This window comes from Tasmannia lanceolata, unplaced genomic scaffold (genome assembly GCF_043159265.1).
Source record: "Tasmannia lanceolata isolate RefF3 unplaced genomic scaffold, GAP_Taslan_0.1 ptg000018l, whole genome shotgun sequence".
In the NCBI taxonomy this organism is placed as follows: Eukaryota; Viridiplantae; Streptophyta; class Magnoliopsida; order Canellales; family Winteraceae; genus Tasmannia; species Tasmannia lanceolata.
The window spans coordinates 70889260-70961348 of record NW_027518695.1 but is presented as its reverse complement, the minus strand read 5'-3'; the positions used below and the strand labels follow the sequence as shown (position 1 = coordinate 70961348).

General features: G+C 40.2%; 2 protein-coding genes and 1 long non-coding RNA gene across 5 annotated transcripts; 1 reads left to right on the top strand and 2 right to left on the bottom strand.

Moving 5' to 3' along the window:
- Positions 1 to 32263: 32263 nt before the first annotated feature.
- On the top strand, positions 32264 to 51480 carry LOC143850974 (Erythronate-4-phosphate dehydrogenase family protein). Of its 3 annotated transcripts, none has more exons than XM_077360282.1 (3): positions 32264 to 32335; positions 32908 to 33723; positions 50947 to 51480. In XM_077360282.1, the coding sequence occupies exons 2-3, from the start codon at positions 33022 to 33024 to the stop codon at positions 51172 to 51174; spliced, it is 930 nt and encodes a 309-aa protein (XP_077216397.1). In that variant the 5' UTR covers positions 32264 to 32335; positions 32908 to 33021; the 3' UTR covers positions 51175 to 51480. The 3 variants fall into 3 exon arrangements, with proteins under 3 accessions (XP_077216397.1, XP_077216396.1, XP_077216398.1); XM_077360281.1 differs by lacking the exon at positions 32264 to 32335 and adding an exon at positions 32380 to 32578; XM_077360283.1 differs by lacking the exon at positions 32264 to 32335 and adding an exon at positions 32599 to 32657.
- On the bottom strand, positions 38367 to 39412 carry LOC143850976 (uncharacterized). Its single transcript, XR_013236147.1, has 3 exons — positions 39002 to 39412; positions 38824 to 38889; positions 38367 to 38698 (listed from the first exon to the last, which is right to left on the bottom strand). It is a non-coding gene; the product is annotated as an uncharacterized LOC143850976 (long non-coding RNA).
- A 2470-nt stretch (positions 51481 to 53950) lies between the features above and the next one.
- Positions 53951 to 70700, bottom strand: LOC143850975 (uncharacterized). The gene is made up of 6 exons (XM_077360285.1): positions 70275 to 70700; positions 69822 to 69905; positions 69093 to 69269; positions 56121 to 56219; positions 55743 to 55988; positions 53951 to 54715 (listed from the first exon to the last, which is right to left on the bottom strand). The coding sequence occupies exons 2-6, from the start codon at positions 69885 to 69887 to the stop codon at positions 54446 to 54448; spliced, it is 858 nt and encodes a 285-aa protein (XP_077216400.1). The 5' UTR covers positions 69888 to 69905; positions 70275 to 70700; the 3' UTR covers positions 53951 to 54445.
- Positions 70701 to 72089: the final 1389 nt, after the last annotated feature.

Below are 72089 nucleotides of genomic sequence, written 5' to 3'. Positions count from 1 at the left end.
AGTGGGTCATCTACATATTTGATCCGGGCGGACTACCACGACGACGGGGTTAGTAGGGAACTCGAGGACGAGTTCTTTTCAAGAAGTTGAGAATGATGAGGATCGGAGACCCTACTTTAGACGGGGTCACACGTGTGGGGCCTAATAAATGGCATAATTGCCCTTAATTTTTGCCCTTAGTTTTATTTTCATTTTATGTTATTTTATTTTATTTTATTTAGGACTTTTAGTTGCCCATATATATGGGGCTTGATGTATTTGAGAGTTAGCTTTTGGAAATAATATTGATTACAATTCTCCCTCCTATTTCTCTTTGCCCCTTTCTCGTCTTCTTCCCCTTCCCCCTCTTTCTCTTTCTTCCCCTCCTCTTCTTCTCTTGTTTTTTTGGTGGGTAAGCCGGGCTTTGGCGGGGCCCCTACCGGTTTACTACATAAAAAGAAAGATGTTACATTTATGGACACAAGACACCATCCCTAACTTTAAACGCATGAGCGGGGGAGATCCAAAACACGGGATAGACATCCACGAAACGTAAGAGGTCGAACTGTTCAATACTTTTGAGTTACATTATTGGCTAGCTTGATGGGAGTATGGTGGGATCTTTGGGAGTGTCTTAGGCAGTTTTTCTTGGGAACCTTCTGCCACGGTTCACCTTTGGAGTCGTTGTGGTTCGTCAATAATTCGTCTATTTGAGGCTTCTCTACCCTTAGAACCCCCCCTTAAGACTTGCTTGTGAGGGGTGACTCCGCTTCTTCTATCCTTTCCTCGGCCTTTACTGTAATTATATGTGCGATACATTTGATTCCTCCAATTAGGGGCCATCTTCTTCACTGCCCTTTTGCTCAACTGGGATCAAATTGAATAAGTGATGCTCATCCACCCATGATACTTTCTTCTTTCGAGCTTCTTGCATGTTCTCTTTCTCTCGCCCTGACCAATATTACCGGGGTCGCCATCCCACCCCCTGACCCTCGATTTGGGGTTGCACGATCCCAAACGTGGTTCGTTTGCGACTCGGATCGCAAAAAATGGCGACCTGGAGCTTCAGGCGATTACATGAGAAATATGATAAAACATCATCCTCGTATGCTTCAATGCCGGCATCTAGAGCAGGAGACACTCCTCCAAGTTTAGGTAGGGCATCAATTCGTCGTCCTGGACTACAACAAACTCGCATATCCAGCTTTGCAAGAGAACTCTTCGGTCGGCTAGGGAAAGAGTGCTACGCAATAGTTTATTAGTTTCATCATTTATCATGTCTTTATTTCAGAATTGGGCAGTTATTATTTGTTTGCTTTCATTTAAGATTGAGACTGCAATATATGCTGATACTTAATTTAGTGATATTTGGAGCTCTTCAAATTTTATATATTTTAGGTTGGATTGGAACTTGAATTTTCATTTTGAATAAATATGAATGGCATAGATGAGGTTTTTGATTTGTTTATTAAATGTAAGTAGTATGTACTATGGAATGATAGTCTTGTAAAAAAATGTGAAACTATATATATATATATATCTAATACTATATAGCAGAAGAGAAAAGGGAGAATTATTGTCCATTTAACACGTTGATGTGGATGATTTTTACCTTTTTGCCCTCCTCACATATCTGTACATACTATCTATGTGAGGGTAAAATCGTAATCTATATACGAAAAGTACCAACACAGGGTACCTGTCTATGACAATTACGGAAAAAAACTGCCAAGGAGAGGTAAAGACATATGACAATGACGAAAGAACTACTTTATATTACTCATGCAGGACACTTGCAAAATATTGACGGATTCCGGGCACCTGAAGAGGAACAACAATTATGGAAACCTCTATCGATTGGAGGGCTAGGATCAACCTATGGAAATGATTTTATGGGCACAACCGATTGATGTTGTGTTCCATCACATGGACGGTTTGGATCAACCTATAAAGCCCCCCTCCTTTATGCTTTTTTAATAAAAAATCTATAGGGTGATCTTAACCATCCGATTTAAGAGGAACAACATATTATGGAAACCTCTATAGATTGGAGGGCGAGGATCAGCCTATGGAAATGATTTTTGGGGCACAACCTATTTATGTTGTGTTCCATCTCATGGACGGTTTGGATCAACCTATGATGTGGTCTGTACATGGACGGTTTAGTTCAACCTATGATTGTCCATTTAACACGTAAATGTGGATGATTTTGACGTTTTTGCCCCTCCCCACATATCTGTACATGCTATCCATGTGAGGGTAAAATCGTAATCTACATCCGCAAAGTACTGATACAGGGTACCTGTCTATGACAATTACGGAAAAAAAACTACCAAGAAGAGGTAAAGACATATGACAATGACGAAAGAACTACTTTATATTACTCATGCAGGACACTTGCAAAATATTGACGGATTTCAGGCACCTGAAGAGCAACAACAATTATGCAAACCTCTATCGATTGGAGGGCTAGGATCAGCCTATATCGATTGGAGGGCTAGGATCAACCTATGGAAATGATTTTACGGGCACAACCGATTGATGTTGTGTTCCATCACATGGACGGTTTGGATCAACCTATAAAGCCACATAATTTCAATCTTCCCCCCTTCTTTATGCTTTTTTAATAAAAAATCTATAGGGTGATCTTAACCATCCGATTTAAGAGGAACAACATATTATGGAAACCTCTATAGATTGAAGGGCTAGGATCAGCATATGGAAATGATTTTTGGGGCACAACCTATTTATGTTGTGTTCCATCACATGGACGGTTTGGATCAACCTATGATGTGGTACGTATAGTTCTTTGTCGGCCCGTGCATCAAAACGGGGTTTTTTACTAGTATATATATATATATATATATATATATATATATATATATATATATACATTGTTTTGAAAATCTTATGATTTACGATTCGATTTTACGATTCAAATCAAAGCTTATGCATAACGATTTGAATCCCATGATTGAATCTTAATTTGTATGAATCTTACGATTCGATTGTAAATCGTACGATTCATGCAGGTTATCCAAATTAAGTTTTGTATAAAAGAAAATAGTTCTTTCTTTCAAAAGACCTCATTTCCTTTCTACATTACAAGAAGCCTTCGAAATCCCTCTCATTAGAAGGAAGAAGACAGAGTAGGAGTAGTAGTTCGAACAAATAAAACCAGTCAAGCAGAGTGCATGTGCTTCAGGGCATTACTTACATTGAGATGGGAGACGACTATAATGTAGGGGTGCAACTCAGGTCGGGTGGGTCGGGTTTTCATTTTTTAGCGTAGGATAGTGAGTAATTTTTAAAGATTGTAGGAAAAGAAAACAAATCTTCATGCCAAAAATTTCTAATTTATGTCATTAAGTGTATAACTTTAAGAAGGATACTGTATTTTCACAAAACAGACATGACCACCTCAATGAAAACAATTGTAAAATAATTTTCTATGTTATTCAAGAGATATTTAAGAAAGTCACAGTGCACCCATATGAGTCGGGTCGGGTTTTAGGTTTTTTTTTATTCAAACCCGGCCCTACCCAAGATTGAGTCGGGTTTCCAATTTAAAACCCAACCCTACCCAAGACCTGTGATTTCTAAACCCGACCCATTTTATTTTCAGGTTGGGTCGATGCGGGTCGGGTAAAACCCGACCCAAGTTGCAGCCCTACTATACTGAGGACAACACCAACGACTCCAATCTTTTATGATTGATGTTTGTCATGTGATGTTTGGGACTTTGAGAATTGATACGATCTTGTGTTTTTTATTTTTAAGATTATTATCCAATATGCATGTGTTTGAATGAGAAATAGATGATTAGTATGTGTCAAGTTTATAAGCAAACAATTCATATTACGATATTGAATGGCTAATCATGGTAGTTTCTATTTGAATTCAAGAATTTGGATGGAAAATGAATAATTGCCTATTTTTTATTTTTTATTGTTTTTATAATTTTTTGTTATATATATTCTGAATGAATATTACGATTTACGGTACGATTTACAATCTGATACGGTTCGACCCCTATTACGATTTACGATTTGATTCCGATTTTCAAAACATTATATATATATATATCTGTGTGTGTGTGTGGGGTTTGCTAGCGTCCATTGCAGAAGGCATTTCACAGATGGTTTGTTGCATCTCAGAGCAGCCACTGAGTGAATGAAGACAAAATCTGCTGAAAAGTGATCCTTTGTGGCTGCTGTCAGATGCAACAGACCATCCGTGAAATGTCTTCTGCGATGGACGCTAGCAAATCCCTATATATACAGAGAGAGAGAGAGAGAGAGAGAGAGAGAGAGAGAGAGAGAGAGAGAGACCCAAATTAGGGCTACAGACCGACCCACAACCCCAAATAGCGAACCAACTTAGCCTACCCTCATCGTACTGCGTACCGGGCTACCATCGTACCCCGTACTGCGTACTAGAACGAACCGTGTTCCAGTTAACATTGGCCCTGAATTATCTTCAGCGGATGATTTTGAAGGATTGATAGTAATATCCCTTTATTATTGCGATGATTTCCTTCATCATCTTTGTTTTAACTAGTTCCTCTGTTTCTATTGAAGCATCTTCACTGTCTAAGGAGTAAGGAGTATTCCATCTCCGATGAGTGATTTTCTTCTCCCCATGATTCTGCTTCTTGTGTAGAACAGGGTTCAATATCAAAGTTAGTTTCACTTGCCGAGTTGCTATACCTCTCAGCCATGGCCTCCTCAGCTTGTTCTAAGGCTCCAAACTTGTTGAAGAATGAGACTTCTGTACAGGGAGTTACTTGTACATGGAGTTGCTGAGGTGTTGACCTGCTTTGTTTCTAGAATGCTAATTAGCTTACTCTGTGTGATTTATGTTAGGTCTTGTTGGGTATTTGCTGGTTTCTCAACTTGTCTCCACACTCCTTTGTTATTTTCTCACTCTTGTTTGCCTTGTTTTTCTGGGGGTGTAGTATTGAATTTGTAGGATGCGGTGGAGTGGCTAAAATCACTACAAATATTACAACACACTGGCTTCCAATCATATTCTACTGGTTGAATTTGAATCCCGTCTGGAGTTTCTATTTGGATAGTATTTGGGAGCTATTTCCCTCCGCTTATCTCTATGCATACTCTGGCAAAGCTTAGCCTGGAGGAATCTGCTGTAGGAGAGTCCATATACAAAGGCCTTCCCATGATATACTTGAGAGTTTGCTAAGGCCTTGTTGAGTCCAGAAGTTGAGGTGGAGGACGGGGAATCTTACCCAAACAGGGATGGTTGAAAGCTTGAATCGTTTGAGAGGCATATGGAGCAACCATCTTTGAAGCCCGAAGGGTCCGTGTACAATCATCTGGATTCGTGAATTTGAAAAGGAAGAAACCGTTTGCAAGAGCAAAAGGTTGAATTTCTCCCAACAGTTTCCATTTGCGTATAAGATGATCTTTCAGCTCCACGAGATACGGCCTCCTGCCAATGAAGTAACCTACTAAGCAGTTGCTCCATTTCTGCTCTTCTTCTTGGAATTCCTCTGCTTTGAATGTTACTTTCCCTTGGTCTTCCTTGGTGGAACTCGGTTTGGTGAATTCTGGTTTTGCTTGGATTGGGTTTCCAATGTTTTTTTGAGAAAAGCTGGTTCCACTATCTTGGGCCTCCTTCCTGAGAATGTTTTTCTCGCTTCTGATTCTCTTCCTGGTGAAACGAGGTTGGCAAAGCCGGTGACTCCTTTTTTGTTGGCCTTTTTTTCTCTTATAGGAGCGGTTCTCGGTATCCTTTTTCAGTGAGCCCCTTTCCAGCTAATTTATCCTCTCTGGACCTACTTACCTTCTGACAGTTCTAATCCCGCCTTGCCCTCTCTGTTTCGGCTGCGAGCCTAAACGACCAGAGATCAGAGGTTTTACCCGATTGGTGAAAGTCCTCTTTGTTCTCCCAGAAGGTCTGATGGCCTTTCATCAATGCAGCCTATGCTTTTTTTAATCCACCAACTTTCCTTTTCAAGGAAACTTCTTGGGTCTTCCTTTTTGTCTGAATTAGAAATCTCCATCAACCTCCATCCGAGTTGAGTGAACTCGAAATTGATTACTGTTTCAATTTTGTGGTTTAACAATTGCCCAATCGAAATTGCCCTTTTCTCCAGAAATATTTCTAATCCGGCTGCTTAAGACTTAAGAGGGAAGACGAAGAAATCTAGAACTCAAGAACACAACAAGAGAAAAATAACCAAAATCGGAGCAATGCTCAACCTAATTGATATTCCATCAATTACATAAGTTTATCAAACTCCAAAATCCACCTAGCATGACATGGCTGCCATGTTGCTACCACATCAATTTCCCCATCTGGTTTATATTCGGGTGGAGTTCTTATGTTTTGTTTTTTCTCCCGGAATTATACTTGTCCTTTGAGGGTTATTTCTCAGTCACTGTTTGCGTCATGGAATCTTCCCTGTTACGAGCAGCTATTAAGGCATTCGGAGGTCTGTGGTTTTTGCCTTGATCAGTTGGCATGGGAGTGCTCACAGAAGCAGAAGAAAATTTAAGAGCTATTTGGGCCATTTACCTCAGATTTCTCCCAGTGGGTTTTTTATGGAGCTTGGCCAAAGGGTGTCTATCATCTTGATGAAGCTTGGAAGCTTTTTGCCATGGAAGGAAGAAAATTGCACGTAAAATTAAACAAGGGCTGATATACCACTCCTATTATTAAGCCCTTCCTTTCTTTCCCTTTCTTCCCTTTCTCTTCTCAGTCCCGCGTCACAGGCGTGTTAATATATTTAGGTTTCCATGTCTCACATTCTTTTCAGTCTTCAACTACTTAAGGTTGTGATAGTTGTAACATAATAACAGTACCTTAGATGTGTTTTGGTTCTGATTTGTTGTTTACTCCATGAACTTCTGTGCTTCACAACTACTTTTGATGCCCGTGTATACACTTAATTTTCCTCATAACATCCATATTGAATTTCTTCTTGTTTTTCACTATATTCTGAATTTCTATCATCTAATACTTTTTATATGTTAATTGTTGATGCATATTGCTTCATGTTCTGCATGTATCCTGACTTATTTCTATACTCCATGATATAGGATTTTCATTTCCGTTGTGACAAGGCCTGCTGGCTCTAGATGGGGCGATAAATCCATAGAATTTATCTTACCTTGGGATGTCAAAACCTTAAAGTTGGAAAATTTATAATTGTATTAAGCAGCAACTATAAACAAGTTTTGTCAAGTGATTACCTTCTGTTTCACGCATTTTTGGACTATTTAGATGGATTTCTCAGAGATATTCGTTTTTATTTTTCTGGACCACTTTGCCTTTATTCTCATTGATAGCTTGCAGTAGCATCAGATATAATGCATTGTGGTAGTATTGAGATTTTTCTGCACATTAAATTCGCATGTACATAAATATGAATGACAATTTCCCATAAAAAAAAAGAAGAAAAGAAAAGAATGACTATAACTGTAGCTAAGTTTAACAAAACTGTAAATATCAGGGCGCTGAAATATCTGGAATCACTGTGATCCACTTCTAATAAGAACATTTGTATCCTTGCATCGCAAACATGTTACCTAGTGTATAAACGTTGATATGATGTTTTTTTTTTCTGATGGTGATGGTATTCTATCTTTCTGTTTTGGTGGACTTCTGGTCCCATTTTTTTTTTCTTTTGTGCCTTATTCAGGACAGTTTACTATCATTCAAAAAGAAAAGGATGTAAACAATGTGAAATCTTGGTTAATGCATGCTATTATCAGTAGTTAATAGTTAATATTTTTGGGGGGAGCAAACTAAGTGCAAGACGCATGGCAGATATTTTACAATTGGCCGTGTTAGAAATGGGGATAAGGTTAGAGAGGAAGAAGAAGAAGAATAGAGAGGATGGAGAGTCTCTACTGAGGGAGCTCCTCATGTAATATGATGTATATATAGGCCCAAGTTAGGGCTACATGGTACAAATACTACAATACCCTCCGACATACATATAATGACTAAGATACCCTTCAATACTCCCTCTCAAGCTGGAGTGTATATACTATGGAACTCATGCTTGTTACAAATAAAACTACAATAAACAACTAAAAGATCCATACAACAAAAAAGACAATAAACTCATACACACAGCCAGCTTGGTACAATACTCCCCCTCAAGCTGGTGTGGTAAATACATAATGAAAAAAAAAAACGTAACAAACATGGCAGCGGCCACAAGAGTACATCAGCAAGATCAACGACCATCAGAAAAGAATAGCTCCCCCTGAATCAGCACTACGACGAGAGCGATCACAACGGGGTCTCCCACTGAAGCAAAGCAACGACAAACAAATCCGAATACCAACGAGCAATGGATAACAGCGAGATCAACGATTGAATAACAATGCAACTTTGGAGAAATAGCAACGAACCACGAATAAAAGATGCACACCAAAGGTGCACATGTCGAACAATGGCGAAGCACGAGTAGAGATAACGTGAATAACACATTGCCAGTAGAAGGAGTCCAATCATCAGAAAGGTGAGAGGAACCAACAGCCAACCAACAAAAGGGCGATAGAAAATCAGCACACTACAACAATCAACCAACAACGGCCACACAACACGTCGCTTGGAGAAACAACCAACCAATGACTACTCGACAACACACCGCGTGGAGAAACAACAAGGCCGAAAGCAACGCTAATGACCGGGCATATAGCCACTACCACCAAAAAGGCTGAATGCAACGTAACGACCAGGCATATAGCCACCAACAACAACAAGGCCGAAAGCAGCGTTAACTATCGGGCATATACCCACCACCAACAACAAGGCCGATTGCAACGCAAACGACCAGGCATATAGCCACCACCACCAACAAGGCCGAAAGCAACGCTAACGACCGGGCATATAGCCACTGACAACAACAAGGTCGAATGCAACACAAACGATTGTGCATATGGCCACCAACAACAACAAGGCCGAAAGCAACGTTAACGATCGGGCACCAACAACAAAGTGTATTGTAACACAAACCACTACCACCACAACAATGGTGTAAAACTACGCCAAGGCAACTACACACGTGTAGAAGTAGCGACGAATGGAACTCGCATAGTGAGTCCACCAACAACACCAAGCGGAAGGAATCAACCAACAAGACGAAGAAGCAAGCAACCAATCGACCAAACCATTGGGGTGAGATAAAAAGCTAGCCCACCACAACAACCAACCACAACATGCTTCTCCTGCGCGAGCAACTAACAACCAACCAACCAACCAACAATCAACCACAACAACGAGGATCACAACCACGATCAGCCTAACCAACAAACCAACCATAATCACAACCAACCCGACCAATGATGATCACAAACCAACATCCAACCAAGAAACAAAGCAACCAATAGGGTGCACAAACCACCAACCAAGCATGAACAAGCCACCAATAAAAAACCAACAAATCACCAACCAACCCACACATCAGTACGCGAAGATGCTACCAACTAACCAACAAATCACCAATAAAGAAGGTGAACAATATAAAAGGAATCACACCAAGAAACACCAAGCGTGGGCGGAACCAACGAAGAACACGAAGAAGAAATCAACCAACCAATATACTACCAACAAAGAAGTCGAAACCAGATCATGTGGAAATGACAACAAGACAACCACATGACAACAACACAGCAACAGGACAACACTAAGACAACACTCCATCCTTGGAACTACATGACAACACTCCCCCTTAAGTTAAGACCGAAGGCCTTCAACTTGCAACGAAAAGAAGAACTTAAGGCACATCCTCCCTCTTAGACATTTCATCACTCACTTGGGGTGCACCTTTGAGATCAGGACAAAGTCCATAGAATACAAGGAATATAGAGAGAAAACAAAGGATGGAGTGGATGGTGTGTTGGGGTGGGGGGGTTGAGACGCAAAAAAGAAAGAAAGGGTGTTGTCAAACACTTGGAGGGACCTTTGGAGAGAAAACAAAGATTAGGATGGAGTGGTTGGGGATGAGATGCGAAAAAGAAAGAAAGGGTGTGTCAAACACTTGGATGGGATATTTTTCTTCTTTTTCTTGTATTTTTGTGTTTTGGAATATGGATGGATCTACAAGTGGTATTTACAAGAAAGGATGGGGTCTAGGAACTCACAAGAAGGGAAGGGTTAGTGTTTCACAAATTTAGGGTGTGGGTTTCATGAATTTACAGTTGAGGATTGAGGGTAATGGATGTAGAGATTAGGGTTTAGGGATTCACTAAAGAGGATGAGCCCAAAAAGGGTCTTGGGAAAATGAAGGAGGGAGTCTCGTCTCGTCGTGTCTTCAGATGGTGTCGTCTCGTCTCGCGTCTCGTCTCGTCGCGTATTCAAGATACCATGTAAGAAAGAGTAGATAAGAGAGAAACGTGAATGGGAAATGGTGATGGGAAAACTCTTTTTCTTCTTCTTTCCCCTAGGATCTTAGCTTTGATACCATGCTAGAAATGGGGATAAGGTTAGAGGGGAAGAAGAAGAGGAATGGAGAGGATGGAGAGTCTCCACTAAGGGAGCTCCTCATGTAATATGATGTATAGATAGGCCCAAGTTAGGGCTACAAAGTACAAAGATTACAATACCCTCCAACATACATGTAATGACCAAAGTACCCTTCAACACTCTTCAACAGGCCATATATGCTGGATTAGGATGAATGGAAGGCAGTCCCATTAAGTACCGAGTGCACCATAGAGGAGCTTGGAAAACCTAAAGGCCGCTCCATGTAGCAATGACCAATTCTTTCAAACATACAGCGGTCGTTTATTGTGCTTACTTATCTATCTGAGTGGCTTTAGTAGAAATACAAGACTAATTGCATACAAGTACTAAAAGTTCTTTGAATGATTCTGATTGGGACCATCCTCAATCACATTCAAGCAAGAAGATAATTCCCTACAGCTTCTTTTGCGTATTTTTTTGGGGTGGGTCTATTTGTCATGGCTGCAACTACAATTCTTGAATTTGGGAATTTAGTTAGTAAAAGAAATTTTAGCTGTAATTAGAAGTTTGAGTTTGTTTCCTAATTGGAGTACGTTAATTTAGGAGTCCTAGTTGGAGTTAGGGAGTTTCTATTTTAGTGTTTTACTAGTTTAAAAATGGTTTCCTTATTAAATTGTAGGCAAGTCTAACATTTAATAAAACTACTATATTTTTCTGCACCAGTAAAATTTTATAAATAAAGCTCGCCAAAGCGAGGCAGAGTACAAGAACTAAAGACTCAGTACAAATCAGGCATCTCCTGCGATACTACTAAACTAGAACAAGAAACACAATCTGCTTAGTGGTTGTCTTCATGATGAATATGGGAGAAAGAACAATCCATACTGCTCACAATATTACAGATCTCTCCAAACAAAAACCTAAACCTCCACAGCAGAGGGCTTCCCTGCTTTAGCCACTATATCGTATTACCCTCTATCCACAACTTCTCTATTCCATATTAATAGACCAATATATCCCCTATCCAATGGCCTCCTAAATTAACATACTCCAATTAGGAAACGAACCCAAACTTCTAGTTCCACTTAAACTTCCTAATAGTTATTAAATTTCCTAATTAAAGACATATAGCCATGACAAATGTGGCCCCCTCTACACCCACTAAAACCCCAAAGAGAAAGTACACCCATTTTCTTGACATTTTGACCATTTTCGAACTTTTCAATTACAACCTTTCCCCTATTCCCTTGTGGTGTTTTCAAAAATATTCAATGGTCGATTGTGTCTTGTGGGTCCCACTAGATCCTAGAGCTTTTGGAAGATCTCTATGATGATCTTCTTGCTTGATTGTGATCGAGTGTGGTCTTCACTGTGTCCTTTATTCATTCATATTCCGGCTCATCACACATAATACATCTAGACCTCCCCAGACCCTGCAATGGCGGGAGCCTCGTGCACTGGGCTGCCCTTTCTTGTCACCCATGTTGGTACTACAACCATTTCTTCTACCTCTAGCTCATTTACCAGTTCCCAGTTTATGTCTCAGTCTGGTTGTAATTTTATTTTTACCTCTACTTTTCTTTTTGTGATGGAACTGTGAACGAGAAAGCTCCGTGCTAGAGGTGTTGTCCGTGACAACTTATATTTCCTGACCTGTACTTTCAAGTTTTCAACTTCACATCTGTGTCCCAGTGTTGAAGCTATCTTTACATTAGTTTCTTCACAAAAAGTTTTGGCGTGGCATCATTATCTTGCCCACACCAATTCTCAGATTCTACCCTTTTATTATTTATGCCTTTTATTCATCATAATTAGTATGTCGTGGTGCTATTGTCTCTAAGCTGTGAATTTGCTAAGCATTGTGAATTTTTGCTTAATTCCTTACACTTTTCCCTATGAGAATGTTCATTTTGATGTTTAGGGTCGTGCCCTAGTTTCTTATAGATCCTGCTCTTATTATGCCATTTTTGTTGATGATTGTACATGTTGCACCCAACAATTATTACTGAGAACTATGGCACATGTATCTTACATCTCAGAAGTGAAGGAGGAGGTGGCTTGGAAGTCTAGCATTTTACCTCTCACATGGCATCCACAATTAGTTTCATATCCCCAGCCCACACTGGTACAGAATTGTGTAGCTGAATGGTAGCACATGCATATTATAGAGTCTGGGTTGTCTATGTTATTTCATTATGGTGTTTCGGAGTATCTATGGACTAAAACCTTCCACACTGCTATGCATATTATCAACAGACTCTCACCCACCACTCTTGGACATGTGTCTTCTTCTCTTTGATTGTGGGGCTGCTTTTGATCTATCCATTTACCATCCTCCATTTCGAAGAAATTCTCCCTCAAAGTTGTGTTTTTATGGGATATGGGTATCACCTTTAAGGGCTACCACTGCTATTCACTATCATCTCTCAAAATCCTAAATCTCACGGCATGTTATTCCATGAGTCTCACTTTTACGACCCACCTAACATCAGTCGTTAGAGTAATGGGTTGTAACTTGTGATACAACATCTTTTCCCAAGCCTGCTTCTGCAGAAAAATGTTATCCCAACATTTGCTACCACGACTGTACCCATGACGACCAATCATCTTATCACACCATATGAGAAGCATTATGTATGACAAATATACAGGTAAGTTTGGTAGTTCTAACTTCTAACTGCTCAGACTACAACACCATCAGAAGAGCCAACCACATTTGGTGTGGCAGTTTTCACTGACAGATGGACCGATGCCATGAAGGAAGAAATTGGGGCACTGTATTGCAGTGACATGTGGGACTTTATCCACAAACCAATGTTCAACAACATGCTAGGTTGGAGGTGAGTATTTAAGGTGAAACAAAAGGCCGATGGGACTAGAGATGATTTCAAGGCAAGAATGGTTGCTAAGGGATATAATCGGAGACAAGGACTTGACTACGATGAGGCATTCAATCCACTAGTCATCAGCATGGCCGTGAGACCTGTCCTTGCTCTAGCCAATATGTTTGGAAGGACTCTTAGCCAATATGGATGTGGTGAATGCTTTTCTTCATAGATTGTTGAAGGAGGAGGTATATGTGGAGCAACCAATAGGTTTTTGAGACTCCAGACAATGATTAATTTTTTTTAAACTCAAGAAGGAAATCTGTGGGTTTCAATAGACACTCTGGTCATGGTTTGATTAGATTCACCACAGTTGTGTACAGTGGATATAAGAGGAGTAAATCTGATAACTCACTCGTTATTAAGCACTTTCTTTCTGATGTGGCTTTGCTATTCGTCTAGACTCTAGAGTCTAGACTGTCTAATGGATGATATTATCATAGGGAGTTATAGATCTGAAATTCAGAGTCTCAAACATGGATTGGAAGATGCCTTTGATATGAAGAACCTAGGCGAGCTATGACACTTCCTTGAAGTGAAGATGGAAAGATCTAATGAAGGGATGTGTTTGTGCCAAAATTAGTATGGTTTGGACCTTTTTTTTTTAATGGTCTACTTAATTTGATTTGTTTATAAGCAAATTAAGGTGCCATAAAAAAACATATTAATAAGGTCCACACCCCTTATTGTGTGGACCTTGTTAATATGTTTTTTATGTCACCTTATTAATATGTTTAAGATGATGAATTGCAATCCAGTTAGTACAGCATAGATACCTTAGATCACAGAATACTCAACACGACACTAGGATAAGACAACCAGTGTGAGGATATTTAAATGTACATTTGGTAGGAAATCTAGACACACGGAGACGGAAGTCAATCTTAGGATATTGTGTTGTACTCAGTTGGAGCAGAGAAGAGTAGGACTTTAAACAGATCGAGCGTAGAGCCAGAATGACTTCTACTACAACAGAGCTTATATGGTTGAGATATCTTCTACACGAGTTATATCTAGGAGTGCAACTCGGGTCGATTTTTTGGAATTCGGGTTGAGCTTTTACCTTAAAATAGGGTCGGGTTTGGCTTGACTCCCATTCATTTTTCTAGCTAAAACTCAACCCTACCCGACTCAAGTTGCACCCATAGTTACATATGAGATCACGGCACACTTTCATTACTATTATAATTAGAGCACCATCGAAGTTTTTCAAAACCCAGTATTCCACTCACATACAAAGCACATTGAGCTAGATTTTTTTTTTTTTTGGAAGTTGACTTTTAACGAGATGGGGTGGGGGACAAGTTGTTCCCAGTTACAAGATCCACATGATTTATCGCACTAGAATATCAATCTGCAAATACAAAACATCAAGGACCCTGTTTAAGTGCGTGTAATATAGATAACCATTGTTTCCAGCCGAACGCCTTCTTTTGCCAAACCACCTGCCATTTCATTGGCGAATCTCCTCCTGTGCTCAATTATGGGCTTAATCTCGCGTATCAGATCCCTTATTTCCGATATTAGGTTTTGGATGCGCCATGGTACTTTGGAATTGGTAGAAACCCTTGAAATTGTGTTCACGGAATCACCTTCTACGATGAGTGGTCCAAGATGGTGCTCGTAATACCATTTAAGACCGAATAGCAGCGCTCTTACCTCGGCTTCGTTTGCATCACAGACCCCCTAGTACCGGAGTAGGATATCCTTATCCTTTCAGTGGAGTCACGAAGCACGCAGACAATACCTGCCCTACCTGGTTTCCAATTGAACTCCCATCAAAGTTCAATTTATACCATCCGTCCGGTGGTGGTTTCCACTTGGGGGTTATCTTTATGGTTGGCTTCTTCTCCCATATAATAGCTCGCCAGTCTCTTAGTATCCCCCCGTGTCGTATGAAATTGGCACCCTTTCTTTCACCCAAGCTATTTGTTTTGAAAGATGACATATTTTCATTGATACTAAGGTAATTACGTTGGGGATCAGGAGCCCCTCTTGGTATTACGTAATATCAAAGACGACTGACCAGGGCATACCCTGAGCCAGAAGTCTGAACAAAAACAACAACAACAAAGTCTGGGCCCTTACTTCCTGCACCGTTCCCTTGTCGGGCCTTACACCACAATAATACAAGAGAAACTTTACCCCGACCATGCCTTGCCAAATTCCAGTACTACAGTCATTCCAACTACATCCATCATTAAGGGTGTCAATTTTGGCTCCGGCTCAGAAGCTCGCTCGAGCTTGGCTCGGAAAAAGCTCGGCTCGTTAAGGCTCGTTAAGAATTTAAGATATTTAAATATATATATATATATATATATATATATATATTATATTAATATATACACTAAAAGGGTTGTCCAGGGAGTGAAAGGGGGAGGCAAAATATGTCACTTCTTTTTTGGAACCCCATTTGTTACTTGGACCACCCCCCGTAGTGTAAAAAGAGTAGTCAAATTACACTAGATAGGGCTGTCCAGGGAAGATGAGGGGTGTGAACTTAATATAACCCGAGCTCGGTAAGGCTCGCGAGTCGCTCACGAGCCTGGCCGAGCCGAGCTTTTGAGCTTAACGAGCCGAGCCGATCCTGGCCAAGCTCGGCTCGGCTCGGCTCGTTTACACCCCTATCCATCATCTTCCTCAACAACCTCCAAAAAATCGCATTACTTCTTTAGCAGCAGCACCACCACGATTCTTTGCTAGCACTGGATTCTGACCTTATATGGGACAGATACTCCCGCTATCTTTCCAATCTACCATTCTAAGATATCACCTTAACACTGACCAACAGAACTAAAACCAATGCCATGGATTCCACAATACCGGACCTCCCCTATGGACAACCCTTTTTCCTTCCCCACGCTACTATTAATTGAAACAAAAACGTTTAAAGCCCTCATTACCCAACCAAAATGTGACAGGACTTACTTTTTAATATGAACATTTTTCTAACTCCAAGAGAAGTTGCTCAATCTCAGATACAACAGACTCGTCATACGGGATATTTTCCCCTAAGTTTCTCCCAAGCTATTAATTCCACCTTTATTTGCAACAATATCCAGCTTCTTCTCCGTCTCCCTTTTTCCTTGAATATCCTTTGATTCTGTTCTTGCCCGACATTCCAAATAATTGCATATGGTAATAATTTCCATATTACTTGCCCGATGTCACCAAATGCGCTACCATACCATCCCAATAAAACTCTTCTGATGCCCTTTTGAAAAACCCATGCTACGTCAAAAGATTTCAGTAGATTCGTCCAGAGGTAATTGGAAAAGGGACAGCGGATGATCAATTGTCTCCTCCGAATGTTTGCATATATCATAGCACACATCAGCTTGCTAAGTGGAACCTCCTTTTCTTGAGTCTATCACAAGTATTGATACTTCGGTAGGCTACAGTCCATGCAAATGTCCGCACCCTCGGATGGGCAGTAGACTTCCAAATTATGGCACGCTGTTTGGCCTTCCTATCACCATTATTGAGAGCAGAAAAAAAGGACTTTACCGAAAAGCACCCATCTGGATCTGGTTTCCATATTCTGTCATCTGCCGCAGATTTCGAAGTTCCGAACAATAGTAAGAATTCAGAATCTGAAGCATTGAAGTGAAACTTTGAACTTCCTCCTTTAGGTCCCTTCGTAATCTGATGTCCCAAAATCCCCTTCCATTGTCCACACCTCTGATTAAATAATTAGAGATTTTGGCTTGGCAGTTTGATGCAAGTCTACAGAAATTGGGAAATCTTTGATTAAGTGGAGTATTGCCCACCCAAAGGTCGATCCAGAACCTGACCGAGTCCCCCTAACCGACGGAGAAGCGAACATGAGGTTCAAATTGTTCCCGAGCTGAGCATATGGATCTCTATGCCCCCGAAACTTTACCTTCTGGTGGGGTTTTTGCATTCCACTACCCCCATTCATTTCCATATTTATCCCCGATGATTTTATGCCAAAATGCTTCCTTTTCCGTACCATAGCGCCATAGCCACTTCCCCAGTAATGCCTTGTTTTGTAGTCTTATTTTACCAATCCCCAAGCCACCATGTTTCTTTAGTTTGGTCACCTTCTTCCAGCTGATTAAGTGCTTACTTCTTTTGGGTTGTCCCTCCCCTTCCCACAGGAAGTCCCTCTGAGGTTTTTCAATATGCTGCGCAATCTTTGACGGAACTTTGTAGAGGGACATAAAGTATACTGGCATGTTCGCTAGAGCTGCTTTTATGAGAGTGATCCTTCTGCCCAAGGATATGTATTTCCTTTTTTAAGTAGCTAATTTTCTTTCAATTCTTTCCATGACCGGATCCCATAACGTCGCAATTGATACTCCATATCCGTGTGGTAATCCCAAATAAGTAATCGGAAGACTTGCCTTCCTGCAGCCAATACTGAATGCATGCTTATCTACGATATCTTCTTCCTGATTAATACCAGCCATTGTGCTAGAGAAATTCACTTTCAATCCCGTAGTGATTTCGAATCATCGAAAGATCCGTCTCAAGTTAGCAATAGAGTTGTCATCTTCTTTTGTAAATACAATCATATCATCAGCAAACTGTAGATGTGAAACAGTTTTAGAATTTCTGCTCGGTCTCAATCCCTTTATGTAACCTTTTTCCCCAGCCTTTGTTATCATCAGACTTAAGGCCTCCACCCCCATGATGAATAGGTAGTGGATAAAAGGCCCCCCTATCTTAATCCCCTCAAACTTTGGAAGTAACCTTCAGCAACGCCATTTAGGCGGATAGAGAAGGAAGGTGTTGATACACAAGCCGACATCCATTTATGCCATTTAGTGCCTAACCTCATTTTTGCTGAATGAAGTCCAACACTGTCCAGTCGACGTGATCGTAGGCTTTTTCTAGATCAATCTTCACAATCATTCCTTTACGTTCCTCCCTTTTTGAAGTATCAAGGACCTCGTTTGCAATGAGAATACCATCTAATATTTGCCTTTCATCTAGAAATGCGCCATGAAATTTGGAAATGATACTCTACCCATATGACCTCTTTCAGCCATCTTGCCAGGATATTTGCGAGAATTTTGTAGATGCTGTGAATCAAGCTGATTGGCCGGAAATCTTTAATATACCTCTGATACATTCTTTTTTTGGAATGAGAGTGATGAAAGTGGAATTTACTTCCCTGCCAAGAACTCCGCCTTCATGAAACTCATGAATGAATGCCATAATGTCCTCCTTGACAATTCCCTAATAATTTTGGAAGAACACCTTTGGGAATCCATCGGGTCCTGGGGCTTTATCTTTGGCCATCAAGCGTAACTCATTCTCCACCTCTTCCTCGGAGAAATTTTTTTCGAGCTTTTCCCTGCTGCAATCTATTGATAGATCTGAATTCAAGTCCCTCCAACTTTGGCCTCCAATCAAGTTCCTGTGTGTATAGATTGCAATAGAAACTGATGATCATCTCCTTGATCCTTTCCTTGTCTTCCACCAATGTCTCACCTTCTTTAATACAGATCCCCTTCTTTTAACCAGAGTGCATGGGATTTCTGTCTCCAGATAATCTCCTCCCTTCTGAGTATTTCTTCATGTTCTTCCATCAATGATTCCCTTTCCATTTTCTCGGTGGTATCCAACACAACAAATTCTTCTTTTCATTCAATAGCTTGTAAAGAGGCAATAATCTCCCCTTTTCTGAATCGAACTGCTATATCTTTTGCTTTCTGCCACTCCCTGACCCTCAGATGCTTCAGTTTCTTGAATAAAATGAAGCCTTTCCAGCCATCGAAATTTACCTCGTTCCACCAGGTGCAAATCTTTTCTTCAAGCTGAGGAGATTCGCATAAAGCCAATTGAATCTGAAGGATTGAAGCCCGCCTGAGAATTCTGAAATATCCAATAGCACAGGGTTGTGTTCCGATACTGGTTTGGCAGGGCTCATTGGTAGATCAACGAGAAAATAGTGTCCCTCTTTGGATATAAGAACACGGTCCAGACGGCTCATAACTAGATTCTCCTGATTGTTGCTCCAAGTGAATTTCGCCCCTTCTAATGGTAGATCAATTAATTGAGAATCAAGAATGAGATTAGATACATTCCTCATAATTGTGTTAATTCTAACAGCTCTGTTATTTTTCCGCCGGGAACCGAATGGTGTTGAAATCTTCCCCCACAATCCATGGTCCCGACCACTCACTGGTATCTTATCTCCCGCAATTCAACCCATAGACCACTTCTCTCTCTTGCATGCGCTGGATCGTACACAATTGTGAGTTTCCATTTTTCTGTCCAATTTGTAGACATGAGTAGCAAGGATGCAGAGAAATGTCTAATATTCACCTCCCCAACAGCTCAACCTCAAAGAAATTGTCCTTCCAGATAATTATGACTCCCCCAGCAGATCCCACCGCTTCTTTTGCCACCTATCCCCTATTATTTCTGCCCCATAATTTGTTAATCATAGTATCTGTGACTACCATAATTTTAGATTCTATACTGGCCATCAGATCGATCTTTATACTATGGATTAGATCCCTGACAGCACGCCTCTTCTTATCCGATCCCAATCCCCTCACATTCCAGAAACATATCTTCATTTGATCAAAATTATATCCCCACCCATACAATCCACAACATATTTCAAGCTACGGATTCCCGAATACCCCTAAGTATCTGCTTGTTTTTGGTCTTCTTGGATTCATCCTGCTCTTCGATGTTTTGCAGGATGCTCCAGGTGCCTGCTTCATTTTTTTCCTCATAAGCTACTCCTAAATCTTTTCCAATTTCTGCCATCTTCGCCCTTGTTTTATATGGATACCTCGGACGAGTCATCCCTTTGATCAGATAGACGCTCGTCTAAGGCTTCCCCTTTCTCCCTTGCCGCCTTGATTTTTCCTTGCAATTCAATCTCTAGGGAATCCTGTAGTGAATTTGGGATCATTTCTTCACCTTCCTGTGTCGGTAGTGCACGATTCTCCTTCGAATCCGCGCCATCACAATTCTTCATGATTTCTCCACTTTCTGTTTTATACCATGCTGTTTCAGGACTTGGGGTTTGTTTCTGAGATGGCCCTTCGCTCAGATTTAGTAGATTATCACTGATTCGTTCATTTTCAACAGACTCCGTATGAATCCCTCCATCGTTATTTTCTGGTATGGTTCCGAGTTTTTTTTTTTTGTGCTTGTCTCCCTACTAGGACCTTGTTTCCTCTGTCCTGCGCCATTTCAAGTGAAGGTGCTTCTCTAAGATCTCCTCCCTAGAAGGTGACCCATCGTCATAAGTCGTTGAGTTTTTCTCAGATTTTCCAGCGAGGTTGAGGGTTTCTCTCCACAAATCCCCCAGAAGATTTGTGTATTTTTTCCTTATCTGGGACATACTATAGTTCCTGCCTCTTCGTTTTGTCCGCCGACCGACACTTGTGGGTTTAACATACCACTTTACCCGGTGACGATGTTTAAATAATGATATATCAGGACCCTTTGTACCTGCTTTTTTCGGTCTTTGAGGAACACCCGGTTTCAAATATACTTGCCGATCATGGAAAGAACACCGTTCAAATGAGTCCCATCTGTTCACAGGCCGGCTTACGTGTTGGTCATGCTTCCCTCCTGCCTCCAATTGAGAACGCCTCTCAACCCTACTTTGTTTGAGCTCCACAGCTGTCTTGCCTCGTATATCCCGAGGTGCCATGTGTCCATCACTTATGCGTCCCACTTTCAGGGGCCACCATCTGTCTTTATGATCATCCCTAAGCAGGACGCGTGTACCCACATCCGTGATATTCCATCTGCGAGAAGGCAGCTGATGATCTCCTTTATCGATCCCCTTCATGACATACATTTTTTTTAAAGACGACAAATTTTATTGATACTATGGAAGTTACATTGGGGACCAGAGGTCCCAACTAGCAATACATAGGATCAATTAAGGATGGCCAGGAGCATACTCCTAGACCAGTTAATACCAACGAAGAAAATCTACTAATTCATCCACTACAGTGAGGGCCACCCATCCAGACACCGCCATCCTGCCGGATAACTAATTTACCTCCATACTATCTAGAATCGCTGCCTAGAGAGTCTTTCCCACTCCCCAAAAACTCTAGAGCACTACCCCAAGGCCTCCAACAGATCGAATCCACGAAAAGTACCATATTTGGGGGCCTCTCATGCAAGGCTTTCCTCAAAACAGATTTGTCATCACCATTTAGATAGTCATTTAGTTTGGTGATCTAGGCAAGCCATCAAAATCGGAGGAGATTCTAACATGCCATGCTGAATCTGTAACTCTAGCAGATATACAACCCCGGAAAACGGGATCAGGACTTTCAGAGGGTCGCTGATCGCCAAAACTTCCTCCACCATACGGCAACCCACCGCCTTAATGTGAAGTCGCTTTTGTCTCCATCCAATACAAAATCCGGTCCCCGAATTCCTGGAGAAGTCCCAGAACAGAATAGAGAGGGAGATCTGACTACTTAGGGAGGCTGGTCTTCCCAGACCCTCAAGGGAGGCCATTCCTACTTTGTTATGACTTCAAAAACTTGATGGAGAGGGCCTTTTAATAGCAAAACCAAGGACTATAGAGCCTTGGAACCTCCACTCCTAGGGAAGAGTGCTATGAGTCTGACAATACGCCTCCCTAGCTATTAATGAGAATCACAAAAATCAAAACATCCGACTACTATTTATTGTCATAGCCTTTTTCAACCCTGGGAACCCCAGCTATAGATCTAGTTATAGATAGGGCCAGACCTAGGAGGCCTGGAATAGACCTTTAAAAGTCTAACCAATCTGCTAAGTTTCTTTTTTGCACTCGGTTTGGAACCCAAGATAGTGCTCATCTTAGTCATGATTAAGTGGTCTTGGGAACTTAAACCCATGAATGGGAAGGTTGAGTCTTTGTAAAAACCACCAGGAGCGCGATTGACGAAGTTCTTCCTAACATATGGAGCATGCTTCCGACTGATGTGAGTAGGTTTCTTGGGATTCACCAACGAACCCAAACAATCTTCATTCCTCTGTTCCGGTCCCTTCATGCCTTTTTCTGGAATAGCTAACGGCTCTATCTCAGGTCTCCCAACAAGGAAATTTGAATTTGAATTTGAAATCCCACTGGAGCCTAACGGTTCACCAGGCAATGGCCTTGAGGTCGCAGAAGGCCAGTCCGCCGCTAAGGATGGACCGGATTCCTGGATGGCTAGCTCAACCCCAATGGGATAGTACTGGTCGAGGATTTTGAGCTTAACACCAGAGTTAGGGAAGAGCCATCGAGGGGCTAAAATCTTAGCCGACACGAAGCTCATACAGTTTTGATGGTTGCCCTCCATCTTTGTTTCTACAACCTTGCCAAAGAGGCCCCCTAAAGCCTCCACCGTAGAAACAACCCAGGCATGCAAAGGGATGCCATAAAAACAAACCCAAAGCGCCTCCTCGCCTTGAATAAATTCATTTTTCCATGGTGAGAGAGAGAGAGAGAGAGAGAGAGAGTAAATGATTATCCAAGGCCGGCAGATCCCTTAGCAATGATCTGTGAGGCCTGCGATTCTGAATCAAACATAAAAAGAACTTCATCCTTTGCCAGTAAAGAAGGGCAAGGTAACAATGGGAGCTCCTGCAAAGACTCATTATGGTGTTTTTTTTCCCGATCAAGCAGGATCAGAGAGAACATAATCGCACATCCACTTCCTACCCTGAAATAGATAAAATTGGAATTGCGGAATTTCTGTTGCGATAAATTTTACGCTAGTGAGGCCAAAGATTATCGTCATCATCCTTAGATTGCGCCCTGGGAGATCGAGGAATCCATTTTAGTGATGATTTGGTCGAATGACACCAGCGACATTCAACCCGCCAGTTATTGTTTAGGTATTGGCAAGGAGAGCAGAACCATGCCCAAAGCCTTTTATCTTGGGCGTGCTTGGGTCTCCCTAGAGATACTCCATCGCCTCCCCAAGGAGAAAGAGGGGAGGAAATCAATCTAGCCTGTGAGCATCTTTTGCATCTAAACCGCCATCCAAAGTTATGATAGCGACAATCAGGGCATTGCCATTCTGGACTTATTTTTCATAGTTTTCTTATTGTTAGTTGTTACAAACTTTTCCAGCCCTTCATAACATACGTGTCATCACGCGATTGCTTTTGTAGAGTTCTCGAACCTTCCCCTAAATAGGTTTTCTTTTTGAAATTCAGATTAATGTTCAGATCAATATTCTCCTGTAACTGCAGCTGATCAACGGGTACAACCTTGCCTTTATCATCTCTCTTCATGCGGCAATCAGCTTTCAGTATCTCAAAAGGACGGTCTGATTGTTGATCTTGGTTAATCAATGGTTGATGAGTCGTTTTCCTCCCTTGTTTCAGGATCAATTGAGAGATTTCTCTTTTTTTTCGATAATCCCTGTGTCCACCCAGAAGACGCAAAGGATGTGTTTTCCGCTGGCGCCATCTTATTCCAACGATCCCTCTCAATGGCTTCTTATGCTGAAAAGGGGTATAGTGAATTTGGTGAATTTTATGGGGCATGGCACCTATCTTAGTGTCCACACTGGTTTCACCAGCGACTCCGATTGAATACCAACGGTTATCGACCTTCAAGCGAACGAACAACCTCAGGAATTGCCATTCTGAGGTGAAGACTTTAGCACGAGCATACTCGATGCTAAACTCGTGATCACCTTCCGATTGAACCTCCATTACAGAGTCAAAGAGCCAAAAGGACCGCCAAGTGCTTCGACTGTTGAGGATGCCCATGTGTGTAAGGGGATCCCATAAAATCGAATCCAGATCGCTTTAGCACTGGTTTTGTAAGCCAGATGCCAAGGGCCAAGGGATAGAAGATAGGTACCATGAGATTGCATTCCTTTCTTGAAAATGGATGCAGCTTGCGTTTCTGATTTTAATCAGAAGAGTATTTCCTTTGGACTAATAAATGACTTTGGAAGTGTTGGTATTTCCCAGAACCATTTGGCCCATTCCCAAATCTCTTCCAGCGTCCATTTCTCCACCTTTGCTTTCTCGGTAAGACAGGTTTTCAATAGCTTATACCTGCTGTATACTTCCTTGCCCGTTATGCTCACTATCGGATTATCTCCCTCTTCGTTTACTTCAATATTACCCTGGTCTGGCCAGAGTAATTTAGGTTCGATTGTGGTTGATGTCTCCGGTGGCTCTTTATGTTTCTGAGATTTCTGCCTATTGCATTCGCAGCATCTTAATCTCCGTTTGAAGTAGTGGTATCCGCACGCAGAGCAAAACCAATACCCGGTAGAACCTCTATCTTCTCCTTTCTTTCGGACTCCCGTTCAGTCTCGAAACCCTTTCTATCTACATCACCGCCTTTCTTGTGATTTCCTATGCCAAGACAGTTCTGTCCGTTCACCACCAGACTCCTCTTGCAGCACTCCTTTTTCACCCTTAGTGCTTCAAAAGCTTCAGAAACTGAGTATTTCACTTGTAGCAGGTCCAGAAAAACTCGCTTCGTCCCTTAGATAATTGAGCCACAGTGGCAGACTTATTCGACATCCTCTCCGGCACATTCTATCGAGGCTCGCCCTGGTTATAGTTGGATTGAAGCGAGAAACATGGTCATGACCTTTGTAGCAGGGGATCTTTTAGTACAGGGACTGATATCAATGACTTGATGCAGTGATTGAGCCCACCCTACCTCGGCGTTCTCCTCTACCCTTAGTGGGTCTCACAAGTAGACAGCACAGCCTGAGAATGGCATTCTTCGAGAGGCAAATAGAAAATCGAGCGAGAACTCTTGATGCCTTTGAATCCCCAATGGGCAAACTCTTTTGGTTTGAGTTCTTAATCAACTCGTCTTCTTCGGAAGCAGAGATAGAAGCACTGGCATTTGAAAACTTCAACTCAAGAGCATTCAATAGATGCAGCGTGCTGAGCAAACACTGCCGAGCGTAAGGAATCGAGAGCATGTGTTGATCATATTCACTCACTAAGCCATTCTCTCCCGTGGAATCCAGGTACCTATTTTCAACAACCACTTACCGCCATTTTCCCGTCACCAACAACATGAACTTTAATTTCTTCGCCATTTTTAGTAACCCCACTGGATTTCCGAAGTCTCTTCTCTAGTGCCAATAGACAGCATTATGTCGAGCAATGTCATCCCTCACTTGAACTGCACTGAGGCGTACTTCTCTGCCCTACATTGAGCTAGATTATCATTTCATTGTGAGAAGATAGAAGATGGTAAAATTTATTCCGGCCTTATCTCTAGAAAAGAACAACTTATAGATTTATTTACAAACGCTCTCATAGCTGAATCATCATCATTATTTGATTAACAATCTGAACTTTTTCTATTGAACAGTTTGAGGGGGAGTATTGAAGATGGTCGAATTATGAGACTAAGGTTATTTTGGCCTTTTTACATATAAATACCAATTCTAGCAACATTCTTTGAACTTAATGAAGCTATGAACTGATTTTAGACCCATTCAAAAAAAGAATGGAGTTTAGACTACATCCACTTATCTTCTCTATTTTATAATTTTATGGGTGATTATCTTTAAGAGATTTTTTACATGGACTAGGATAAACATAAGATCTAGGATGCATTTCACATAAATAGTGTTGGATTTTCTTTTAGACACCAAATCATATTTGATTCGGTCATATTGATGTAGCAATAATAGAGCCAGCTGAGAGAGAAACAGCACAATTTCTCCTTTTTTTGGGTGATTCTGCCAGTAGAGAGGATGAGGATGCCATATGGGCAGACAATTACCCAACAAAGAGTTCTACTAGCCTTGATAGATAAACCAAAGCTAATAGATGAAAACAACAAATAGAAAGAATGAAAAATGTGGATAGACATACCACTCAAAAGAAGAGTTATATACATTAAATACCATTAAATAAAGTTATATACATTAAAGTCTGTCTTCCACCAACTTTTAGGTGCCAAACCCAACATTATTTTTGGTTGTGGTTGTACCTTTTTTTTTTTTTTTTTGATGGTTTGTACTTCTCTACATAGAAAAGATGCCAGTACTCAGAAAGTGCTCGAAAGAACTTAGAAATTCTGAATCAAGCAAAAAGTAGGGGTGTCTTTTGGTTATTTTGTAATTTGGTTAGGAAGACCCTTGGTGGTTATTTTGTAATCTAGTTCAGAAGACCCTTGTAATTTTGGTGATTTCTAGCACCATAGTGCTCAAAACAATTACGGAGTTAAGTAGCTGGAGATAATTTTGAATCTCAGCACCACTTATTGTGCTGACTTTGTTGGATTATTATTTTCTCTACTTAGCCTTCTTGTTGAACTTGTTCTCATTTCTCAGCCCTCATTTTCTAACCTTATCTTTAGGAAGAATTCTTAATTTACTAATTTTATCCTCCCATATTTTCCCTGTCTATTGCATAGACTTTGCAGTGCCTCGGTGAGGAAGACTGATGGCTTAGAGTCAATTTCAACCAAAATGTTCCTTGCATTTGAGTGGTTTTTCCTATGGTTCCTCTGATTAGTGTATGTGAAATTGAGCCAACTGAGAGAGAGAAAGAGAGAACACATTCGTCCATTTCCTTTCCTTTTTACAGTTGACATAGTTGTTCTTGGTATTAGTTATATTGCTGAGGCTGCAGGCATTGTAATTTTTTTTATAACATGATCATTATTAAATCTTTTCAATACAAGGGGTGATAAATTTTGGAAGGAGATGGTGAGAAACTAATATTGTTTCCAAATGGTAATAGCTTTGCTGCAAAACACATCTGAAAAGAACTCCTTTTATCTCTAATCCTTGTTGCTTTGGAAATCTATAAAGAGTAGCACTTAAATATTTTCGGTTGCTAGGAGAGAAACCCATAAAAAACAGCATTGATCATGAAAAACATTAGGTACCACCAAGGTTTTAAATTTCGGTTTGGGTACCGATTTCGAACCCCAAGAAAATCCGAAATTTCGTAATCGAGCTCGAAATTCCGGCCGAAATTTTGTATTTCGCGAGATTATGAATTTCGTCAAATTTCGATTTCGGTCCCCACCGAAATCTGAAATTTCGGATTTCGGTCGAAATTTAAAACCATGGGTGCCACTGCTTTAAGTTACCTTATAATATATGCTAAATGCAAATTTATCCTCGTCATTCTTTTTTTTTTCCCATTAAATATTTTTATTAGAATTTTGTTTCCATGAACATATTATCAACAGAACCTTTCACCCACCACTCTTGGACATGTGTGTTCTTCTCTTAGAAGAGATGGCTTTGAGAGGGTGTGAGTGTAAATTTTTTTTTTTTTTTATTTCACCGAAACCATCTCTCATGGTGACAAGAAAGTGATGAGGCGGTTGTGATATGAGAAAGTCAAGTAGCTTGCAAATTGCGAGTATAGAGGGGAGAGTTGTGAGAAAGGAAGGCATGTGTGTCCATCACGCTCACCTCTGCTCTCCGCTGCTTTCTTATCTTTCTGCTTAAAACCTGCGCCCTTCCATCCTCTGTCTCTCTTTCTACACTGGTGCCTAGACAAATAATCCTTGGACGAGGGGTCCCACTTCTACTTATCATATTCATATCAGAGACCAAAATCCTTTCTCGTAGATGAAAGAGGAGAGAATTTTCGTGCCGGTGCACCCCTCCCTTAATGCACAATAACACACACACACTCTTCTTGGTGTCGGTGTACCTCCCTTTAATGCTCATACCACCCTCTCCTTGGAGTGGGTGCCCCATTCCCTTTAATGCTCATAAGCATTAGACTATCCTGGCCGTCCAATCAACATAATCCTATTTGCCCTTCCCTCTTTATATATATATATATATATATATATAGAGAGAGAGAGAGAGAGAAGGTTCCTAAGGGTGCCCTCATATAGCTTATATGAGGTGGCTCTTTCAAAACATAGGGGCCCCACATTGTTAGGATGATCCGAAGCATTCATTTGAAAGGCCACATCATAGATATGGTGTGTACAAAAAATCAGCTCCATTGGATCATCCTAACACCTCCAAAAGTAGGGGCAAAAATGGATAGACACATTTTGTCCACAAATCTGCCCATTTTTGCCCCCACTTTTGGAGGGGTTAGGATGATCCAATGGAGCTGATTTTTTGTACACACCCTATCTATGATGTGGCCTTTCAAATGAATGCTTCAGATCATCCTAACAATGTGGGCCCCCTATATCTTGAAAGAGCCACCGCAGGTAAGCTTATATGAGGGCACCCGCAGGAACTGTATTCTCATATATATATATATATATATATGGTGGGTTTGACCCTAGTGCTCAGGTCAGGGTAGAGATGGTGTGCTCACCTATTAATAACATTAGAGGTAGGAAATTTTTTTCCAAAATTGCTTTCCTTGGAAAGAGCGAATGACAATTTGGAAAGTCAGCTGCTTAGTATATATATAGATAGGAGAAATTATATGATGCCCGACTCTCAAAATAAAGGGAGGAGAGAGACAAACCCTCTCTCCCTTGATTTTTAATCCAAGGGAAAGCACCGTTTTTTTCTTTTCCTTAATTCAAAAAGCAAGGCAGCAGGTTTTGTCTCCTTCCGCCCTTTACATTTTGACGGTCGGGTATCATATATATATATATATATATATATATATATATATATATATGATACATAGAGAGAGAGAGAGAGAGAGAGAGGAATAAGAGTGTGCGCTCGACCGCACCAAGCTTAGGTGCAGTCGAGGGCCAAAAACTCATGTGGGCCCACATTGTTAGGATGGCTCAAAGCATTCATTTGCAAGACCCCATCATAGATAGGGTGTGTACAAAAAATCAGCTCCATAGGATCATCCTAACCCATCCAAAAGTGGAGGGCAAAATGGACAGACACCATTTGCCACAAATCTGCCCATTTTTGTCCTCCACTTTTGGAGGGGTTAGGATGATCCAATGGAGCTGATTTTTTATACACACCCTATCTATGATGGGGCCTTGCAAATGAATGGTTTTGATCACTACAAAAAGTGTGGGACCCATGTGTTTAGGCCCTCGACCGCACCTAAGCTTAGGTGCGGTCGACCGCACACTCTTATTCCTCATATATATATATATATATATGAGAATAGAGTTCCTAAGGTGTCACCTCATATAGCTTATATGAGGTGGCGCTCACAAAACATAAGGGGCCCACATTTTTGGGGTGATCCAAACCACTCATTTGAAAGGCCTTTAGATGGATATGGTGCCTACAAAAAATCAGGTCCATAGGATCATCCTAACCCTTCCATTTATGGAGGTTAAAAATGGGCAAATTTATGGAGGTTTATACCCATCCATTTCAACCTCCACAAATGGAAGGGTTAGGATGATCCTATGAAGTTCATTTTTTGGGCATACCCTATCTATGTGAGGGCCTATCAAATGAATGCTTTGGATCATCCAAACAAAGTAGGCCCCTTATGTTTTTAAGCGCCACCTCATATAAGCTATATGAGGTGACACCTTAGGAACTCTATTCTCTATATATAGGTTGAAATGGATGGGTATAAACCTCCATAAATTTGCCCATTTTTAACCTCCATAAATGGAAGGGTTAGGATGATCCTATGGACCTGATTTTTTGTAGGCACCATATCCATCTAAAGGCCTTTCAAATGAGTGGTTTGGATCACCCCAAAAATGTGGGCCCCTTATGTTTTGTGAGCGCCACCTCATATAAGCTATATGAGGTGACACCTTAGGAACTCTATTCTCTCTCTATATATATATATATATATATATATATATATATATATATATATATATTTGGGCTCTATTTTGTGTGCCGTGCCCGCCCCCACTCTATTATTCGATCAAATCCTAAGCATCACACGTGCATGCACGTGTACCCCGTGGATAGTGGGGACAACGTTTCATAGAGTTGTATGTTTCCTTCCCCCTACCTTCTCTCCCTGTTTGTGTTTTGTCCTCTAGCAATTTAGAAATGGCTCATGCCAATTGTCTCTAACTGTGTACTGCCAAGAGATGGATCTTTCACTCTGCTTCCTTTTTCTCAAGGGAGTTGCTAGCCACTTCCGTGGAGAGCCATTTTGCGCCCGGCTTCGGCATGTGATGGCAGCGGCACTGTTGACGTTTTGCCATATTTTTTCTTACTCATTTAATTCAGACACGGCTCTCCTCATGTGCAAAAGCCGGGCGTGAAATGACTTTCCTCGAAAGTGGCTACCAAATCCCTATAGTTAAGAGAAGTACATCCAATGCGAGTCGTCCGTGACTGCATAATTTTGCACTGGATCCTACCCAACCCATCTGATCTAATGGTTAGAATGTGGATTCCTTCTTCTTTTTGTGTTAAAAATAAGGTTGTTCTTAAGCTTCATGTTTATCCTTCCGTTCCTATGAAATAGGGGTCTTGCCTAACCCCAGCTTACCCATCATTTAAAAAAAAAAAAAAAACAAATGGTTGCGCCTTAGGTTCACTAGGTGGGCCAAAGATCAAGCTGGTATCACGTGGGCAGTAAGTTTGTACCTCCTAAGTACATATTCACGTGCATCTTTTATGGGGTTTTAACTTTGAAGGCCTACCTGTCTTTTACTTCCAAGAGCGTGCTGAGTGAGCGCACCACATCCTGAGACTAGCTTTAGTGGGCCTGTTAAACTAATGAGGTTGTGAGGCACATCTTACTTTAAACTTAACAGTGAGCTAAATCAAGGTCGGGCTTGCTGCTGTGGTGTCCTTCTAAGCCTTCACTCTTTGTTTTAGTATTTAGCTGAGTGAAAGAGAAGTTTACATTGTACAACTGAGAGTCTTTTACCATGATAGGGGCATGGGCTAAAGCCCCCTTTCCAACTTTTACAACTACGTCAGAGTTATTTGCATTAACTTGAACGGTGAGCTGAATGAGGGATTTGAACTAGGGGTTTCTTAGCATGATGTGCTGTAAGGTCCATTTCCTTTTGACAATGAGCTAAGTGTCATTTACAGTGTGCAATAGAGAAGAATTAATGGGCTTGAATGTATAATCCTTGCTACAATATGCAAAAGCAAAATTAGTTGTCGTCATCATTCCTACTAAGGCTCTGTTTGTTTTGGATTTTGAGAAGTGACTACGGGTCCAAAACTCAAATTTATGCATATTTAGGCCTAAAATAAGCAGAGCCTGAATATGCATGTCAAAGAAACAGACGGGGCAGATAGCTTCAATCTCAAGTGTAATAGCCCCCTTTTCACCCGATTCTTACATTTGTTTGCTACAAATGCTGTAGTTTTAGGCAGTTTATTTTAAGAAAAGCAATATCTGTTAAATATTTTAAATTAGGGGGGCGTGGTTTCTGAGCTAGAGCTTAGAATACTCCATCTCTCATAGTAGTTTGGCTCATCCAGCCCATTCATTCAATACTACCTCACATAGATAAGATGTTCCTAACAAACCAGCTCCGTACCATAATCCTAACCATTATCTAGCCATCAATTTTAAACCTCCACAAATTATAACCCTAACCATAACCTATAATCCTAACCATAACCATAACCTATAAAATGATTGGACTGGATAAGTCAAACAACAGTGGGATATATGGTTTCTGAGCTGAGAAACCATTTCTTATTTGAATTATTGTCACACAACCATCATGTTTATATGGGCTTGGGCTAAGGAGGGACTAGGGACGAGGAGATAGTGAATGTGTCAAAAAGAAAGGGATATTATGGTAAATTGAGTGTTGAAAGAGGTGAGCTGCAAAAAGTGTGGAAGGAGGCATGGCGATGGTGACGGCCATCGCACCACGACTGTCCCCTTCTTTCCTAAACCCGCGCGCCCCTTCTTCTAGAGTCCTTATCCTGCGCACCCAAAAAAAACCCTACCCTTCTCTTATCCCTTACATACACATACATGCCTACATACATGCATACATACATGCGCCTCGTGAAGCGTCAATTCTCTATCTCTCTCTGGATAAGATAGATCCCTATGAAAAAAACCCTTGTCAGATTTTGAAAAATATAATAAAAAAACCTTTTTTTCCCATCAAATTTCTTTCTTCATCGGCTACAATCAAAATCTCTATTTCTTTTGACTTGGGAAGCCATAAGAAGCTGTTAGACGCATTTGAGAGAGGGAGAGTCTGTGGATGAAATAAATTTGAGGTAGGTTTTGTTTTTTGCTTACAAATAAAGAGAAATACATATTGTGGTTTTGTATGATCCGATTGGCGCGTTGTATGACGTTGCTGTGACGATCGATTGCCGGCAATTTTGTTGGTATCTGCAGCTTTTTGTTTCTTAATGAGAGAATTTGGAGAGTTTGTCAGTGGATTTATCTAAATCAACTCTTCCTTTTTCATTTTGTTTTTCTCCTAAATCGATCCCTTCTTTTCGGAGAGGAAAAAGGTGGGTTTTCTTCCTTTTTACTTTTTTTTTTTTTTTCACATCTGTTCCTCCGAACTGTATCTTTCATCCCTTGAATTGGGTATCATATTTCTTTTCTTTCTACTTTTTGATGTGGTATTTTGTTCCTTTTGAACTGGGTTTCTTCCTTTTCCTTTGAACTGGTTTGCTTTTAGTTTGTTTGCTCTTTTGGTTTGCTGGCATATTTCTAGGCAGTTGGATTTCTAATTGTTTGCTTTCAGTTTTCATTTTCTGTTTCCTTTTGATTTCTTGTCTGATTCTTATACGAAAAAAGTTTTTGTATAAACCCTGTGCTGTTGTTTATTTTGCAGACTATCGAACCCAACGCCTTTCTTGGTAGTTCATTGATGGTCTTTTCAAGTCATCATCCTCATCATCATCTGTGTTGATGTGAAAGAATCTCTTGGTGAGGATTTTACTAGACAATGGAGTGTTGTTATGAAAGTGCTGGTCTTGAAGAATCGGCGGATCCTAGTCGGAAGATCATTAGACACTCGTCTACTTACCAACCCAAGTTGTCATCTTGGTTTGATCTAAGGGTTTTTTATGTGAGGGTGAGCAATTTCGAGGTTGATCAATCAACACCAGAGTATCTCACTCTCAACCATATCCCTTTGAGCCCTGATACCCTCCTCGAAGGGAATGGCGGGAGAAGTAGCATATACTCCGAAGGCGTTTCTTCATTGCTAAGAAGAGACCGGGTTGATAAGAAAGCTGAAGAAGCCACATTTGTGAGCACAGATAGTGTAAGGATGACGGGGAGTGTCAAATTTGAGGTCTATGATAAAGACGATTTGTTGCTCTCTGGAGTCTTGGAGATGTATAACAGTAATGGTTGTGTTGGGGAATCGAAAAACCATAGTAAGCGATGGAGCATGAATTGCCAGTCGGTGATGACTGTTGGTACGGGTTTCTTGAGGGGGAAACAAAATATGTGTTCTGAATTGCTATCACCAACTGTGGAGGTTTATGTTGCGGGCTGTTTCTTGGGCACACCTATCATCTTGACCAAGACTCTTCAGCTTAGCTTTCGAAGGAAACATAACAGGAAGGGAACATTGGATTCAATCCCGGAGTATGAGACAACCGAAAGCAAGAAAGATGTACAGTCTAATCTTGCTATGCAGGTACTTAGTAACAGACTCCGATTTGTTTATCTTGAGTTTTACTTGGTGTCCATGGTGCATGTCTTAGTCATTGCAGATATCCTTTTCTTGATTTGCATTGTGTAATGTATTTCTTGAGAAGAATTTAGCATGGTTTATACACCATTTCTATTGTATATTTACCATGCCATGGCATTGTTCTCTATGGGTTCCCAGATGTCTATCTTTGGGAGTGTTTTATTACATAAATGCATGTCTTGCTATGCTTAGACTGGCAATGGAATCTTTTGTTTCATGGGTAAGGTTATGGGCATGGTACATATTTCCATAATGTGGAATAGAATATTATTATTTTCTCTGAATCTGTTTCTATGGTCTATCAGAATCTGACATTGATTTTGGATTTGTCTTTTGGCTTATAATCTCCTCTTACAAATGCCTTATCTAGGTTTGGATGGTAAAGGAAATCACATAAATATTTAAATTGTAGCTTTATTGGCTCTGTAGTAGAGCTATCCTGGAAAATAAAGAAGGCAGAAGAAAAGTTGAGATAACGACATCAGTAATCTGTTGGTGGAGTTCAATGATGTTAATTTCTGGTTTAATGTTGTGTTTTATAAGATATTATCGATCTTATTATTGATAACTTGCCTACATCTAGATATAACTCTTGGGCTGGCTATAGAACCGTTATTTTGTCATCTTGTTACTCATCATTTGGATTCTAAGATTTACAGTATACACATGTGATCAACTTTTTACACTGATTTTCCCCAAGCTACTAAATTTAGTGCTTATTCTTCAAATTTCCCTTGGGTCTTGTGGGTTTCTAATTTCTTCTTTGGTGATTACATTTCTGAGTGTAAAACGCCATAGAAAATAATGTAGGAGCTTGAAAAACTCATTCTTTCATGGGATGTTTGAAAATTCTTTCGAGGAATGATAAAGAACCCATTCTGGAGCTTCTATAGCCAATCTTGACCTATTTTTGATATCTTATTCCATGAATTTGTATATCATAATGTCAGATATGTTCTAACATTTCTCTTCTCATGAACCCACATAAACATAATTACCTTTATAGTTCTCAACTACCTTGTTGAATATGACCTTTCATTCTTTCATGAAGTGTGTTCTATTCTAGGTCTTCTCCATGGATTTTTCGTTCTATCAACCGTACTAGAAATATTAGCACTGTTATTGTTGTGTATCTGGAGTTCGGACTCTGGACACACATATCAAGTCACCTCTAAGGGTGTCAATTGGCTCGGGCTCGGAAGTCTTTGGATACTCCCTCCCTTGCTAATCCATCCGCCTCCAAATCCGCGGATCGTTTCACATACAAATATGTTAGTGGCGATGAACCAATCTTATTTGACATTTCATCAAAATAATTGACGAATCTCCATGGGGGATTTTTTGATCTTTTCAACCATTGGATTACATTTAAAGAGTCGCCTTCCACAGCCAAGGAAGCCAAATGATGATGATCAATTAGTTTTAACCCTTGGTAAACTGCTCTCACTTCTGCTTCTGACGCATCTGCTACCCCAATGGGTCCACCATAAGCCCATAAAACCTCCCCCAAATCATTTCTCAAAACTCCTCTAATGCCGGCCGGACCCATCATGACACGACCGTGATCTGTGTTCCTGCAGTGAATCAGCTCTCGACATCTTTTACCTCTTCATCGGCTCCTTGCACAAAAGCTCTTTACAGAAACCATACTAAATGTTATACATTTAGGCCGTCAATTTGTTGCTTTAACAACTTATGTCCTTCAAAGAAGCCCGCAGTGAATGTAGCAGATTAGACTCTTTATGTTGCGAAATAGGTGGAATCCTGTTTCTTTGTTTCCGATAAGGACATGCAGTGGGCATAGATTGATTTACACGATCCGGGTTTTTTTCAAAGTGCTCTGTAAAAGCATCAGGTCTGAGGGTTCTTCTGATTAGTTATGATATGACCTATTAGTTGAAGTAGACAAATTTTATATATTTTCACTAAGTTTTTCATAAGCAATCTCTTTCTTTATGTGAGCCTAAAGAATGCCATTTTCACTGGGAACATAATGTAGAACAAATCTACGAACAATGCTCTCATACCAAATAATGAAAGATTGATAGTGAAGGAAATCTAACTTTTGTTAAAAATGATATCCAATATTGATTCCTGTTGCTTTGATATCAAATGATGTTGAACAAATCTATGATTGACGCTCTAATACCAAATTATGATGAAAATTTTACCAAAAATAATGTTTAAAAGTCGATGGGTAGCTTTTGGATCCCCATTTCTTACAATATAATCAGTATGGAATTATTCTAAAAATAAATAACTGCAAAAGATCTCAGCAACTCACGTTTACTTGAATACTAATTCAAAAAATTATGTTTGAGGTCCAACGTATCAGATCTGGGTTGATTACAACTGTTGACCAATGCTTTAGAAAGCGTTGCAGAGATTTGTAACGAAGTATTTCGAAAGAGGGAACTATAAAGAGATTTGAGGTCCAATAAAGAAACCAACAAACAGAAATCAAAAGCCTGCAAATATTCAAGAACTATAAAAACACTGTTGAAATTTCTACACAGAAAATAAGCCCAAGCTCTTTTATTTCAAAAGATAAAGAACTATCCCAAAAACTAAACTCAATTATATATATATATATATATATATAGGGAAAAGAGTTTCTGCACAATACCTCAGGTAAGTTACCTGCGCAAAAGCATTAAAAACCCTCCCATTTGACGTTATATGTGGGCCCGTGCGGGAACGGAAAAAAAATTACGACTTTGGGTTTTCGTTTTTGAGTCGGCTCCTCCTTCCCATACCAACTGATATACGAAAAAGGGTTTCTTCTCCTCCTACTGCAAGGGTTTTCCTCCTCCTTCAATCGCACAAGGGTTTCTTCCGCCTCCATCGTCTTCGAAGCTAAGAAACCCCTAAATCGATTTGGGGCTCTCTAAACCAAACGATTTAGGGTTTGATTTAGGGCTCTCCTCTCTTTCGAGTCATCTGTAAATTACCAAAGCTGAGGGGTTTTTCTCCAACCGAATTGAACTTGCTTCGCAGCCAAGCTTCCTCTCTCGAAGCGATCTAGGGTTCCGCCTCTTCCTTCGGGTAAGCATTTATTCAAGAGAAATCCCCATCTCTTTTCTTCTACTGTTATTGCTTGCAGAACTCGCCATGTGATCCATGCATGGTTCATTGTTGCCTGCACTGGTGTGCCCTCTGTCAAGAGCACCGGGAAATGAAGGGACGCCTCTCTGATAATGTTGTCATGCCCATGACCATCATTAACCCACCTCCTGTTCAAGAGATGAATATGGTCGAAAATCAGGAGACTGCTGAGAATGGTGTCGACCACACTAATTTGGAGATCCAGGCTTTGTAGTTTTTTGGTAAGAAAAAGATTTTGTGGGGGGCAGAACACTGGTTTTGTATTTCCTTCCCTCCTTTCTGTGTTCCTTTTTCTTTGGTCATTTGGGACTGAGTTGATAGGAACTCATGGCAACTGTTGGCATTTGAAGAGCTTTGTTTTATGTCTGTGGCCTTATCATTTCGTAGAAAAGGAAACACTATACATGGAAGAAGTTCATAACAATTTTTATTACAGGATGAATGTTGGCGTGTATTTCCATAGCAAATTTTATTACATCACCACTCCCCCTGCTTTGGATTGTTTGACTTTTCTACTTTGATCAATTTGTAGTTCATGGTTTCCAGTTTTGTTTTAACCGTCCATTTGCATTGCATCACATTGAAGGATCAGATTGTTTGACCATTGCTATTTCTGGGCCCCACTCTAACTGGCCTCAAGGTGGGGACGACTTTCTTTTAAACCATTGATTTGTGGATCCCAACCCTGCCTTGCTTCGAACCCCACTGGATGATGTTAAGGGAATGTTTGGCAACCATGAACAAAATATTCCCTGGTATGTTAGTGGGGGTAAGTTATGAGAGATGGGCTGAGAGGGAAGTTTTTGTGATGCTCTGTTTCTGTCAACGTAAAATGAGTGCAAAACAAAAGTTACGCTCATTTTTCCACTTAAAAGTGGGCGTAAAATTGGTTTTACTGCCATTTTACATCGAACAAAATAGAGTCTAATTGTATATAATTTGGGAGCGTTCAAATTATATATACTCAGAATCCAAAGAGATGGGGTGTGCTCACCAGTTGGTGTTCCAAAACATTCTTCTACTTGGCCTTTCAATCGATGAAGCATGTACATATACTTCCTAATGGATCAAGCAAACCTCACCCTCTTAATCGGATAGGTGGTAACACAGTAGTCAAGTGTGTACAACATGGTAAGTAACGAAAGCATTTGTCTAAAACTGTCAGTCGAGGAACAAACTATTGCGCTGCGCATGGGCGGATCTGATTCTGAAGTTGAGATTTCATCAAGTGGGCTACCTCTAAAAAACACAGAAGACTATGAATTGAGCATATAGCTCAAGGGGCCATCTGTACAGTAAAATGTAAATGACAGTTCATTGAAAAGTATATTCCACCTTCATCCCAAAGACTGAATCCTTCCCTTAAAAATTATCCTAATTCTCCCCTATTAAATTATTTGCCAATGAGTGCCAACCCCGAAAAAGAAAAAAAAGAACACAGAAGATGATTACAACATGGGATATAGCATCCCGGAACAATCTTTAGAAATAATAACATTGAGATCTTCATGTATGAGGGAGAGGGGAATAGGGATCCCTTTACAAAAGGAAATCAGCAGCTCTGTTTCCTACTCTCCAAATGTGGGAAACTCTCCAAGAATCAAGGTTGTTAAGGTTAATCATGAGATTTTCGAAAGTAGGAATTAGAGTATATTGAGAATAGAGACAGAGTATATTGACATGGCCCTACTTAAACAAATAAAAAGAAACATCTCGAACATTTCATGAACAGCGAACAAACTCCATAAGTGGCATCTGAACTTGTATTTTCTCATTCAAAGTTCCTGAGCTTTCTCCCATAAGTGGCATGAACCTGAAACAAACTCCATGAACAGCGAACATTTCAGTATATCTGTAATGAAAACAAGAAAATGAATTACAACAGGTTACTTAAGACACAAATAGAAACAATCATTTACACTTGGCTTGCCATCTTACCATTACATTTTAGAAACGATTTCCCTCTTCCACTCCCTCGTTCTCTCCCTCTTGCATTGCAGGCATCTATTTGCACATGCATTAAAGGAAAAAAGATTACATATATTAGCTCACATATTTAGAAAACTGAAAATGTACCTTAGGATTAAAAAAAAAATGCATAGGTAGAGATTCAAACCTTAGGATTGTTTTTACATGTTGTGAAATAATGTCCGAACTCCCCACATTTTTTGCACTTTCGTTGCTGTTTTATTTTTTGGGCGGTCTCTATCGGATGTTTGAACCGTGTAGAAACCTTTGGACGGCCCTTTGTCTTCACAACATGTGGTTCTCGAACAATTATCTCAGGTATTTGACTGGATACATAGTTCGACTGCACTTGGCTGCCAATGATTGGCAACTCACTTTGCTTCTCTTTCTTTCGTTGTTCAACTTCAACCAACATAGCATCAAACATTCCATCTAACTTCTTGAAAAGAGCCTTATCATTAGCAACTTCTTCTAACAGTCTTTGTTGCTTTGCCTTTAGGCACCACATTTCAAATGGAGTTACGCCATCCGTACCTACTTCACTTGTAGAAGCTCCACCCACCACTTGATATCTTGCATCTACTGTCCATCTCTTCAAGATATAGTGGTTGGGAATAGAACTTAGATGCTTCTTGTCCATAATGTGCACTATATGTTTGCACAATATTCCAAAAGTCTCAAACTTTGCACAATCACACGTCGCCCGTATACCTTCAGAAGCATTATACACAACCATGTGCCCTTTCTTCTTCTCAAAATCACCCTTTCTCCCTACTTTATAGATTGTAATAGTGCCATCTCTAGTCTCCCTCTCATGCCAAAGGTCAGCACTACCCAGCAACTCAGCCTTGAATAGTTTAAATATTTCCTTTGTATAATGTTTTGCAGCTTTTTCCTCCAATGAGCTACTTCCACACAACACAGCATCTGAATTTTTTGACCTGAAATCCTCCTCTGATTCCTTCTTACGGCGATCAATGAGTGCCTTATCGTACTGATCTAAGAATTCAACCAAATTTGTCTTTTGGTTCACAAATTCATCAAAGAAAGCATTAACGCTTTCACTACGCCCACTAGTGCTCATATCCGCTGTGAATGTATCTCTCCAATATGCATTAACCCAGTGATTCCGTATGTCCCACATTTTAGCAAGCCAACTATTCTCTTCAATTTTATATTTCTCAACTAATTTTTCCCATTCGGTCTCACATTCTTCAATTTCTCTCCTATAAATACAACGATTATAATCGTCCTTGAACTCACTTTCAGAATTTCGCATGGCTGCAACATTCTCCATCAGATGCTTTCTAATGTGCCATGAACAGAAACGGTGACGTGTATTCGGAAAGACAGTTTTGATTGCATTTCTCATTGCCCCATCCATGTCAGTTATAATAGCACCTGGAGCTATCCCAAACATACAATTCAACCATTGCTGGAATAGCCAACTAAATGTCTCGACAGTCTCGTCCGCTAGGAGTGCACATCCGAGAAGGATGGTTTGCTTGTGATGATTCACTCCTGCAAATGGTGCAAAGGGCATCAAATACTTATTTGTCGTGTAGGTCACGTCGAATACAATGACATCGCTGAAAGTCACATAAGAATCCCTCGCCCGACGATCAGCCCAGAACATGGAGCGCAATGTCCCATCACTCTCAAACTCCAAAGAATAAAAAAAGCCCGAGTCTTCTAACTGTTTCTCTTGAAGGCGTTTGGCTACGAGTACAGCATCTTGGCCTATATTATTTCTTCTCTTTACTTTCAAATGGGATGCCACCTGGCTTGCTGATATAACCCCATATGCTGCATCGGATCTAACATTTATAGTCTTTGCAATTCTGACAGCCTGCATTCCAGTGCCATGGAGATCGTCTATCAAATTCTTACAAGTTTGCTTCTTAAATAATTGATTATGGGACCGATGCAATCGTTGTCTAAGTGGGGAGGTAAGATCATGAGACTATGAGAGTGATCATCCACAAAAGCTTTCACTATCCACTTCCCATCTTTCGAACTGATCACCATCAGCGCTTTACAACCATTTCTGACAATGCGACGCTCTTGCACTTCCTTGCCAACCTGTCTCTTATCCTTACCTTTAAACCCTTGTTTGGAACATACAAATTTCCTCCATATCACGCCATTTGTCGTCTTCGAAGTATTTGTACTGGATTTTCTGACTCCAAAACCAGTAACCAACGCATAAGACAGGTAAAATTCATATGCATCGTCACTACTTTCAAATACTTGATCAACAAACGGCTTGTTGACTACGCTCTTCTCACCAACATCCTTATCGGGAGTACCCCATTGACTGCAGCCCTCATTTCTGTCACCAACATCCCCATCAGTTTCATTCGTTACTACATTAGCTTCATTTTGATCTCCTCCCTCACCAACCAGTATTAATCCATTAGAATCCACCTCATTAATTGATAGGCCGTGAGCTTGCGACATAGCATCATCAACCAACCGACAATCTTGCAAAGAATCTTCCTCCATTTTATTACTGTTCAACATAAATGTTTCAATTAATAGAAGGCAGTTAAGCAATGGCACAAAAAAGATTTGTCATGCAAAAAATGAAAGTCATCAGTATGAAATTACAGCATTACAACTCAAAAAATGAAATAAAACTATAGCATAATAAGATGGTAAGACGAAGAAACTACAACAGAACAACTCAATGGAGACAATGTCCAACTTTCAAAATATTTTAGGAAGATAAGTATTTATCTTAAGCATTAACAAGCAAGTGAAAAGGAGAATGCCTTGATCTTTTTCACTTTTTTTGCTTATTGAGCACCACCTTTTTTGCTTATGATGTGATTGAGGAATAATCAGTGATCGATACTCCTAAAAACAAAATTAAAAGATTATTATGGGTTTAATCAGACCCATTTATAGCCATTCAAAAAAAAAATAGTCAGACCCATAAGGTTTCAGCACTTCTAAATGAATTTGACCTACTAAAAAAAGAGAAACAGAACTACTTATATTTGTCTTTGATTACATTAGTGTTATTACTATTTTGGTTCCAATCCTAATAAAAGCTAAGGTCTTGTTTTTATGCATTATTGATCCAGTTAACAAGAAATATAATCCACCATCTATTAGTTAATTTACACTGCTAGTAAATCAATTTGTATAAAACAGACTATTCTTTGTATACTCCAACAGATTCATGTTGCTAATAATCCATAAACATAGTTCATTGGTTCTTCTAATTCTATAGAACTACTACCCATATCCTTCTTAACTCCCATCTCTTTCATCAACTTCCTCACCTTCTCAATATCACCCCATCTCCATATTTCTACATACAAATTAGACATCAGAACATGGATCCAAATGCAAAAGTCATACAAATTTCCAAGTGGGGAGGTAAGATCCTCCACAAGAGAGAGAGAGAGAGAGAGAGAGAGAGAGAGAGAGAGAGAGAGAGAGAGAGAGAGAGAGAGAGAGAGCCAAAAGCCAAAAGAAAAATCACGACAGCAACATCACAGAGAATGATGCAGATAAACAGAAATTCAGAAAAAAAACATGTAGAACTGTAGCAAATAAAAAGGCATTTACCAGTAAACCAATGAAAAAAATTTCTACCACGCAGAAATTTCTACGCTCTCTCTCTCTCTCTCTCAATAGAAACATTCATTTTATACTCATTCTATTTTACACCCATTCTAGCAGAAATACCCCTCATCTAAGCTCGCTCTCTCTCTCAACAAAATCTGGACCTCTAGTTTTGCTTTCACGGAATAAAAAGGAGATGGGGATTTTTTTTAACAGAACCTAAGAAAAAGGAAAGCAAGAAGAAAAAATGAGATGGGGATTTTTTTTAACAGAACCTAAGAAAAAGGAAAGCAAGAAGAAAAAATGAGATGGGGATTTTGTTTCAATAAAAGTAGGGTTTCTGCCGTAAAACGATGATTCACCCCAAGCAGAATCAACCGCGGGTAGAAATTTGTATGTCGAAACCCTACTTTTCAAAAATACCTTCAAACGAAGAGAAGAAAAAAGAGATGGGGATTTCTCTTGAATAAATGCTTACCCAAAGGAAGAGGCGGAACCCTAGATCGCTTCGAGAGAGGAAGCTTGGCTGCGAAGCAAGTTCAATTCGGTTGGAGAAAAACCCCTCAGCTTTGGTAATTTACAGATGACTCGAAAGAGAGGAGAGCCCTAAATCAAACCCTAAATCGTTTGGTTTAGAGAGCCCCAAATCGATTTAGGGGTTTCTTAGCTTCGAAGACGATGGAGGCGGAAGAAACCCTTGTGCGATTGAAGGAGGAGGAAATCCCTTGCAGTAGGAGGAGAAGAAACCCTTTTTCGTATATCAGTTGGTATGGGAAGGAGGAGCCGACTCAAAAACGAAAACCCAAAGTCGTAATTTTTTTTCCGTTCCCGCACGGGCCCACATATAACGTCAAATGGGAGGGTTTTTAATGCTTTTGCGCAGGTAACTTACCTGAGGTATTGTGCAGAAACTCTTTTCCCATATATATATATATATATATATATATATATATATATATATATATAGAGAGAGAGAGAGAGAGAGAGAGAGAGAGAGAGAGAGAGAGAGTAAAGAAATGAACCTAGAAAGCTCTAAAACCATAACTAAAAACTCGCCACTTTTGACAAAATCTTCTTCACTTAAAGCTCCCTACAAAACCTTATGAGTAGTCACGTGAATAGTATCGTGCAGATGGGATTGTCCCTTATATCTCTGCAACTTAAAGGAAATAGTATCTGCTTCAAAACTTGTCTCACAAATAGTCCCAACTCTATTCTTATTAATATGGATCTGATTTGGATCGTGAACAAGAGCCATGTCAGATTGTACTAAACGAGTCACCCCTTCTTGAAAAGTACTCAATCTTGAGTTCAAATCATCTTTTTCCTAACACAATCAATTGTCAACGAAAACATGATGGTAACAATCTACATATCCAATTATTCCATTACTTTTCCTGACAAGATATTTGAAAAGAGAATATTCCGGTGGTAAATCAAAAGTAGCTCCTATGGAAAGGCATCACCATCCTATTCTAGAACAACCTTACCATGTACGTGCAGATTTAATGCATCTTGTTGTTTAGAAATTTCTCCTTTGGAAACGAGTGTGAAGACCACACTATCTTCTCTCAACTCTTTCTCGAACTCATGCCTATAAAGGCATCTTTACTCTTTTCCCTTTCAGGATTTAAATGACCTTTGAAAAGCTTTAAGATGAGCTTCTCTTTATTCATTTGAAAGTTCTAGGCATTCTTTCTACCATCATGTCTAGCAACCCTATCTAATTGCCAAGGTCTCCTGAGCCAATTGTGACATGCATCGATCGGTATCATATCACACTATACTATCTTTCTACTTGTTTCTTATTAAAAATGAAACCAAACACCGTTGAAAGTTCTACCTCATTAAAGTTATTCAACCACACTAATTTGTATGGTTGAGGGTATGCTTCCATCTTCAAATTGAACTTATTCACCACTTCTTGATAAATCACGTTCTCACATCTACCTGAATCAATGATGAGTTTGGATCTATGCCCTCTGACAGTGGCGGATTTATACATAAGGGGGGCAAAATAAGATAATATATTTAATCCAAACTCTTCAAAAATAGAAGTTAATTCTAAGAATTGAACAAATCCCTTTTATACATGGACGGAGGTAATCTACGTGTAGCATCAGGGATTATGCAAGACAGTTTCTGATTACAGAGACTATGAAATGTGCACTGAGAGCAATCAATAGAAAAGTGGATTATGCAAGCTTTATTTGAGAAGCATCTTCAAAAATGAAAGGCAAGATCGTGAAAATATATTATGTCTCAACCAATATCCCCCCTTATTCTACACGTAGATCTGCGCCTGCCCTCTGATATAACACATGATAGAGAATATATTATGTCTCAACCAATATCCTTCCTCTTTAGTGATATTAAAAAATTCCCTTACCCACCAAGCACGGGCCATAAGAGTCTTCATAAAGAATATTGCCTTCTTTCGGAATACATCCATTACCTTCATTAGATTCTTCCTCATAGCCTTGCTCTCACATGTCCTCTCCCATTTCTTTGTCTACTAGGAGCTCTTGTCTAGTTTGAGGACATTAGGTGAAATGTGTCACATCTTTCCACATCAAAAACACCTTACATTGGCAAATTGTGATATGCATCGATTGGTATCATATCACACTATACTATCTTTCTACTTGTTTCCTACTACAAATGAAACCAAACACCGTTGAAAGGCTCTACCTCATTAAAGTTATTCAACCACACTAATTTGTATGGTTGAGGGTATGCTTCCATCTTCAAATTGAGCTTCTTCACCACTTCTTGATAAATCACATTCTCGCAACTACCTGAATCAATGATGAGTTTGGATCTTTGCCCTCTGATATAACACATGGTAGAGAATATATTATGTCTCAACCAATATCCTTCCTCTTCCTCTTTAGTAATATTAAAATTCCCCTACCCACCAAGCACGTGCCATAAGAGTCTTCGTAAAGAATATGGCCTTCTTTCGGAATACATCCATTACCTTCATTAAATTCTTCCTCATAGCCTTGCTCTCACATGTCCTCTCCCATTTCATTGTGTACTAGGAGCTCTTGTCTAGTTTGAGGACATTAGGTGAAATGTGTCACATCTTTCCACATCAAAAACACTTTACATTGGCTCTCTTAGGGACTGTTTTGGACGGAGCCACTTGTGGAGCCAGGGAAGCATTAGTGTGAGGTTTAGAGGACTGAAAATTAACTTAATTTGGACCTCGTTGATGCACATTAGAGTTCTAAGCAAGATATGGTCTATTGCTGCTCGGAAATGGAGGTCTATATGACACCCTCTTTTGAATTTACTCAATAGCTTGGGCCTTTCATGGGCCTTGAAAACAGTCCCAAAAGTATGAATGCATAAAGCATCATGAATGAATGACTTCAGCCCGCTCAAGTACCATACAATTAATTGTTCTTGGGTGTCTCCTAGCCGATTTCTAGCAAGCAATTTATAGGACTATATGGGAATTGAGCAACACTCTCCTTACCTTGAGTAGTTTATGGCGTCACTCATAGAATATTTTTCGATAATTGAAGGGTAGGAGTTCCTGTGCCATCAAACTTTTTATCTTATCACAATTAGAATTGTCATTTGGAACAATCGAGCTCCTTGAATTTTCACCATTGCCACCACGCCCCCACACGATCTCTAACTCTCAAAGAAACCAACGTCACCCTTTTATGCATTGGCACTTCCTTGTAATCAAGAATTTCCTCCATTGTTTTTACCCAATAAAGATACTCTGCAACTTGTAATACCTTAGAATTCTGAAATCTCAACCTTCATTCCTTGTTCCCATCGGTTAATTTTTTTTGTAGAACTCGATTCTTGGACTAGAATTGTTGTTGAGGGGGATACCGTTTGAGTGGAGATTGATACCTAGGGTCTACCTCTTCTTCAACTTCTTCCAAATTGTTCTCTACAGGTTCTGCGTACTCAGAATTTGATGCATCTCTTGATTATGCACAAGTTGAGTAAGGGCAACATTAAATTGTGTAAATTGCCCTATCTTCTCCTTCATCTCCCAGTCCTGCTTCTTCCTTGTTGGTGAATTAATTTTCTAATCTCCTCGAGATTTTAATTTTCTCACACATTTCAGGAACAGAGAACAGAGGGTTTTTTGTAGTCATCTTGGCTCTATTACCAAATATTGTAAGCAAATCACGAGTGATGCTCCAATACCAAATACCATAGGACTGACAGTGAAGGAAATCTTACTCTTATTAGAAATTGATACACAATATTGATTCTTGTTACTCTGATGTAGAAAAAAAAATCTATTATTGACTCTCTAAATTATGATGAAACTTTTGACAAGAATAATATCCAAAACTTGATGGGTAGCTTTTGGATCCAAAATTATGGCAATATAATCACATTTGGAATTATTCTAAGAATAAATTACTACAAAGGATCACAACTCATTTACTTGAACACTAATCCAGAAAACTATGATTGAAGCTCAACAAATCATATCTAGGTTGATTACAACTGTAAACACATGCTCTTGTGAACCTTGTAGATATTTGCAACAAAGGCTTTTGAAAGAGGGAAAGCTTTTCACCAAGAAAGAAACCCATGAACTGAAAGCAAACTCCAAATTTCAAGAACCGAAAAAAAATAAAAATTCAGAAACTGAAAAAAATGCAGAAATTTCTACACATAAAATAACCACATTGTCATTTTTATTCCAAAAGATTCACAACTGTCCCTAAAAGCGAAACTCAGTTACATGTATATAGAAAAGAACCTAGAAAGCTCCTAAACCCTAACTAAAAACTCGTCACTTTTGACAAGATACCCTCACTTAAAGCTCCTTACAAAAACCATGCGAATAGTATCTTGAAGAGTGACATGTGTTGAGTATCGTAGGAGTGAAGTGGACCTTTATTCTAATCAACTTTAGTGACTCAAGTAAAACTTAGAGAAAAAATATATTATATCCCTATGGCTTAAAACCTTATAAAAGACTCGTTTAAAATCCCAAGGCCCGGTTTGTTTTGGATTTTGAGAACCTATTGTGAGCCCAAAACTGGTTATTGGACTCAAAACTAAACGTAAATTTGAGCCCAATAATCAGTTTTGGACTCGCAGTCAGTTCTCACAATCCAAAAAAGCCAAGGCCAAGGATGGGCCCCATGTGTGTCAAAACTTGTCTCCGGAATAGTCCCAACTTCGCTCTTCTTTTGAACATGGATCTAATCTGGATCATGAACAAGAGCCATCTGAGATTGTACTACATCAGAACACCATTAAAATCCAGGTTTATACAGTCTAACTAGAACACCTTCTCATTCAGGTTGACACAGTCTTACTGGAACACCTTCTCATTCAGGTTGATGTAGATATGTGCAGTGAGGCTAAATGTGTGGCCATGGAGATCTGTTGATATACTAAAAGAATCTCCAAGGTTTTTGAGATCTGCGGACATTTTTTTTTTCATGACTTGATGGAAGCTAATTATGTTGCCGACTCCCTTACCGAGGAATGAGTTGGAAGAGATGATAGTGTAACTGGGCATTTCTTGTTTTTGCTGTGATTTCTTTTGTTTCTTAATTAAGTGTTATCTTCTTCCAAAAACAAGGTTGACGCAGAATTGTAGATGTCTTTCTTCACATGGGTCTCATTGAGAAAGTTCTCATGACTCCTACTAGTTGTTACCTTCAACTTGTGAAAGAAGTGCTCATTGAATTGTGAACTGGACATGAGGCCACAACTTTAGGATTTATTAGTATATTCAGGACTCGTCATTATTAAGATTTCAAATTGTGGTAATGAGAGTAACTTCCACAATCTACCTGAGGATTTAACACTTATAGTGACAACTAACCAATGGAAGTTTTAGCTGGTATAGACTATTTCGTTTCCTTTACATATTGTATATGGTAGATAAGGACCAGTGTTTGTGATAATTATACAGAAATATATTTCTGCATATATTTTCCTTTCGGTGTGGGGGTAAGCTGGGTGTGGGGGTAAGCTGGATGGGGGGGACACTGGCTTTAATGTTGAAGGTCTTGGGCCATAACTATGTGACAGGGCGTAACTCCTACAATTAGTTCTTCCAGTTTGCATAGGAATTTAGTCCTTGTTTTTGGTTTCCCTCACCATGTCGCTTGCTTTCTTTCTAGATGTGCTTCTGATTAACATTTTAGAGTAGTCTGTGACTGCATTCTGAAACCTACGGAAATTACTAATTAGCTTCGTGGTATTGGCTATCAGGCTGAGCTGGGCTAGGAAGTAGAAATTAAATATTTATCAATAATATCCTGCATTCCAGCATTAGTAGTACATCTAGTTTTTAGAAAGTCAAGCATTTGTATAATTCTTTAATCAAAGGTATTTATGTGTTCCACTCCAAACAATTGCCACTTCAGTAGTAAGTGTTTACAGGTCTCCTTCAATTGAAACTCAATTCCGTGGAATTAGCATGAAAAAGGTGTTAACCGCAAGCGTTGATGGGCTAGATTCATAATTATAGAAATCTAGGCATCAGTCACAGGTAGCTGCCTTCTTTTGCAGGATGGATTTTTAGAATAGGTGAGAAATAGATGCATCTATGGTTTCTTTTTGGAGCTTTCCATGGAATATTAACCTGAAGTTTTGCAAGAGCCCTGGTAGCAATTTTTTGAAAATCGGAATCGAATCGTAAATTGAAATAGGGGTCGAATCATAAATTGTATCGTAAATCGTAAGATTCATTCAAAAAAATAATATATATATATATATATATATATATATATATATATTTATAATAATAATAATAATTGTTAACTTACCAACTTCTCCAAAAGCTTAAGCTGTTGGAGAAAGGCATTATTTATCTTTTGTACTTTAACACTCTCCCGCACGCGTGGCCCACTTGGCAAACACGTGGCACATGTGGTCCCACTTTGGGCCGACCATCGCACGTGGATTTTTGCTATCCGAGAGGTTTGAACTCGAGACCTTTGGCTCTGATACCATGTTAACTTACCAACTTCTCCAAAAGCTTAAGCTGTTGGAGAAAGGCATTATTTATCTTTTATACTTTAACAATAATAATAATAATAAATTGTATAATATATGAAATAAAACTTCTTTTTTTCATTTCAAAAACAAAATACAATAAAAAATTATAAAGAAGTTTTTTAATGCTTTGAAAAGTTAGAAACAAGTTAAAGAATAAAAAATAGCTAACTATTCATTTTTCATCCAAATTCATTAATTCAAATAGAAATTACCATGATTAGTCATTCAATATCCTACTAATCATCTATTTCTCGTCCAAACCCATGCATAATGGATAATAATATTTAAAAAAAAACAAGCCATATCAATTCTCAAAGTCTCAAAGACCAAATGACGAATATCAATCATAAACGACTGAACTTGTCGGTGTTGTCCTCGTTATAGTCGTCTCCCACCTCGATGTAAGTAATGCCTTCAAGTTCATGCACTGTGCTTGACCGGTTCGATTCGCTCGAACTCCTACTCCTCTGTCTTCTTCCTTCTAATGAGAGGGATGTCGAAGGCTTCTTGTAATGTAGAAAGGAAATGATGTCTTTCGAAAGAAAGTCCAATTTTCTTTTATACAAAACTTAATTTGGATGAATCGCTTGAATCGTATGAATCTATGATTTATGATGGAATCTTAAGATTCAATTGAAAATCGTAAGATTCATATGTCGAAGGCTTCTTGTAATGTAGAAAGGAAATGATGTCTTTCGAAAGAAAGTCCAATTTTCTTTTATACAAAACTTATTTTGGATAAATCGCTTGAATCGTATGAATCTACGATTTATGATGGAATCGTAAGATTCAATTGAAAATCGTAAGATTCATACAAATTAAGATTCAATCATTGGATTCAAATTGTTATGCATAAGATTTGATTTGAATCGTAAATTGTAAGATTTTCAAAACGATGCATGTTAGCATCATACTATTCACTCTTATAATGGAATCAAATCCTTTTTTAGATCATTCAAATCCAGATGCTACAGTCTTGCTGCCACACACACACATATTTGAAAGATAATGAATTTTATTGATGATATAGTAACCGGAATACTGTTTATATTTGTAATTCCTAAACCCTTGTTTGGATCATTTTGTTCTCTTCTGGCATCGAATTTGAATATTTGATACCTTTAGTTATCATCATTTATCCACACAAAAATTCAACAAAGACGTTTCTTGGAAGGGTCAACTGTTTGCCAGGTGAATGATATTCTCATGTTCTGTTGCATAGAAAATTTCTATTGATTTGGCGCTGGTGTAGTTAGCAGTTATCAAACTCAAGACTGAATATATTGATATTATTGGAAATTTTGATGGGATGAAACTTTTGGAAGATGGGCCCTTGATTAAAATCTTCTTCATATTTTTGTAGCCTGTTGGATTTCTGTTCTCTTTGAAGAATGACCAGAAACCAATTAGCTTGTATATGCTTCTTGCACGATAATATTCTATTTGAATTGGTCCTAAAACTCCTTTTCCCTTGGCGAAATGCATGACTGTTGCCAGTGATTTTTGCAGGTGTATCGAGACTACAAACAAGAGAGCGATGATGAAGAATATAACAGTCTCTACTCGAGGGCAGAATACATTGAAAGTGAGGATGGGGAACTTTCGTGGTTCAACGCTGGTGTTAGGGTAGGTGTTGGGATTGGCCTTGGCATTTGTCTAGGCATTGGAATCGGCGTTGGTTTACTAGTCCGCACGTATCAAACAACGACCCGAAACTTTAAGAGGCGACTAGTTTAAATCCAAACCACCTAAGTCCATATGCTAATGCATTGCTTTTTGTTTCCCTCATCTGTCAGGAACAGTTAACTTAGTGTTGTTTCTGAGATATCACCCCACTGCGAAATGTCTGAGTATAAATTTTCTTTCTTGTAGCTGAGAATCATGTGGTTGAGTTTCTCATTTCAAGGGAGTGAAGTTCTCATTCGATGGCAGGATGTTGTAGATTTCTTTGATGGGTGGTAGAATCTCTGATCACTAAAGTTTATGCTGACTTGTTACCACATCTTTTTATATATTTTGTTACTGGAAAACTACTTACCTCGAGAGTGGTCTTGAATTTCTTTTGCTCAACACCTGCTGCAGACGAACGTATAGACATTGATTTCAGTCCATTCACAAATTCGCAGTTTGTAGCTTACTTTAAAATCCTCCTCGGTCAAGCAGGGTTAGATTTTTGTTGAAAACAGGGGGAAACTCATCCTGAAGAATTTTCTTGGAAATAAGAGTCAAATGTTAGGTGACTCTTTTCCTTGAGAAATTATTTTCAGGACAAAATTTAGCCTGAGGAATGATAGACTGAAGGGCGCCCTTGCAAAAACCAGTTACAAGGGTGGCCCCACTGGTCATATTGAAAGGAGTGCATTTATAATGGCACATAAAAATATGGAAATGGCGTGGATGATATAAAATTTAAGAGAAAAGTATGGAATGCGCGTACAAGTTTCTTGAAATTACGGATTTCGGGTACTTTTTAATCTAGCATGAAACACGGGTGATTCTTCAAAATCCGGTGGGGAAAAGACCCCAATACCCTTGTGACATGATCAGAGTCCCCTATGTTGCCCTTCCTGATGGATGAGAGTTGACGACAGGATGATCTTAAAGGATGAGAATGTGGGGAGTGAAAATATCATCCAAACCGTTCATTTGTTGGGTCACAACATATATAAGATGCACCGCATAAATCATCTCCATTGGATGATCCCAACCCTCAGATCTATATAGGTTTTTATAACGAACAATCCCTTTGTAGATAGGACTATTAGGATCAACCAATGGAGATGATTTACCAGGTGTAGTCTGTTTCCAATGTGGCCCAACGAATGAACAATTTGGTTCATCTATGAAGTGGGCCTGCAATACTTTAAAAAAAAAAAAAATGTAGTACTTTAGATTTTAGGTGCACAACATGTAAAATCTCATAATTACTTAGGCAGCATATAACATCTTGTAACTAGGGTGACATTCCCTTAGCTCCTTTTCCATATTTGCTAAGTAATGGAGAGAGAATTGATAACTTAGAAACTAATTTAAGAAAATTTCTGAAATTAATGGGGATGGGGCAACTTTACGTAAACAATAAGAGAGAGAGAGAGAGAGAGAGAGATTAGGAACTGGTTTAAGAAAAAAAATCCAAAAATAAAGGGGGCAACTTTATGGAAAAAATAAAACTACACAGAGAGAGTTTAGGAACTGATTTAAGCAAAAAAATCTCGAAAATAAAAGGGCAAATTAACGGAAAAAAATAAATAAAAAAGAGACCTATTTAAGAAAAAATCTTGAAATTAGGAAGGCCAACTTGACAAAAAAATCAAAATAAATCTATCGACTTAAGCCTAATAAAAAATATCCTAACTTTTAGGAGGGCAATTGCCCCCCTAGCCCCCCTGGCTCCGTCATTGAGCCGCCAGATTCTAGAGTACGCTGCCAGATTATAGAGTACGTCGCCGGAATATCAAGGGGTACGAAGGCGGATTCTAGAGTACGCTGCCGGAATATCGAGTATGTTGCCGGATTTTCTGGGTTCAAACATGTGTTCCAAAAGTATCGAGTACGCCGCCAGAGTATCAAGAGGTACGCCGCCGGAAATTGGGTGTAAGCGGAAATAATGGGTACACCGGTAGAAATAATGGGTACGCCGACGAAATCTCATACGGAGATGTAGTATTATTAGAAGATGCCACCGTTCCATATTGATGTCCATGTGTCGTGGACACGTGGATCCAACCGTCTATGCATATTGGCGACAACCAAGATTTAAACGAACCCAAGGGGCTCAAAAGATTTCCAATCCAATCCAAACCAAACCGGCTCTGTATAAAGGCACTAGCGTTCCAAAAAGTTTTTCAACACGTGTCAAGCATCCATCCGTCTCTAGTTATTTCCGACGGCCAAGATAGAAAAGAACCCAAGGTTCTGTCGGTTCAAATACACATTTAGACGAACCAAAAGAAGCCTTGTGAAGCGCACCAATTTAATGGGCAGTACTGAAAAAGGAGATTTCTATCGATGTCAGAAGGGTATCAGGGTCTTTTTCCCACCCAATTTTGAAGAATCGCCCGTGTTTCATTCTTGTTTTAAAAAGTACCAGAAATCCATAATTTCTCAAAACTCCCACATTCCGTACTTTTCTGAAAATTTAATGAACAATAAATGCACTGAGTTGATAAGGACCAATATGGGCGCCCTTGTAACAGGTTTTATCATTCCTCAACTTTTCCTATATCCGAACGGCCCTCTGTGGTTCTGTTTGAGAAAAATGTGCTAGTTAGGAGGGAAGAAAAATCTTTGGGCCCAGCAAGAAAACAGGGGGAGGGAGGGGATTTAATTAAGGGTGTACATCGGCTTGAGTTAAGACCAACCCTAGCGCACTAGCCCAACCCTAGGTAGCATTGTCTCAACTCTAATCCGACCATAACCTCAGATGAACTTGCAGACTTCTTTTGGGCACAACAAAGAGAATAATGGAACAAAAATTCAAATACAATACACTAGTCCCACCGACATCTTGAGCTAAAGTATCCAATAGCTCTGGAGAGAACATTGAACTGCCATATTAGAAATTGTACACTTACCAAAGTTTAATGGTTGGCCAAAATATGTTTGGTAGCTGATAGCAATAATGAGTTGAGTGACCATCTACTATCAATCTGAGGAAATGAAACAAAGCACATAAAAGCTATTCCCCACAGCGTTTACATAAGAGAAACAAAACATAAATGAAAAGATACCATATGACTAGAAGAGTAATAAGTCATTTCTGTGCCAACAAAATTAATTCATATCCCTCTGTTTTCAACATTCCTAGATCAGAAGGAAGTGTAACTTCAGTTCCAGCTTCTCTCAGTAAACTGATACTAAGAAGATACTAAGAAGATGCAGCGGCATTATTTCAGAGAATCCTTTTGAGTCATCTATGTTGGCATATACGCGAGAGAAATCTACAGATTGTAATGGTGGATGCACTACCATGCTCAAGCCATGGAGATTGTTTAGCTGGCTTGTGTGGTTACGGAGCCACATCTATTGATGAATAGCCATTGGTTGAGTGGCTAAGCTTATTGTCCAATCCCCAAAAGGTGGCTGTTTTCACGTCATCCCTGGCCATCAATCTCGAGAACTCCTCATGGTCATACTCAGCTGGATCCCTCCCTCCTAACTCTGATGGAAGCACCTCCATGTCAAAGTTCTGTTTCATGAGTTCTGTGCTTTCTTTATTCTTTGGGTAAACGAATTTCACTTTCTGGAAAGTTTTCGGGTCCAGGAAATATTTGACGACCTGCATAGGCGGAGAGTAGAAAAGTTAGTTGATTATGATTTGTCAGTGGAAAGGGGACCCCCCTCTTCTTTCCTCAACAGTAGAACAAAAGCAACAAAAACACCTGCAATTCTCCAGATACATAACAATGCCAAAAACTCGGAAGTGATTTTACTGAATTGCCAAATTGGCCATGATCTAAAATGCGAAGTCAAAATCTCAGATTCAACTCAAAAAGAGTCTTAAACTCATTTGTTTTAAAGAACTAAAATATTCAAGGGAAAAAAAGTCAAGGAACTCTGTTAAAAACTACTTCGATTTTCCAACAACAAAATCCCAAACAGGAGCTTCTTCCTTGTTTATCTGTTCTTTACATAATCAAAATTAAAACATAAGAGATGTGATAGAAATGATGAAGAAGACAGAAAACAATCATATAAATGGAGAGACTTCTCAAAGTTTTGTAGTTTCAGTCCTCTTGTTTGGTAGGTAAGCTGGGCTTGAACCTAAGACCTCAAGGTTGAGATACAGCCTCAACAACTTGAGATACAAGCCCAATCCCGTAGCTTCTCTCCTCGCTTGAATAGAATTTGAAATGGTTGGGACTTTTCCATTTTCTTTATCTTGTTTTTTCTGTTCATGGCTAAAAAGAGGAGGGTTTTAAGTAAAGAGGCAATCCGGGAAGGCAGGCTATGACTGAGTGGGTAATTATAAGCCAAATGTCTAGTTAAGGTTACAACTGATTAAAAGTTTAAAACCAATAATCATACAGTATGAGACAAAGTATTTTTGTCATCACTGTAGGATGAATTTCCAATTTATTAGTCAATATCTGACACATTGGATGATTTTTTTAAGTCTTTCCAGATTCAAGCATGTTTTTGTGAAAAATGAAATGGGTGATAAAAGTCTAGCCTCGAAATACATTAGAGGTGTACAGTCAGTCTTTCCAAAGCATCAAGAATGTCTTTCCAATCATTTCCTATCAGGTGGTCTTTCAGTTTGCTTCACAATAAAACAGATGCATGTAGAATAATAGAACTCAAACCTTCCAAAAGACTCCAAAGATTCTTGGAGGATTGTAGAGAAACGATACAGCAAGCCTCTCAGGATAGTGATTCTGCAATATGTGTGCAGTTTCTCGGGCAGTCTTGATGGGTACAGAGTTTGTCAATGACCATCCCGTGAAGTCTATCAACCACACCATCTGCTCTTGACCCTCTGGTAGGTTAAGGATTGCATTTTCTATGAGATATACCAGATGTCGGAGCTGATTGTCATGTGAGGATGTGTTCTGCATGCGTAAGGAAAAAGTTAGTTCAAAGTTAAAAATCTTCTCTCTTTTTTGAATGATAATCAAAATTAAAAATCCTCTTCAGCAACCACAACTGAATGAAACCTCACAAGAAATAATTCAAGCTCAAACCTGCTTTCCTGGTCTCATGATAAGAACAGTCCTCCCAACTCGATCATGAAAATTCGCTCTGTATAATTTTCCGGTTTCACCTTCACTTGCTACTTCATGCTGAAAGATAAATAGTATTACAAAAGTGCACGTTTTAACATGGCAACCTCAAAAGATAAACTTAATCACAAGCATTCAGTTCTGCTCTATGTAACTTACGCACCAACGCATACATTGGTGCTACACATGGAAACATTACAACACATCTAGACACACACACACACACACACACACACGATATCAAAATGTATATTTATTGTCAGAGTTAGTTCATTTCATTACCAAACAGAGAAGTTAATATCCATGTAAGTAGTGCATGTAAAACTACATAAATAATGTATAAAGAGTGGCAAAAGAAAAGAGAGAATGATAAGCTAATTTTTTGCTCAAATGAATGTGTCTATATAAAAAATGTCTCCAACACATATAACATCAATATGGCAGTTTTTATTAGAATGGAGTCCCCATGATCATGTCCGATTTGGTATAATGACAGAAGTGAAACAGTTACAAGTTGGGCATCAACATCTGATGTCCTGAAATACTTCAAAGCTATGTCATGTGGACGGACAGACAAGGTTCTTACAGAGTACATACATCGCTGGAGACTTTGGAGTCAGGAGATGTGTTCACAACGTGTCCATTAAAATGTTTCAATGTCCATGGATTGCCTCATGTTATCCTTCCATTGCTGGAGACTTGGGAGTCTGGAGATGTGCAACGCAGCACGCATTTCTTACAGTCCACGTTTGCAATGTGTCCGCGAAGGTGGTTCAGAGTCCAAGGATGGCCTCATTGGTATTCGAGTTTTTCTCTCTTTCCATTAGCATCTCAAGTTCTTAGTTATATTTTTCTAGACAGGTGCTAAAGTAAAAAAATTTAAACATTTAAAATTATTGGCATTTAGCATTATATATGTTCTCAAGGAACCATGCCTACCCCAGACCCTGGATCATCTCATTCTAGTCATTTCAAACAATATCCATGTCTCCGTTCTAAAAATTTTCCTGTTTTCTACTTCTCTGTCATTTTGTGAAAATTTCCGGCCCTTTTCCACGCTCGAAACTCAACCTAAACGATTGCATGATCTCTTGTCAACTTCGAATCTAAGCAAGTACTTTGCCAGGATTTCGAGGTAGGAAGGTTGAAACTTATAGAATGATTCAGGAAGTTCAAAGCTCCTCAAGTGGTTAAGCAGGAATACCGAGTCTCTATACTCGTCCCAGTTTTTCTAGTTTTAGAGGAACCAGGTTACCACTAAGTCCAGTGGAGTCATGACCAGGTTGATGAACTTGGTTAGAGTTTTTCAAGTATCTGATTGGCACAGCCAGAAGCGCGAAGAACAAGTCGAGGATTGATCTCCATCAACTACCGATCGAGTAAACCTTGAAATCTATGAAGGGATGTTCTCTGAATTCACAAAGAACTAGAATAACCAGCCTTCTTCGGAGAACTTGAAAAATTCAGTTGTAAAAACAAAACTGGAAATCGTGCAAACATCCCTTGCACGTAGGGTTTTATAAAGTCTCTTTACCCCCCCCCAAAAAAAATAAAAATAAAAATAAAATAATAATAAAAATAATAATAAAAATAAAATAAATAAATAAATAAAAAGTTCCTCCTCCAAGTAAAAATCTACTTTCTAAAACTCTTTGAAGCCAATTACTAAATTAGACTCAACTACGCAACCTCTAGATAAACATCAAATAATTAAATATGCTAGGACTCCATTTTTTTTAGAAAGCAAAAATGCAACAGTACCTTAGGATTGAGAGACGTGTTGCCTATTCGTATGCTTGTAACAATAAGGACCAGTGTTTAAAAACGCGGATTTGACGCGGAATGCGGCCAGGAAAAATCCTTGTCGACTCAACGCGGACGCGGCCAAGAATGCGGTTGACGAGGTTGACGCGGTCATAACTTGGGAGAGTCGAAGGAGTTTAATGACTATGTAGGGCAAAACGCGGAATGCAGATGTGGTGCAATGCGGAACGCGGCCAAGGCAAAAAGGAGTCGACTCGGGGGAGTTCCTTGTCGAGTCAAGGAGTTTTTGAACACTGATAAGGACAGAATTTTCTCAATTCCAAGAGCGTAAAAAACCATGCGCCTGTGATAAAGAACGGCAGCCCGACACGAACTAATGTTTCGATGTGCGTTTGCTTAAAACACTCGTCTCTTGGCACTCGTCTAGGAGGTATCGCGACCCCTCTTCTCGAAAGGAAGTCACCTCAGTCTGGCGAACAAAGAACTTGGCTATCGCTCCCGCCGTAAAGGCGCCTGATAAGCAGAGCATCCACCCCCTGATTCTGTTATGCAGAATGAGGAAATGTGTTGGTTCAATGAATTAACACTAATGCAAGGGGGATGAAGCAATGGCTTCGAGTGATAACGAGCGACTGTAAGGAGAGGAGCGTGGAGACTAACCAATCTATCTTTGATTTGAAAGCCTATGCCCTGACTTCTTTGATTCCGCGGGGGGGGGAGGGGGGAGAACCTGAAAAAAGAGTCAGACAAGGTCCCATCCCAAGTTTTCTATTTGGACTCTTAGAACGAAGAGGAGAGAGGTAGTTGTCAAAGGCTTTCAAATATAGGAGAGGTTGGCCAATATTTGAGAACTGAAGCTAGTAGCTCCATCGAGTTCACCGGTGAGGCCCGGGAAGAATCCATGGAATTGACTTCGTCGTTGCGAAACAAGTCAAGAAGGAAGGACTAGAAGCCCCTCAGAGTCACTTGAGCGCTCTCCCCTCTATGTAGTATATGGAATACACTCTCTCTGGGCTCTTGAAGGTTCATACTACACTCGCTTGTTCGTAAACTTCACTCTCCTTGCTTTATGCTGTTCGTAAAGAGCAGTCAGTGGTTTTGGCATATCTTATCCAATCGATTGATTCTATCAGGTCCATTCTTCGGTAGTGCATAGGCTTCCTCTAGCCGAGCCACTATTTGCGTGTATGTAATTCATGGCAGTTTCCCATACTAGTTATTCCCACCCTCCCAAGGAGGGGCACTTGATTGATCAGGAGAAACATCCACTTCTTCCCCCTTATGCTATGGGGGTCGTTAGCGCTACCAGTGCAATTGTTCCTCTGCTTGTCCGCTGCCCTTAATAATGCCTTCTGTGTCTGTATGAGTGAGCATGTTTCCCAGCTCGTTTGTGGCACCTTCCGATTCTCAGCAATGCGTCGACTGTTCATCCCCAAAGTAGGGAAGCTAGGGAAGGTGCGACCTATAACTGTACCAAACCCAAGGGAAATTGTGGTGACATGACATTAGAATACGCACATGGATTCTAAACCTTGGGCATTGCACGAATCCACTCTTTCGGAATAGAATAGAGCAGGCTTACAGAGCGGTGAAATTCCTTCCGAGTGATTCATCAATAGGGGACCCTTCCATAGGAAGTTGCTTCTTGGAATGCAGTCGTTTAAGCACAGGCTGACCACTGATTCAATCTTCGAACCAAAAGCTTGCCACTAGAAAACCGAAGGAGGATGTACATAATTTTAGATTGATCTCCTACTCCTTCACTTTGCTTACACTCAGCAAAGGTATAATAACCTTCTCTCCAGCTCAAGATCACTACTTTCTTCTCCTGAAATAAGTAGATCCTTTCACTTTCATTGAATGTGCTAAGCATATAGCTTTTTTATTTTTACCACGAAACTGAATGTACCGGATCGGATTTTAAGCACGTACAATCATCAAACCAGAGACCAAAGCAAGGTTTGACAAAACAGAAAGAAAGTCTATTAAGGATTTCTCCACTCGGCGACGATAGCGAGATCTTCTATAAAATACTCACTATCGACGCCGTCCTTAGAGAGTTTGTCCGCCATGGTGCAAAGTTGCTCCCAGAGCTGTCATGGGGAGGATTAACATCCCAAAAACTTCTACCCTTCAACAATTGGTCTATAATCCAGATAGCCCAAATAGACTCATCCTTGTCCTCTTCTGTTCTTTCAAGTTCCAGTGCTGGCTCCAGAACCTCTCTCCTGTACTTGGATCTAAGTGATCTAGCATCGAGTGCCGATAATTGAGAATGTCCTAGATAACATCGTTAACCATGGTTTTCCCTTTCATCTAAAGAAGATCGAGTTGCCTGATGAAAAAGGGGTGCTTATGCATCGCTGAGTGGGTTTCTTTAACATTATGCGACCCAGTTACACTAAAAAATATTTCCGGCCTCCTGCTAGCCGCCTCTTTGAAGAGCTTCCACTGTTTCTTCAAGGAGTCCCTAATGACCTCTCTCGATGTTGGCAATAATTCAGAGGCCAACTCTTCATTGTAAACCATTGCCTTTACCCTGCTCAAAGTTTCCTCCATCTCAACTAAATCCATAGTACGCTTCCTCTTTCGGCCCACCACCATAGTACTCAAGGAAGAAGACCGAGATAAGGAGGTATCATTCAAGTTTTCCATTTGGTTTTCTCGAGTGTTTTCTTTTCCTATATTCTTACTATTTGCAAGGAAATCGAAGAGATGAAAATTCCTTCTTTTGTAAATCACCGCCACGAAATGACTTCTGACCAAGAGCCAGGTGTCTGTACACACTCATTTTGGCGTACAAAAATTTCTTCCTGCAATAAATGGGCATTAATGGCGCCATATTACTCATTGACATCCATCCCAACTCGAGGAAGCCTTTTCGACTTCCAATGATGTAGAAAACATTCAAAAGGTGAGTACTTGAATTAAAATTTTATAATGCCTTAAATGCTTATCCCAAAACAGAAATCCCTATCCTTCCTTCCTTTAAATAAATATGATCATTCCTTCGTTAAATACCATCTCAACACTGCCAATGGCAGGGTCAATAAATAGTAGATGTACCTCCCTCGAAGCCCTCCCCGATCCCAAGCACCGTCATCTAGAGGCTGGGGAGATCCCAGATAACCTTCATCCACGAGCGGCACATATCTTGGGGGTTTGGGGGACCCATTCAGAACTCACAAGGGTCGCGGCAATATTTTTCTTTTTATTCTTCAGCGCTTCAAAAGGAAATTTATTGGAAGCATCCATAAATTTCATAGGTAATTTTCCACGGGGGTACCCCCTATGACGGTTGGACACTTCCGCTTTAGATCTTTGCTTCCATGCAAAGCTAGATTTCAGCTCTCGAGGTCTGGACTCTGACCCAAAAGGTATCCTAGGAGAAGATAGCCCAGAAATCCCAGATTTAGAGACTCCCAAACCTTTCCTTAGTTTCGCAAGCCTGTCCTTCTGGGTCAACAAGCGTGCAAAGCTAGCACTCGCACACCTAGGTGAATGATAAGGACCTTTCAGCCTGAAACCATCCTTAGTGGGACCCGGTACAGTGGGTAAAGGGCGATCTTGTACAGGTTGAGTGTTTGATGATTCCAAGGCACCTCCGTCAATCAAAGAAGGGACCAGAGCGAGGGAAGGAAATTCTTCCTGTAGATTTCCTGACACTTCAACTGAGCAGTGAAGTTTGAAATTTGAATTAAAAGGAGCGGGCCCCAAGGGATCAACGGCTCTCCTTCCCTGATTATCCAAAGGCTGAAGAGAAGGCCCCATCACCATCGCCGATGGCTACCTTTCCAAAGTCGGAATTTCTTTCCCTGGGGAAGGTAGAAGCCCCGAACAGTGACCTGGCTCAGAAGGAGCAGCGTCAGAGCCCAGTTGTGATTTCTGAACTTTAATTATGACTGTGAAATACTACCCCGATATCCGAATTTGGATAAGGGAAGGGGGTAACTTCCACCATGGAGTAAGAATTGTTAGAATAAGCCCAGTAGGGGTATTATAGTCATTGTATCTATTTCTATCTCTTAATATATAAATACTATAGTGAGGGGGAGCTAGCCCTAACTCACTTTTCTCTTTCTCTCTATTCTCTCTCACAACATGGTATCAGAGCCCTAGGGTTTCTGATCCCTAGGGAAACCCCGTAGCCTCCATCTTCTCCGCCTCTCCGAAAACCCTAACTCTTATCATCTCCCCCACCTAACCCTAACCATAACTCTAATCCTAACCCTAACTCTTCAAAACCCACCCTCCACCACCACCCATCTTTGAAGAAACCCAAAACCTAGAACTTCTAAAACACAACCCTGAAGACGAGACGAACTGAGTTTCATGTGTTAAATTTGTCTCCTGAAGACGAGACGAGACGACACGAACACAACCCAATTTTTCTCCTTTAGTTTCATGTGTTAAATTTGTCTTCTTTGTTTTCATCTCCCGCATCTTCCTAGCTTCTCTATGGGCTCATCTCTGCACCTCTTCTTCACTCGTGCGATCGTCCTATGAGTCCCTCTGTTGATTAGTTGATTTTATCCTTCGTCATCTCCACTTCTACTAGTCGTAGCCGTTGGTGTTGGTCTCTCTGTTGTCAACATTTGTTGTCCTGATGGATCTTCCTGTTATTGTTGGTCCCTCTATTGGCATGATCACTGAGGTCCGTGCTTCTACCACACCCTCGGCCCCTTCTTCGTCTTCGTCTTCTACCTTGACACCTGCAGACAACTCTTACCCACAATTGACAACTGCCAAGGCCGTCATCTTGACTCTGTCATAGTCAGTTCAAGGGCTTGGCCTCTAGAACAGAGCTTTCACAACATGGAGCGCCGTCAAGATTGTTGCAAAGAGCAAAAAAGGTGCTATGGCTCCGTTAGCTCTACCATGCGAGCGGAAAATCCCTAGCCTATCCTTAGTGCTAGGGCCCAAGGGATTCCTACTACCCTATACTACACCATGTCCTAACGCCCTAGTGGATATGACACTAAGGGGACTTTTTCACAGATGTTGACAATTGGTAGGCAAACACTTTCAGTGATCATCTCCGCTTCGAATCATTGCTATTTGACTCGGACCTGTTCTGAAAAAGTCGAGGTATTTCGAATTGTTTGTTGACGCGAACAAAGTAAGGGAAAACCTTTGAAATGATTTCAATATTGGAGGCTGCGGCTCTTGTTGGGGCTCTTGCTTCTTCTCTCGCGGATGTGATTTTTGTTATAGATCAGTTAGTTTGCGAATGCCTTTGCTTCCTCCTTTGCTTTGAGGAAATCCACTTCTTTCAATGGGTCTAGCTCTATACTTCCATCTTAGACGCCTCTTGCAGCCAAAAGAGAGCTACTCAACAAGCCTACGCTTGTAGCTTGCTTCCTTTTCTCTTAGCTTCCTTTCCTCCTCGAGGCCTCTTCTTCTATGGGACTCTTGTGCCCTCCACGTCAGGTAGCCTAGCTTCACCACCTGTACTGAGTAGTCTGGTAACATCTCCTCCGTCTCTCTCCTCAGGTAACACCATTCCACTAGAGACCTCTTCACCGCCGACTGTGAGTATCCGACTCCCGTTTTTCGTCGCAATGGGACCAACTACTACCAAACTGGAGCACATCATCTCACTCGTATTTGTAACACATTCTGACTGGATGCGATTACGCAGTGTGATCTGTCGCTCGAGGTTCACAATGGCCAGTTTGTATCGCTATGTCAGCAGCTTGATGTGTTCCTGCCTCTTACATCGGATGTCACTATTCTTCGTCGACAACGGGAACAGATTCGTGTAGTTCACTACCTTGATAGCCTAGGCCCTGAGTTTACTCATCTGTGTCATCAAATCCTAGGGCCAGGCACTATCCCTTCACTATCTGAGGCCTATAATCGTGCACATCAGTGTCTTGGTGAGTCTCCGTCGTTCCTCCATGTTGATAGCTCTGCACTCGCCGATTATACGACTGGTAGTCGGCCTATTCGGGGCGGTGGCTCCTTTCCACGAGGCCATAGACGTGGCCGTGGTGGCCGAGGCCGTCCCTACTGTACACATTGTCAGCGTGATGGCCGCCAGATTGAGACTTGCTACACTCCCCATCCTGATTTTTTACTGCCTCGCTTAACTCATCTCTCGACGGCCAACCCCTCCGAGGCGCCTCTTCCCCCATCTAATATTGTCGTTGCACCTGCCGATGATGCCTTTACTTTCACGAGTACAGATGATGAGGAATTACAACGCCTTCGTCAGAGTACTTGCGCTCCCACCGCAGTTTTTGCCCAGCCCAGCCAGGTAGTTCACCCACGACTTTACTCTCTAGCTCCGGGTACTGGATTATTGACTCGAGAGCCTCCAATCACATGAATAGTAACTCATCTCAGCTCTCATCCTTTCGCTCTTTTCCCTCTGACTATCAGACCATTACTCTAGCTGATGGGTCTACTACCCCCATCACTGGAATTGGTACTCTGTGTCCTTTCCCTAGTATCTCATTATCTTCTGTACTCTGTGTTCCTAAATCTCCTTTCAGTCTACTTTCTGTTAGTCAATTAACGAAAAACCTTCAGTGCTCAATCTCATTCTACCCTTCGTATTGTTTGTTTCAGGATCTTTCGACTGGGAAGACGATGGGTTTGGGTCGTGAGGTGGATGGCTTTTATCGTCTTGATTGCAGACTACTTCTATTGTTTTGCATAGATATGTGGATGCCTTCCAATGGCATTGTCATCTTGGACATCCTTCACTTAAGAGGCTCTAGCAAACGTCATTAGTTCCTGCTTCTGTGTCTTCATTCCAGTGCGAGTCCTGTGAACTCGGGAAGCACGACAGGGTGTCTTTTCCTTCTCGAGTCGTTAGTCGAGTTGATAGTCCTTTTCAGTTAGTTCATTCATGTTAACTTACCAATTTCTCCGAAAGCTTAAGCTGTTGGAGAAAGGCGTTATTTATCTTTTATACTTTTAACACTCCCCGGCAAGTGTGGCCCACGGCAAACACGTGGCACATGTGGTCCCACTTTGGGAGGACCATCACATGTGGATTTTGCTATCTAGGAGGTTTGAACTCGAGACCTTTGGCTCTGATACCATGTTAACTTACCAACTTCTCCAAAAGCTTAAGTTGTTGGAGAAAGGCGTTATTTATCTTTTATACTTTTAACAATTCCGATGTCTTGGGACCTTCTAGGATCGCGTCAAATATTGGATTCAAGTATTTCATAGTATTTATTGATGATTATTCTCGTATGACTTGGGTGTATTTGCTCAAGGACCGTTCTCAGGTTTTTTCAGTTTTTCAATCTTTTCATGCTGAAATAAAAACTCAATTTCATTGCAATATTAAATGTCTTCGTACTGATAATGCTAGAGAGTTCTTCTCGACCACTCATGGCTTTCAGGATTATCTTTCCTCTCATGGGATTCTTCATCAATCCTCTTGTGCCTACACTTCGCAGCAGAATGGTGTAGCCGAGAGAAAACTGCGCTATTTTACTTGAGGTCACTCGTACCATAATGTTTCAGATGCGAGTTCCTAAGTCATTTTGGGGCGATGCGGTTTTAACTTCATGCTTTCTTGCGAATCGCCTTCCATCATCTATCCTTCGTGGCTCCTCCCCCTTCCAGGTCTTGTATCCTAAACATGACCCTTTTCCCCTCACACCTCGTGTTTTTTGGTGTGTCTGCTTTGTTCATCTCTTGGGTTCAGGTCGTGACAAACTTGATCCACAGTCAGAACGGTGTGTTTTCCTGGGTTACTCTAGAACTCAGAAAGGCTATAGTTATTATAGTCCTCGTCTTCATCAGTGGTTTGTATCCGCCGACGTTACCTTCTTTGAGTCTGAGTCCTTCTTCCACTCTCCATCTTTGCCTAGTTCGGCCCCTCTGGAACCCGATGTGCCTATCTCTCTTCCTGTACTTCCTGAGTCAATTCCTCTACCGACCTCTTTATCATCTGTACCTCCAAGTCAGCCTATTGTTGTTCAAGATGGCGATTCAGTCCCTGTAGCAAATCCACCACCAGGAACAAAGCATTATCATAGGCGGCAGCGCAAAGATGGGCCTCCAACAACTCCACCCGAACCATCATCTTCACAGGCAGAGATCCTGGTTCCATCTACACAGGTTTCGTCTATCCTTTCTCCTGTCGTTCTCAGCGACTCACCTATTGCCTCTCGTACTCGTTCTCATTCTACTGCTCACCGTCTTTCTAATTTTATCTCTTATGATCGTCTGACTCCTACTTTCAAAAGTTTTGTTTCCTCTTTGTCTTCTGTTGTGTTACTACAGTCGTTACAGGAGGCTCTCGATCACCCAGGCTGGTGTGCTGCCATGGACCTTGAAATAGGTGCTCTACACTCGAACCAGACATGGGATCTAGTTCCCCTTCCCTCTGGTGCTAAACCTGTTGGCTGTCGATGGGTATTCTCTATCAAATACTTGTCAGATGGTACTGTTGCTAGACTGAAAGCCCGTCTTGTGGCGAAAGGATATACTTAGACGTTTGGAGTTGATTACCATGAAACTTTCTCTCCAGTGGCAACGATTCCTTCTGTTCGCGTTATTCTGTCACTTACACTTATGGTAGGCATCTTCATCAATTAGATGTGAAAAATGCCTTCTTACATGGCGACCTTCATGAAGAGGTTTATATGGAGCAACCTCCAGGGTATATTGCTCAGGGGGAGATGTCATCTTCTGTATGTCGCCTCAGGAAATTTTTGTATGGCTTGAAACAGTCTCCACGAGCATGGTTTGGCAGATTCAGTGAGGTTGTTATGCGGTTTGGTTTGAGACAGTGCGCTGTAGATCATTTGGTATTTAGTCATCAGTCCTCGGCAGGGTGCATTCTATTGATCGTGTATGTTGACGATATCATCATCACAGGTAGTAATTCAGGTAGAATACAGAAGCTGAAAACCTTCCTGCAAAGATAATTTGCTACATAAGACTTGGGACCCCTCAGATATTTTCTTGGGATAGAGGTAGCAGACTCCTCTCGTAGTTTGTCTCTATCACAGAGGAAGTATGTTTTGCATTTGTTGGAGGTGATTGGGAATCTTGGCGTAAAACATGTGTCTGCTCCTATGGTTCCCAATACAAAACTAGTTCCAGAAGGAGATATGTTGGAGGACCCTGGCAGGTATAGAAGACCGGTGGGCAAGCTCATATATCTCACTGTTACTCGCCCTGATATATCTTATGTTATGGGGGTAGTCAGCCAGTATATGAGCTCCCCACGTACCTCACACTGGAGTGCAGTGATTCAGATTCTTAAATACCTGAAAGGTGCACCAGGAAAGTTCCTATTATTCAAAAGACACTATCATATGAGAATTGAGGGGTTCTCTGATGCTGATTGGGCTGGATCTCCTGCAGACAGGAGATCAACTACTGGGTATTGTACCTTTGTAGGAGGTAATCTGGTGTCATGGAAAAGCAAGAAGCAGGACGTCATTGCAAAGTCGAGTGCTGAAGAAGAATACACAGCGATGGCGCACACAAGCACAGAACTTATATGGTTGAGATCACTTTTGTCTGAGATCGGCATTGTATCTTCTTCACCGTCACAGTTGTACTGTGACAACAAGGCTGCCATCTATATTGCAACAAATCCAGTCTTCCATGAACGAACAAAGCACATCGAAGTCGATTGTCATTTCATCCGTCAGAGGATTCAGAAAGGGGAGATATGTACTGTGTTTACTCGTTCTGCAGAACAGTTGGCTGATATGTTTACGAAGCCATTGAATAAAGCAAAGTTGAATGATATCTGTAACAAGCTAGGAATGTATAATTTATACATTCCAGCTTCAGAGGGAGTGTTAGAATAAGCCCAGTAGGGGCATTATAGTCATTGTATCTATTTCTATCTCTTAATATATAAATACTATAGTGAGGGGGAGCTAGCCCTAACTCACTTTTCTCTTTCTCTCTATTCTCTCTCACAACAAGAATTTTAGCGGACACAAAGCTCATACATTGTTTATGGCTCCCTTCCATTTTTACCTCCAGAACTCGGCCAAATATATTTCCTAGGGCTTCAACCGTTGAGGTGGCCCAAACGTGAAGTGGGATGCCATAGAAGTTAACCCAGAAAGCTTTCGTGCCTTGAACGTATTCACAGCTCCAAGTGGATAAAGAATACAACTGGCTACCCCATACCTCGATACCTTTAGCCGGGGTATCTACAACCTCCTCCTCTGAATCAAACATAAATAGAACTTCGTCCTTTGATAGGATACACGTACAAGGAAGGGAAGGGGTATCCCAAGCTCCTTTAGCCCACAACCAAAGATCATTAAGGGTCCCAAAAGTCTCTTTCCTCCTTCCTATCAAGCAGGCTTTTAGGGTATCCAACCTCGTTTCTACCTCCTTACCCAAGATAGATAAGAGCGAAAAACCACCTTCGACTGATGAGGAAATCACCCAAGAGTCTGGCCAGTGGTCATCTTCCTTACTAACCAAGGGGGCTTCCGAAATGGTGTGGTTTGCGTCAAGGGTCGAAGCATCTTTCTTTCTATCCAAATGGCACCTTCGACATCTGCCCCGCCATCTGACGTTAAGATAGTCGCAAGATAAGCAACCCCAATCTCTAGGCCTTTGGATTGATTTCCCCTTGTTTCTTGCTTTCCACAAACCCCCCTTTGGAGATAGGGTAACTCCAGATAGGTGATCCCGCTTTTTCTGCTTACACCATCGATAACAACTCCGCCATTTAAAGTTGCAGTAAGCACAAGATAAGTAGAACCAATCCCCCACCCGTCCTACCATACCATAATAAGTCTCAATGTTGAATCTAGTTACCAGTTCGACATATGTCTGCACCTTCCCACCAATCTCTAATTCATCTGACCTTGTGAAACTACCAGTTTGCTCCCTCATCGTTCCTATACTTTTTAATGGATTCTTTTTTTTTAGTGTTTTGAATGGGCATTTTGTGACTCCCATTTTTTTAGTGACTGAGCATTGACACCCTGCTGATAATCTTTTAAGTATGACTTCTGGACCTACATTGACGCTATATGAAAAGGGGCATATATATTTGTTTGAGGAACCATTTAATACTGTCACCAAGAATATGAAAAGGTAAATGTAAATTAAAGGAAAAAAAGCAAATCAATAACTGTTAATTCATAACTTTATGAATTCCACATGATTAAAGGATAATCAACAAAGCTACCCAGCAAGCGAGGCAGGGAAACTTACCCAGCGGGTCTCTTCAGGCTTATAGGTTGATCTCCACTTCAATGTCTCTTCCAACATTCTTTTAGACTTATCAACGTTCCAGTTCCGAGCTTCCAAATATCTCCTCAGGCATGCATCAGTGCAGAACTGCAAACTACGTCCAGATAGTGGTCCAATAGCAGCTTTGAGCTCATTGACCTGTTTGCAGAATAAGGATATGAATTATTTACAAATGCACCAACTTGATAATTTAAAGCTATTTCCCAAGAGAACTTTTTAAAATGAATGTCCTGTCAACCAAATTAGTCATCAAGAAAACTGAACTCCAGTTAACCAAAAGCAAATTAGTAATCTAAGAAACTAAATTCTGCTTCTAAGAGGACACAAAATGTTGGATGTTACATGTAACAAAACAGGACAAAGAAAAAATGTTTTCAGGCATGGTCTTAGATTTGCATGTGGAGAGATTACTGTGCAGTCTGGACCATTTAAACTAAAGTAATTCAAAATGTCTGCTGGTAGTTACTTTTGTTACATACATGGACCACAGCCTTTCCCCATCTCATGAGACATAAATAGCACATCGAATTTCATATTTATCTATGGTATTAGAATGTTATAACATAATATGTAGACAAATAAAGAAAACAGAAGCATGGATTTATACATTATATACTTAACACCAGAGATTTCAAGAACCCAAATAAAGAAAACAGATGCATGGATTTATATGTATGTCTACTAAATTACCTTTGCTTCCTGGTGGACAGAATCATTCTCTTGATGATCATGAGCATTATTCCTTCCACGGAACATGGTGCCCGCTTACTAAATCTGCAAAGAAGTACAACATCAAAAAAGTAAAACATGGCATGTCTGCTGGAGGTAAGCATTTAAAACAGTTCTCACTGATTTCATTCTAAAACGCTTCTTCTTTAGAATGTTCCAGACTGACCAATTGATTGCAGAAAGGTTTAAAATTCCCAATTTTGAGACTGATGATATTCATCAATCTGTTGAAGATAGGAAGGTCACAAGATATAAAAATCTAACAACCTTATTAGAGAGAATATGTAGTGCATCAGTCAAAGTGATAAATCAGATTGAATGTGTCGATAAATAAAAAATAAAAAATAAATAAAGGTTGTCTGTGATAACAACTTTAGGCAGAGAGAGAGAGAGAGAGAGATGAATGTGATGTACCTGGTGAGAGCAGTGAAGAGCACAAGTACAAGAGGAGTCCTTCCCCTTTGTCCCTAGGCCAGGCAGTAATAAGGGCAGAATTTTGTGCACAAGAAAGAGAAGAGAGAAGACTATTCCTCTCCCCTACCTTTTGGTGCGCTCTGTCTATACTAATACTATATAGTCTTTGTATGGAAACAAAGACAAGGAGGGTTTTTAAATGACCAAAATATCCCTGGGCAAAGCTTAAATTTTCAAATAAATGCCCCTTCAACTAAACCTGTCAAACCTCCAATGCCCGGGGCCCCGGAGGTTGCTACTTGCTAGGTTTTTACTTGGTAAATTTATCTAGTAAATGAGGATATTTTGGTCATTTTCCCTCATTCTATCTCTCTGGGCACGTTACGCCTAGTAAGATCCCTTTTTTTAGGCGTTAAGCAGCTACGGGTTTCATACGCCCTATCAGATTCTCGGTTTCGTCCTGAGAAAAAACACAGGCACCTCTTTTTTCAGCACGACTCTCCACCCTTAGATTTTTTTTGAAAAGGACTCTCCACCCTTAGATGGGGACTGATATCCGCCTACCTATTTTGATAATGTCACCCACTTTGTTAAACAAAGAAAAAATTGTAAATAACCAAATCGTTGCTCAATTCTACTTCCCCTCTTTATTTTTCCAGACAAGATCCTGTTTTCCAAGTGTTTTCCTATTTCTTTAACCCCTTTCCAACCATTTCTAACCCACTCTGTTTGTCTTTTCTTTAGTGCCATTTTTATTTTCCAATGAAGACAAATAATATACAAACAAAAGAAGGGGAAATAATACTATTCTATCCCTTTTTCCAACCATTTCTAACCCATCTTCTGTCTTTTCTTTAGTATAATTTTATTTTCAAGCTAAGACAAATAATATAAAAATAAAAAAGTACAAGACATTTTTATATCACAATCCAATTGTCTAAGTCCTAAACATATGCCATGAACTAATCTATGAGATCGAAAAAGACAAGTAAAAGAGGATGAAAATATTAAGAAAAGGTGTGCAAATACATTTATGTACATGGCAAGCTTGACCTGGGCTAAACCTACAAGATCTGATCATTCATTCAAGGGATTCGATGGAATACCACCAACGTATTCAATCATTCTAACCATATAATCATAGACCTTGAATATGTGTAATTCCCCAAAAGTTATATCAGTGCATTGGTGAAACGGTGATGATCATAACATTGCAATTGCTTATTATTTGCAAAAAATTAAAATACCAAGTTTTTATATGATCTGTGCATAATCAAGGTGCTGTTGGGAATATAATATAACCCGTGTTTGTTCTAATATAAGCCCAATAAGATAATGGACCGGTGTAGTGGGCCTATTTGGGCTAGAGCCCACTAACCTATTAAAACCCTAGTGTATCTAATATATATAGGGGCTGGAGGCAACAAACTTGGTCTTCCAAACTAGATACCTTGGGTATAATGCTTCAAGCAACCTCTTGATTGACCTAATTCCTCTAACAATCTTGAAGCATTAGGTTTTTTTTCTTTTGGGAACGTCCTCAACTTAAAAAAGAAGAAGAAGACGTCTGTTAATCTCTCGCTCGTGGTTTTAATTTCACTTGTTGGAATTAAGATTTACCCGTGGGTTTGACTCCCTCAAAAATTATTTTTTGGGCGTAGTTATCTTCTCTAGAAAACGGTTTGGCCGTGGGTTTCACTCCTATGAAATCGTTCTTGGGACGATCTCTCTTTTCGATCTCTCTTTTCTCGTTTTATTTGTAGGGAGAATTACACGGTTGGGTTATTTGCGAAACCCTAGTGGGTTTCTTCTTCC

Excerpts from the sequence above, each read along its gene's own strand:
- LOC143850975 (XM_077360285.1), bottom strand. The coding sequence starts at position 69,887 with ATGTTCCGTGGAAGGAATAATGCTCATGATCATCAAGAGAATGATTCT. Across the intron at positions 56,220-69,092 it reads AGCCTGAAGAGACCCGCTGG|CATGAAGTAGCAAGTGAAGG; the intron begins GTAAGTTTCCCT and ends TTTATCTTTCAG. Across the intron at positions 54,716-55,742 it reads TCTTTGGAGTCTTTTGGAAG|GTCGTCAAATATTTCCTGGA; the intron begins GTTTGAGTTCTA and ends CCGCCTATGCAG.
- LOC143850974 (XM_077360282.1), top strand. The coding sequence starts at position 33,022 with ATGGAGTGTTGTTATGAAAGTGCTGGTCTTGAAGAATCGGCGGATCCT. Across the intron at positions 33,724-50,946 it reads AGTCTAATCTTGCTATGCAG|GTGTATCGAGACTACAAACA; the intron begins GTACTTAGTAAC and ends TGATTTTTGCAG.